This window comes from Lactuca serriola, chromosome 6 (genome assembly GCF_051521515.1).
Source record: "Lactuca serriola cultivar US96UC23 chromosome 6, Lser_US96UC23_V15, whole genome shotgun sequence".
Lineage (NCBI taxonomy): Eukaryota > Viridiplantae > Streptophyta > Magnoliopsida > Asterales > Asteraceae > Lactuca > Lactuca serriola.
In genome coordinates, this window is record NC_136413.1 from 64,452,992 (window position 1) to 64,525,080 (window position 72,089).

The following is a 72,089-nucleotide window of genomic DNA, read 5'->3' on the forward strand; positions in this document are numbered from 1 at the left end:
CTTTGGATCCAGAAGAAGAACCTCATTTCCAGCTCATTTGAGGTATAAAGTCTATACCTTGTCCATTCATCTACTATATCCCTTCATGGAGTAGTTCAGGGCTTTAAGGAGCCATTTTTGGAACCATTGATGGATGCAAAGCATGTTTGGGGTTAAGACTTCAGATCCAGGGTCTTTGAGGGACTCTATGGCATAAAGGTGCAAACTTTATGGCCATGGGAGTCCCATGCATCACAATAACCACTTTTAGAGCCTTTTGAGATAAACAACCCATGCATGAACGTAAAGTTTGTAACTCTATGTGTTATATCGACCCAAGAAGGCTAGATGTATGTTTTGGATGCATTAAGCCTGACTAAAATCGGCTGTATGGAATTAGAATTTGGGGGACTCGGCGAGTCGTTCTTAGGTTCTCATTGAGCAAGCTTGTTGAGTCTAGAAGATGACTCTGCGAGTTGGACGTGTTTATGGACTTGAAGATCAAAGAACTCGATGAGTCCAAGGATGAACTCGGTGAGTTGATAGCAAATGTCCCGAATTGTATGAAGGAGAACTCAACGAGTCCAAGAAAGGACTCAATGAGTTCAAACAGAAAGTCTTGATTCTATCATAATGAGAACCTCGATGAGTTAGAGGGTAACTCGACGAGTTAAATAGTGAATTCGGGATTCTTTGAATCATGGAACTGGACGAGTTGATGGACCAACTCGGCGAGTTGAGTCAACCAGAATGTTGACTTGGACCAAAAGGTTGACTTTGACCAGAGTGTTGACCTTTGACTTGACCATTGACCAGAGTTGAACCTTAAAGGGGTTATAAGTTTGAAAGAGTAATTAAAAGAGATGTTATGTGTAGGATTTTGAGAGTTGATCCCAGCACCGAGGACAGTTCAGCTACTTCACGACATTGAGGTGAGTTACCTTCCAATAGAAGTGGGTCTAAGGCACCAAGGTCGGCCCACCAGCAGCTGATTATAGCTGAGATGATTGTCTTTGTGATAATTGTCTTGTATGTCACTATCTGTTATGTTTTATGTGCTAGTATGCTATGAGATTATGTGATAGTGGTAGATAGGGGACTAGTCCCCGGACCCAGTTGAGATATATCGGTAGGGTAGGTCGGGCACCCAGATATGTCTGACAGTATGATATGCTATCTTATTATGTGGTAGTGTTAGGGGGTGAAATAGTCCCGTAGCCGGTTGAAATAAACCGGAGGGTAGGTCGGGCACCCAGATATGCCTAGCAGGGTAGGTCGAGCACCCAGATATGCTTGACAAGGGGTAGGTCGGGAACCTCGGTATGCCTGAAAATGGTAGGTTGAGCACCCATATATGCTTAGCAGGGTAGGTCAAGCACCTAGATATGCATGGCAGTATGTTTATGGTTTGGTATGTGGTATAATGGGGGAACTCACTAAGCTTTGTGCTTACAGTTTTAGTTTTTGTTTCAGGTCCTTATTCTTCAAAGGGAATGGAGCCGGAACGGTAGCAGCGCATCACACACATGATTTCCGCACATGAGATTCTTGGGATTTGTACTATGACATTGTTACTATTTGATGATATGGTTTTGAGACACGTGATCTATGGTTTTTTACGAAATAAATTACTTGATGATGTTTTCTTATAAACTGTTTTATGAATCGCTATATTAAAAATGAAATTTTTGGTCTTGAATTTTGGGATGTTACACCAGCGCTCCAGGACTCGCTTCTAACACCTAGGAGTTGCTAGGGAAAGGCTTCTAGGGTTTGGGAGTGTTTGGGGGAGAATGGGTTAGAAAGTGTGAAGAAATAAACTGATTTGCGCCTCTATTTATAGTCTGTCTGAAGGTCGTATGTTGGGCGTGCTAGATGGGTACGCTGGGCGTACTCATGCCATGTGTCACCATATGGTGGCAAGGTGTGAGGAGGAAGTCGTGGCTCAGATCGCGACACGTATCACTCGCAGATTAATCCAAAAACTAGGTATCTTCTAAAATCCGTAACTTTCGCATACGCGCTCCATTTTTGACGTTCTTTATACCCACGCGTAGGTATCGTCGGGTTCTACAACTTTCGTTTAGACTCTGTCGGATAATTTTGACATTATTTTTAAAGTTATATTTTAACAGGCTTAGACAGTTGAAGTCCGTTAAAAATTCATAACTTTGTCATCCGACGTCCGTTTTTTACTAGAATTATATCGTTGAACTCCTATTAATGAGATATTCAATTCTTATTTAGGTTGTATCTGCTAAAATCGATCAATCTAAAAGTCGATTTCCGGGTTGTGTACTGCTACGCAAAATCTTAGAAAAATCATAACTTCCTCAAACGAAGTCAGATATGGACGTTCTTTTAATTTACGTTCTAGGTTTAACATACACTACAACTTTCGTTTAGATTGATAAGGCTAAAAAGTATTTTGTAAAAAATTCACTTTTTACGTTATGTGGCGTTGTGCCGGTTTTGTCGTAAACCTTTGACAGGTCATAACTATTTCGTTATAAGTCGGATTTCAGCGTTCTTTATATGTATGGAATCCTTGTGAGTTGTGACATATACTATAATTTGGTTAAGAATATTTATTCTAAATAATCTTCTATCAAAAACTCATTTTTAACGTTTATTGTCTCTAAATTGACCAGCCCGAATTTGCGGGCGTTGCAAATACGGATAGGTGTGGAAGGTAGTATAATCCCATACTACAAAAAGCATAAGATTTGTACAAGATTTTGGAAGAGTCTAGAGACTACTAAGGAACTAGTATGAGTGTATATATTGTATGTGTACGTTATGGCCTGGTTTTGATCTTTTTCCTCGCATGTTTCAGTATGGTGGTGATTACCCAAGATTCAGACTCTAGCGATCTGGAGAGACCGGGCACCAATAATGATGATATATGTAGGCTCATTGCCGCTGAGGTGGTCGCGGCGATGAGGGAGGCAATCCCAGAGATATTCGAGTCTCTAAATACCACATTTAACGAGCGCTACGTCGCTATCACTGAGGGATGTATGTGTGATCGCGGGTATGGATTGGTTGAGCCGGTTTGGAGCATTGATTGGTTGTGAGTGGCAGTTGGTGGTAGTTCGTACCCCAATTGGAGAAGAGTTGACCATCTATGCGGAGCACACTAGGGTTGGTTCATTTTTCTGTTCGACCGCCAGGGTTAGGCAGTATCTTCTGCATAGATGTTCGAGTTACCTTGTGTAATGCCCGTGTTTCTCGCTAGGCATTAATAAGATAATATACTTGTAGTTGTCAATAATTTTTATATGTGTTTTATGTGTTTTATGTGTAGTTATATATAGTATACGTGCTTAAAGTGGTATAATAAAATAGGAATAAAATATGCATCTTAAATAGAATAATAATTAGGCGAAATAACCTTGATGAAAGAAGAAGTAGTCGTGATGAGGATTCTAAGGATTTAAGGAACACTTAAATCTGACTTAATATGGTGAAGTTATGGCCGTTTGAAGTTTCACGTTAACCCAATACGGCAGAGTGCGTCGTAAAAAGTGAATTTTAGATAGGTTGCTTATTAGCTTAATTAAGTAATCTAAACAGAAGTCATAGTAATCGTAAAACTGAGAGCATGCATATAGAGAACATCAAAATCTAACTTCATATGAAGAAGTTATGATTTTTCAGTTTCAACACAGCAATACGGACACAAAAATCAAATTTTAGATCGATCGATTGTTAACTAAAACAATCTAAATGAGAGTTGAAGATCTCATTAATAGGATCCCAACGATATAAAGACATTCGAAAACAGAGTTCATATGTAAAAGTTATGAATTTTACATGGTTGTTAACAATGTAATCTTCGTAGACTTTTAAATTTAAGATCAGCTGAGAATTAGTTGATTGGGTCTAAATGAAAGTTGTAGTACTCGGAATTACCTACATGTGGATATAGAGAACATCAAAAACGGAGTTGGTATGGCCAAGATATGATTTTTGAATATTTTGGCCGTACCTACCCTCTGCCATGCTACACCAGCAGAAATCGAACATGTTTCAGCATCTGAGAGGGTTTACCAGGCAAGGGCACGACATGCACCTGCTCTGGGCACGACATGCTCTCATATATTTTCACTATAAATGGTGCTTCAGCCCTCCATTCGATTTCCACACCTCCTCAGCTCGCTATCTCGAGTTTCTCTCAACCTTAGCCCCATTTCCCTTTAGTTTTAAGTTTTTGGCGAATCCTTGAGGTCCCTGAGAGCCCGACATCTAGTAACTAGCATGTCGGAGTTATATTAGTGTAATTTCTAGACTTTTGTCTAGAAAATCTCTATAATTTAAATTACACTCAACTTTATCTTAGTGTAATTTATATTTATATTCATAGTCGTTATTATGAATCTATAAATAAAATTTATCAATAATTCCAAGTCGTTATACTGATTGATCTACTTACGGAGATGATGTCTAGGCTGGATTTAGTGGGGCATTTAAAGTGTGATTTCCAAACAGTATACTCTATACACCAAACGGACTATACCTTCGATATGATCCTACCTGGGTTTTTCCTTACTTGATAGATCTTGACGTAGACAATGGGATTGTTGAGGAATCTAGACTATCATTAATCATAAATAATAATAAAGTAAGACTTGAACTTAGGTCATGTCAAAGGAAAGGCTAAGTGCTAAAGCGATGTGTTGCCCAACTTTCCAGTCATCCACTTTAACATGTGAGTGCATAGTTACTTTCAGATTATACATAGATATAAAGTATCTAGATGATTAAATGTTATGTGTGCTTATTATATGTATTACTTGATATATGTGTTAAATGAATTATATGATATTTACTTGATTTAATCATATATGTGTTTTCATATATTAATATAAAATATATTGGGTAGTGATGGGTGATGAAAATGATGAGATAGTGATGAGAGGACTTAACTATTGATGAACCGGTCGTCTAGCAAAGTATTGATGATGACCACCGACTATTCTAGACAGTCCAGTGGAAATGTTGGCATGCTCACAACCTATAGGTGTTAATAAACTATTTGTTCATTTGATGTACTCTATCACCCCATGGTTGCCTTATAGACATATATTGCTAAGGGAATCCCCTAAGTAATACTGTCTACCCGTTAATGATAATGATCCTTAGGATAGGTCTAACTGAGATCAATATTTAAGATCAATATCTGAGAATAACGAGAATGGATAATCATGTAAATTATTTGATGTGAATTATATAATTAAAGAACTTAATTATTGTGGGTTGAAAACCCTATATGCTCACCAGGCTCCTAAGCGTGACCTACTCAATTTTTTTTTATCACAGATAGCGATACGAAGGCCCAAGGATGTTGGTGTCAACACATATAGTCATTGATCGTTGACTTTTACCAGTTGACCGTTGACTTTTAGTCAAACTTTGATGGATTTAAGTAATGTACTGAGGTTTGGTCTCTGATTGGTATTAGGTGGTTTTTGCCAGCTTTTTCATTGTAAAGACTATTGTTGAGTTCTACTTGTTGGATTCGGGTGAGCTTCTTATGTATACTATGTGTAACATTATATGTCCAATGTGTGGTACAATGCATGTGTTCTCTTGTTATAATATTATGTGATAGACTATAATAGTCTTGCGTTGGGATATATGATAGGTTAGTTTGATTGAATTATATGTTAATATTGGTAGATCGTTGAGTGAATGGCGTAAGGGTTGTACGTAATTAAAATCATATAGTTTAAGAACTCTTGATTTGGCCTTACTGTATGGTCCTTGTCTGGTATATTGCTTTCAGATAGGAATATTTGTTTAACTGTCTATCTTATTTTTGATTTTGACTAATTAAAATCAGATATCCTAATAATTCTTGATCTGGCTTAATTTTTATATGATGGCTGAGTACCGGTAGAGTATAAATGTGTGATTAGACTAGTATAATATTTAATGGCTTATGTATGGTCATTTAATTCTTTCTTATGACTTTATGGTAGGTTGATGGAACAGTGTGAGGTTGTGAGTCTGAAAAATGTTGAGAAATTTAGGGTTTGTGGTGGAGATCTGGATACCAACTTGGATCGTGATATCACTTTCCGAACTGATATTTCTACCCTATGCCTAGGTTACAAGAAATTCAACCTAGGATAATCCAAGTGGACACTTACGTTTCTAGGCACAGAAGACGTAAGACAATATGCTAGAGGATTCTGTGAAAGTCTGATGAAAACGAGAGCTTAAGATCGTAACCCTCTTCTGTAGAGGAGGAGTTGTTTATATACTAAACACGATTAGGGTTTTATTAGGGTTGGGTCGTCATTAGTTGCTTTGGAAGCAAGTAATGTTAATCCAGATTTAATGTGGATTTAGGGTTACCAAAAACTAACCAGTTTCCTTAGTTTTACCATTATCACCCTCAAGAAATTGAATTTTCCATTATGTTCCCACATGTAGAGGAAGAGTTGTTTATTTACTAAACACGATTAGGGTTTCAATAGGGCTGGCGGGACCCCAGCCAGGGGCTCTGCCCCTTGGACCCCGATAGAGGCGCTGCCCATAGACCCCGCCAAAGGGGCGCTGCTCTTATGGAAACCCCGGACCCAGGGGCGCTGCCCCCGGAACCCCGACTAGTCGTCGAACCGACTTCTAATTCGATCTTATACATGCGTGCACTCTGCACAACTCCATACATATATTAGAGTACAAATCATGAAGCCCTTTAGCTCACATGTTAGTTCCAGTTACTTAAAATGACATGGTGACACTAAAATCACCAATAAAAAATCGGTGTAAGGTCGTGAGTCTTTATGTGTTGGTAGAACAGTGTGATGTTGTGAGTGTGACAAATCGACATGATGTCGTGAGTCTTTGGGTGTTGATGGAATAGTGTAAGACTATGAGTCTAGCGAAACGATGTGAGGTCGTGAGCGATTAGGTGGTATGCTTTGTTTGTGTAGTGAAGGATGTGGTATAGTAAGTTTTATGCTTATATTGTTATCTTAAATGTTTTTCAGGTTGCTTTGGTACGAAAGAGAAGGACACAGTGTTACTGTACACTCACATCGGTGTTATGATACTTGAGTCTGGCACCGGTTTTTATAATTAATTCAGGTTTAATATTGAGATTTATGATTTGAAACAAATGGGTTTATGTTACGTATTTAAAAGATGAGATTTGGATGTTTAATTTTATTTCAAAAATGAAAATTTTGGTTTGAAATTTAGGATATTACATAAGTTTTCCGACTAGTTCTTGACATGTCATATTAGACCGTCAAACGATTTCTTTTCTTGAACATGAATTCTGCAAATCAGACCTTCAAATGATTTCTCGAAAACTTCTTGAAAATCAATTTGTGGTATCCTAGCATATCACCCAATGGACAAGGCCCTCCCCGATATCCTTGCATACCATAGAAGTTGCTAGGGGTGTCGAACGGGTAAAATTTTCGGGTATCAGGTAGAACGGGTATTTCCTTAAGAAAATAATACCCGATACCCGACCTATATTGTAATTCGGGTTTTCGGGTTTCGGGAAATCGGGTTTGAGGTCGGGTCGGGTAATTATTGGGTATACCTGAAAATTTCTTAAATGACACTTATTGATAATTTTTTTATTTTTTATTTTTACATGTTAGTTGGTTTAATAAAGAATTGGGTAGGAAAGTACTCCATACAATTAACAAGTACATATATACTCAATTGCCACGTCATTAGCATTTGCATTGTCAACGGAAATTATGAAAACATTTTTTATTCCCCAATCTATTAAACATTTCTCAACCACTAATCCAATATCAACCCCACGATGACTCTCTTGAGGACAAAAACTGAACACTTTTTTTTTTCAATTTCCATTCATTGTCTACAAAGTGGGTGGTGAGATACATATAACTTGATTTTTGTGTAGAAGTCCAAGTATCGGTGGTCAAACAAATCCTACCAACGTTTTTTTTAATAAAAGCTCGAAGTTTTTCTTTTTCTTCAGCGTCGTATTCCCTTTGTAAGTTTGCGTCGACTATCGAGCCATCGTTCATAAGAAGGAAACAAAAAGTTTTGTTTTATTTGAAGTGTGTGTACGTGACTGCATTGTATATTTGCTATTATCTGAAAAACGAATTCGGGTATTCGGGTATACCCGAAAATAAATATTCATACCTAAAACCCGACCTATATTATTATCGGGTTAACCTATTACCCGAATGTTCATACCCGTTACTCGTTCTACCCGACCCATTCTACCCAAATTCGGAACGGGTCGGGTGGGTAGAACTGGTTTCGGGTTTTTTCGACAGGCCTAGAAGTTGCAGTGGGCGGCCATCAACCTATTTTTTTTGTTTTGTATAATTAATCAACTTCATTCAAAATGTTCCATTTTACTTTCTTAATTATATGTAACTATCAAAATTTATTACTTTTGACCAATTAATTTATTTCGCTTTAATATTATGTATGTTAACTTCATGTATTGTCGTATATTTATTATATATAATGTTATTATGAAGTACTATTTTAAAAATTATTATGTGTTAAAAAATAATAAATCAGATATATGTAGGTTTTTTTTGTTAAAGATGCAAGTAAATTAGTTCATTTAAGAAAAGAAAACAAATTAAAAGTAGGAAAAGACATCATAAATCGTCCCTATGGTTTCTCCAAATCTGAAGTTTAGTCCCCGTGGTTTAAAAACCTCATAGATGGTCCTTGTGCTTTCAAAACTTTTAACGATTGGTCCTTATTGCTAACTCCGTTAAGTTTTGTCCGTTAACTGAAGGGTATTTTCGTCATTTCACTACCACATGGACCATTTATGATGTTTTTCTCTTATTATTTAAATTTTTTTAATATAATTATTTAATTGTAAAAGCTCTCTCTCTCTCTCTCTCTCTCTCTCTCTCTCCAACAGGTAAACATCTACACTTCAAGAATCGTTCCCTTCAACTCCTCTCACCTGTAAATGTTGCTGGAAATAAGATCTAGAAGATAAATAAAACCAAGGTACTATATATCCCAATTTCTTCCCCAAAATTACATTAATCGAAGAGTTTAAATCAGAATGAGGAAGGGATACCCACATCGGGTTTTGTACCCTAAGAGATTTGGGGTTGTGTCACCGGTTACCGGTGAACTAAATTGAGCCCTAAATCAAGACGGCTTGAACTCAGTGAACCCTAAATCTGAAAGGTTCGGACTCGATGGACAAATCTAGAACTGGAGGTGCCGATTGACTCATATACAAGTTATGTTTTTTCTTCTTCCCAGTACCGAGATAGAAGTTGGGTTTTTCTTCATCCTAACTTCTAAGATGAAGAATGGTGTCGGGAGGTATAGAAACTACATGTTGTTGCCCCCAAATTCAGTATACGATCTACGCGTTCATCTTGGTTCGATGCGTAGAAATAATTTAATCTTAATTTCTACAAATTCCGGTGCTCTATTACGGTGATGACATCTGAATAAAAGAATCAACACCTTTCGGACCACCTTGACTCCCTTTGTTTCTCTCTGTCACACCACTACCTGTCGAACTCGGATCTAGAAAGAGAATATATTATCGATTTACCTAAAATGAGAAATTCAATAACGGTTCGATTTCAGGTGGTGAAACTGAGACACATCAATCTGGTCTTAGAAAGAAATGGGGGAGGTGATATCGAAAGAGAAAAAGAGGATGATGGGGTAGCGTGGGGTTATATTTAATCCCTTTCTTCTTCACTAGATTTCATATGATGCATTTGCAATTGTTGGATTTTATATGTCTGTTTTAAGATGTATTTGCAAGTATGAGTTTTTTAATTTCCAAGAAGACAAAATGAGAGAGAGAGAGAGAGAGGGGACCTTTTACATATTAAATAATTTTAAAAAAAATAAAAGAAAACATCATAAATGGTCCCTGTAGTAGTGAAATGACGAAAATACCCTTCAGTTAACATGCAAAATTTAACAGAGTTAGCAATAAGGACCCATCGTCAAAAGTTTTGAAAGCACAGGGACCATCTATTAGGTTTTTAAACCACGGAGACTAAACTTCAGATTTAGGAAAATCACAGGGACCATTTATGATGTTTTTTATGAGAGTAAATTACACGAATCGTCCCTCATACATATGTCAAAATGCACGTTTGGTCCCTATTTTCAAAAATTAATTCGGACCGTCCTGCGTTAGTTTAAAACTAAACGTTTCATCCCTCCGCAATTAAAAATATCATTATGCCCTTATTTATTTTATTTTTGATTTATTTTCTATTTATTTGTTATTTCTTAATTATTTATTGATTTATTTATTACAAAAAATAATTATTATTCCTTTTAAAAAAGAAAAAGGCGATTACATCTGATATAACTCGTCCCCCCCCCCCCTCGGCCCCTTCTTCTTCTTTGATACATCTCATATCCAGTCATCCACCATCACCAGGCATCTTCGGTTTCAAAGAGAGGCAATCGACTCCAACCTCAATCTCTATTTTACTCTCGTCTTCTGTTTCTTCTCTTCCGATCTCATACTTGCATCCTCATCATTCTTCTCTCCATCTCTCTCTATCTCTCTCAATGAAGACCACTACATAAGATCTAGGGTTTTGACCCTAGGCGGCGTACAGGAGACGATGGCGATGGCAGCGCACAGGAGACGATCTGTGAACGATGGCGATGGTGGAGTTGTGTATAAACCCTAGACGGTGGTTTGAAACGCAGGTGTCGATTCGAATGTAACCACATATTCTCCACTTATTACCAATTGGAACAGATGAATAAAAATTGGTGAATAAAACCACCACCGGTAACAGTTATGTTGTTGTCCTTCCTCCTGTTCCGCGTATCTTCTTCCTGTCCCACTCTCACTTTCTTGATTTCTAGAACCATTTGGGTTACAAGTTTCATATTTGGGAACCATAGGTGAAATGTGCAAATTAGGGTGGTTGGATATGATGACAAGAGTAGGATTAGAGGAAGAAAGAGGAGTGTGGATCGGATGGGTGATGTAATGGTAAATTTGAAGGGTGTTGGGAGTGTAAAACACGATTATCCAACTCTGGTGGTTGGATTTTGACTTTACAAGGGGTGAGATTTTGAGATGAAGATAGAGAAACGAGAAGGAAGATTTAGGATATCTAGCTAAATAGGGGTCAGGGTGTGTAATGGTGAAGGGCCAATTTATTTTTTATATATTATAATTTATAAAAAAATAAACAATTAAAAAGAAATTCAAAAAGAAAAATAAGTAAGGGCAATATAGTCTTTTCAAATCTCGCAAGGGATGAAGCATGTAGATTTAAACTAATAAGGGATGAAATGTATAACTTTTAACGAAACAAGAGACTATCCGAATTAAATTTATAAATAGGGACCAAACGCATATTTTGACACACGATGGACGATTCGTGTAATTTAGTCTGATAAGTTTTGTTAATAAATTAGTGGAAATCTAATTTCAAGTCAAAAAGCGATAAAATAAGGTAGGAGTAATTTAAAGGTTTGGTCGTTATAGTTGGTACTAATTTGAGTTTTAGTCTGAATTTTGAAAATTTAATATGAATAGTCCTCATGTTTCCAAATGCTACACATTTAGTCCTGTTGGCTGTTACTGCCTCCGATTAACCATCTATAAATTGATGATTTTACTCATGTTTTGCTTTATTCATATTTATTTTTTCTTTTTTTTTTATATTTTTGTTTTAGTTACTTTTAGATTTTTCTCATACCACAATATACCCAACCATCATCAGAATCAATACCACCTAAAATTTTCATCACCGACCACGGTGTTGTTAATCACACCCAAATTAACCTATGACCAATGGTCAAAAATTCAAATTATCAACCTACCACTAATCATTAAATCCAAACATATTACAATTTATAATATAACTGAATTTTACATTTGTGGTCCTTTATCTCTATATTTTTTCAGATATAATATTTTTACTTTTAATATTAATAATCTATTTATATATAAAAAACGGCCATACGTTTGCGTCTTGGTTACTCATTTGCGTCTGCATATCTTCTATATTAATTCATACAAAATGGCCTTTAACTTACATATTTTTTTCAGTTATAATCCATAATATTTTGTGAGACATGGGGACAAGATCTCGACCACTCTTTTAAATTGATCTAAGGTTCTAATTTAATCAAAACATTGAAGAAGGTGGTGGCAGTTGTGTAAATAACCCGAACTTTGTAATTAACTAGAATAGACAGAGGGTAGAAACGTAACTTAGCCTATTAAAAAAAATTCTTCTCTTTTCGTACAAATTTTCATTCATCAAAACTCTTTCATCCAAACCCCTTTCATCAAGAAAACCCTTCCCTAAATTGACATTGAAAGTTCAAGCTCGTTATTCTGATTCTAGCTCGAGTTCATCAATGATCTACTCGAAAACAAATTGAAGATTGTTCTATAGACTTCATTCTACTACAAATTTGTTTTTGATTTCAATTTACACAATCAATCGGCAAAACGGATCATTATACTTGATCCGAGACCAATTTTGTATCCCACTATATTCCAAGTAACATAAAATATTATACTTTTTATGTGCGATTTTGATCTAGTGTTCTGAAGTCGAGATATTTTGCTTACATATATAGGTATTTCTAATAGATAAAACTATGTGTGTAACTCTTCATTCATCAATCTTTATTCCATGGGTTTTCCCCAGAAACCCCTAATAATCGCACTAATCATTGAGGAAACTGATGAATCAGTATCAAAAAACCCTAGCACTGATAAAACATAGATTATGGATGGTTCAACTAAATCAAATTTAGGTTGTAGGTATTTTAAATATAATTTGATTTTAGGTGTTATTTTGTTTGATGAATTAGGTGATCATGTGAAAATTAAGTAAATTTGTGTTTAATAACTTGCTATTATCTATATTCTGATTTGATAAGTCAGATATTGCTTTTTTTTTAGTTTAGATGTTATTTTGTTAGAAACTACTTTCTTTAAATCTTTTTGTTGAATTAATATAGAGTATTCTAATATTAATTGATATACTAATATTCTTAAATTATATGTTATATATGACTTTAGAGATTATGATTTTGTTGGAAACAACTTGCTTTGAATATTTTTGTTAAATAATGGGTAATATTTGATTTTAGACATTCTTCTTTTTTGGAAATTACTTGTTTTTAACCTTTTGTGAAGTATCGTGATAGTCCTTGCATAACAACGAAATCACGTGATATATTTTGAAATTATGTGTCAGATTCTAATTTAAAATTACCTTAATATTCTAAGTATTATGATTAGTAAAATTTAAGTTCTAATGTTATTGTGTGGATCAATTAGATAATAAAGTACACATACATTGAAATAAGGTTTAATACATAAATATTCTAGGCATTCTAGTTTAACAAAATTTCCAATTCCTTCTCATTCGAATTTTCAATCTTATTATTATGATTCTCAAAATGGATCAAGTTTTGAATTATCAACCATTCCTAAATCAAAGTGAATGAAGCTTGTTATTTCAGCAAAGGGCTCATTATACACAATCAGATTCGGATTTTAAATCTAGAGTTATTCTAGGTAATGTATATTACTACAATCTCTTCACGATATTATCTTTGTCTGTAATTTTGAGTTAATGTGCTATAATCATCGATTTTATCTCTCTGTGTGATTTTGAGTTAATGTAGTCATCTACGCAATATTTTATAAATATTTGTGTTCCGATTATAGTATGGTTTTTAGTCAACATCATTGTGTATCTTCGAAGGTGTATTCTAATTGAGATATTTCCTTGTATAGTTATATCTCAAAGTTACGATGTAATGAAATATAATATTATAGAACATGTTGTTTAAACCTATGATTTTGTGTGTGATTTATGAATAATATATGAATATATAGTATTATAGAACTTTACATTTAAACTGACACATCTTTATGTAGAATACAAGAAATAGTGAAAATATTTGCATCTAGATGTTAACTCTAGAGGTAGCTCAAAGTGTTATGATTACAGATTTTGAGTTATTATGAAAGCTCAAAATCATCAAAACTATTATGATATTATAGCTAATTGTTCATCATTTAATTAGATTTTAAGGTTTTAGTAATTGATAAATTAAGTTTTATCTTCATATAATGTCTTAATAATATTGGATTTGCTTATTTGGTGAACTATAAATTTAATTTTAGAAGTTTATTTGTTGATTAATGACGTGATATGGTACTAAGTAAGTATAATATGGCTCGATATGTTAGTATTCTAGATATTCTTATATGATTGTGATTTATATAAATCTATGGATTATCGGTTTAATTTTTTGATCTGATATTTAATCGAATCACTTGTATGTTGTAAATCTTTAGAGTGTTACTAATATTTGACGTTTGTAGTTAATTTAAGTTAGTTTGTTTTAGATTCATCTCAATAAAACACTAAAAAGGTCACAAAATGACTCATTCTACACAATCAGATTTTGATTATATACATGATCAATCTCCACATTTTTGGAAAACACGAACTTGATAATTCCACTGAAGTCTACATGTTCTAGAATGTTTTATGTGATATTTCAATTCTTCTATGAAGTAGGATGTATGTTTTAGTGTAATTTTTGATATATTCTGGTTTGTAATGTATGTTTTAGTTGAATATTTTGTATATCCGGATTGATATTTATTTTATATTTATTGATTATTATTATTCTATATTTTAACTATTCTAATTATTATAATGTATGTTCTAGTAAGATATTGTACATATTCTGAAATGTTATTACATGATATTCTTGTCATTCTATGAATTGAATGTGTGTTTTAATATAAAATCCTATATATTATGCTTGCTATTATGTGTTATTGTAAAAGTTTAAACCCCTAGAAAACAGAATCATCAAGCTCGATTTTCATCTCTTTCTGAATCAACTTGTTTTTTGTGATTATAATTTGTTTTAGATTTCATCACGATAAAACGCTAAATGGTCACAAAAATGCCTCATTCTATAGATTCGTATTCATATTATATCCTTGATCATTCTCCACTTCACAAAACAAGTATTGATTTTGTCTATATTTCAACTATAACTTGGTAATAAAATTATTTCGATTTACGTAGTTTAGGTTTAAGGTATAGTTATTATGATGTATAAATCAACAACAACTCAAGAAGTTTTATTATACATGCTCTTGAATTATTTTTTATTTTGGTTCTAATTATTCAACGATTATGATTTATGAAGCGTTTTTTTGTGAAATGGTGTATTGTAGCTAGGTTTAGCAATGGATTTATAACATCATATAATTTTCTTTCTAGATTTTCTAAGATGTTATACGTTTCTAAACTATAATTTGATCTCATATGCTAATGTTATTTTGCTTATTAGTTGAATATTCTAGAAAAGTTTAATAAACTGATGTTTCATGAGTTAATATTTGAGGTATTCTGATATCATTTCATATATTAGTTCATAACTTTATTTTATTATATGATATAGTGTTTTATAACGTTGAAGTCTACTTATATATGATTTCTTTAGATTATATGATATAAGTTTACTATATGTAGGTTTAGCTATGAATTTTAGACTTTTTTAAGATGTTACATGTGTTTGAACTATAATATAATCTTATATGTTATTGTTATTTTGCTTATCAGTTAGATATTTAAGAAAATTTGAATAAACTATTGTTTTTATAAGTTGATATTCTAGGTATTCAGATATGATGTCATGTGTTACTTTATAACTTTAATTCAATACCAAAGAGTTGAGGATAAATGATTCAAATAAAGTTCTCAAACAAAGTAACATTTTGATTTCAATGAATACCATATGTGAGTTATTTTAAGTATTATGTTAATTAATTATCTTCTAGTTTAAATTTAGTAAAAATATTTTTTCAATTTTGATATTCTATGTATTCTTATTAGTATAATCTAAGTTGAAATTTTATTGCACTATTAAATTGGACGATGCAATACAAATAGAGTGATATAGGTTTTGCTATCTAAATATTCTGATTTTGTCTAAAGTACTTGATAAGAACCTTTTAGTGAAGTGATGTGTAATATTCTAAGAGTGTTTGATAGACTATGAAGTTATGTGAAATATTGTAAAATTATGTGTCATATTCTAATTTCAAACATTTTGATTTTTTTGGAAACAACTTGCTTCCAACCTTTTTGTTAAGTAATACGTAATATATTATTTTAGACGATCTGATTTTGTTGGAAACAAATTGCTTTGACCATTTTTGTTAAGTAAAGTGTAATATATGATTTTAGACATTCTGATTTTGTTGGAAACAACATGTTTTGAACATTTATTTAAGTTCTGGTTTTTATCCTAGTTTTATTGTTTTAACAAAAATGTGGTTTATGTTTTTAATGCAGATGAATTGAAAAAATTACCAAATGAAGGGAAAAACGAGTTTTTGATACTAGAGGAAAGAATGTACAACAAGGTCTATCCTTAAAAATGGATAAAGGCAAAAAAAAATTGTAGTTCATGGTACCTCGTCTGATAGCTCATCAACTGATGGAAGACACACCAAGAGAATATGAAACAAGTATATACGACAATATAGGTGTAATTTTAGATTATAAGATGTATAATGTTGATATTTAATTTGTATTATGTATTTTAAATAATAATAGATGTAATGTTATAGTTTATGTAATGTAATGTTAGAAATATCTTTTCGCATATCACATGAGTTTAAAATTAAAGTTTGTGTGTATAATATTCTGTTAGAGTAATATTCTATGTTTTATGTTATAATAAGTAGATGTATAATAGTCTAATACAATAATATTATATATTGGTTGTTTTCATAAATGCATATTTAGAATATTTTAATAGCATAATGTTCTCGTTTTTCAATTAAATAACTCTATTTATTATTTGAAAATAATGTGTATATGTAGAATATTTTACTAGAATAAATGTTATATGTTACCTGTTTTCCAAAAGTTATATGTAGAATACTCTAAAAGAATAATGTTGTAGGATATTCTAAGTTATATGTATATTATTCTGACAGAATAATACCTAATTAAATTTAGGCTTGTGTAGTACTCATTAATATGTTATTATTCTGGTTATTCTAACTATTGAATATTTAATATTGTCTTAAGATGTAATATTCTGAAACTGTGTGTGATATTTTGATATCAAAGTGTAATATTATAATATTTTGTAATGTATAAAATGAAATTATATTATATAAGATTTTAATATTATAAATTTTTATTTGAAAACTTGATATAATACATATTCTAATTTGATAAGTTAGATGTTTTCTTTAGATGTTCTTTTGTCATAAACTACTTGCTTTAATCATTTTGTTCATGTAATGTGTGATATTCTAATTGTATTTAAAATATATGAAGTAAGATGAAATATTCTAAAATTATGTATCATATTATCATATTAGACATTCTGATTGATTTTGTTGGAAACAAATTGTTTCGAATATTTTTGTTAAATAATATGTAATATATGATTTTAGACATTCTTCTTTTGTTGGAAACAACTTGTTTTGAACCTTGTTGTTAAATATCGTGATAATACTTTATTAACAATGAAGTAATGTGAAAGATTCTGAAATTATGTGTCATATTTTTGATTTTATAATATGTAATATTCTAAAATTAAAAATTAATGTTACAAGAATGTTGTTGCTTTGATGATTAATGTGTTTTATTAACGTGTAATTTTCATAATATTGTTGAATTCTAAATATTTTTCACATATTATCTGAGTTTAAAATTATGTCTGTATGTATAATATTTTGTTAAAATAGTGTTACGGGCTGTGTGCATGGTGTTGATAATCTAATAAAATAATGCTTTTTGTTTTTTGTTAAATAATTTGATTTATCACATGAAAATAATGTGTATATATAGAATATTCTAATAGAAAAATGCCTAATTAAATTTAGACTTTTTTAATACTCATTGATATGTTATTATTCTAGTTATTGTAAATTTAAAATATTAATATCGTGTTGTTAATATGTAATATTATGAAATTATGTGTAATATTCTAAATTTATGTTGTAATGTGTAAAATAAACTTATACTATGTAAGATTCTAATACTATATGTAATATTATGATAGTATTATGTAATATTGTAAGTGTACTATATAGTGTTACAAGAATATCTAAATAATTTATAAGAAAACAAAAGAATTTATAGAAAACAAAATTTTCTTATGTTACTGTGTAATAATACGAAATACATATATTATTATTATATTAATGTGGAATATTCTAAAATTGTGGTATAAGGTGTAATATTCTAATATAATATGTAATATTCTAATCTGAATGATTTGAAAAAATATTTCAAGTTTGTACCATAAAATATCTATCATGGTGTTATAAGGTGTAATATTCTAATCCCCCCTCCCCCCAAGGTCCCTTTAATTGTTTAGGAAATCCAAATAACAAATTTTTCAAACTAGTGAGAACCACATAAGTTTGTAGAATAAAACAAATGTTTTAGGAAAAATATCAAAATCGTCTCTAAAAGTTGAAATGTATTCTTGAAACCTAATAGTTTGAAAACTACATTTCAAGTTTGTACCATAAAAAATCTATAAGAAGCTTACATTGCTAGATGAAAAAAGGAATGATGAATTTCAAAACAGTCTTACAAAGTTATAATCATATAACATTTCACCATAATCCATAAAAATTTATTATATGTTTGTAGCATATAAGATCTATTAAATATTCATTAATATTAGCACCTGTTGTTGCTGAGAATTTCTAGTTTAGAATATTCAAGTTTCTTTCAAGTTGGGATTCATTAGCTAAAAATATATGCAACAAAGAATGAAAGAATTGTTAGAATCAAGCATGGATTATACAAATATTTGAAATTCATGTCAACATGTTATAGTAATGTAACTAATGATACAACAAAATAATATAGTAATGTAATCAATCATAAAACAAACAATGAAAACATTTATAAGCAAAAAATACTCTTAGTCTAATAATATTTTATTAAGTACAACCCTTACTACAAATCAATTAGACCAGTCCACATTGTTAAAAAAAAAAAAAAAAAAAAAAGATATCTCCAACTTTATGTCTGAATAATTTTTTTAACACAATTGTGGTAATGATAATATTCTAGAAACAGGTTTAAGAGAAACCAATATTTTCTTTGGTATAACCCTTTTCCTAAAAGTTAACAAGAGGATATTAAAAAAAACAATGTTAAAAAGACCATTAACATTATGTGTCTAGAGAAAAAAAAACATATTTTTATTAAAACTATGGTAATTTTAATAACAATAGTCAATATGGTATTGTTTTACATTAATCGTGAATAATATTTTAAAAGGATAATTCTATTAAAGATGAATTTAGTCATGGGAATGAGGGAGTGATACATCTGACTCTTTATTCATTCAAGACTTTTATCAAACAGGTAGAATGCATGTATAGTTTAAGAGAATTAATTAAAAAATAATAATTACTTTCTACATACCTTGTCATTTTTACAAACATATGTTGGAAATCAAACCTTGAAAGTGCTCAAAGTCAAACATTGACAAATTACAGAAATCACAAATATGATAAATAGAAAAAGTTCTCAAAATAGATCTCAAACAACTAAATAAATGTGATTTGATATAGAATTGCTGAAATTGAATATCATATGACAAAAATTATGTCTTTGTTGAAAATCAATGATAAAGATGCTAAAATTCGATCACAATTTTATGATAACTTGTTGATGTTGATATATGTGACTTGATGAAACATATTTGTTGAAAATCGACATATATTTGATGATCGCTTCCAGATGATGAAGAATATGGTCGAAGAATATAAAGATGAAGTCACAAAAAACTAAAAACGTGATTTTGATACTTGTAGGATTGAAAACAGATGATAATTGACCGATCAATGAAAAAAATCGATCTCAAAACAACAATTTAGATATTTCTGATAAGATCCAATATACTTGGTCAAAGATTTGAAGATTGATACAATGATGATCTAATCACGTTAACTATATATATATATATATATATATATATATATATATATATATATATATATATATATATATATATATATAACAAAATATAATTTATTATATTAATCATCTGATATCTCAACTGATTGTATATGAAAATTATACACGGTGCATTTGGTGAAATGTATGCATTCAGTCTAGCATTATACATATATGGCTATCTAGCAGAACGTTTTGATGTGTGCCAAAGTGGCAAGACTTTCAGCATTGAAAACACTCCTTGAGATGCAATGCTTGTGTGAATATCGTTACCCTAATCAATACGTATAAATATAAATATATGATATACAAAACATACATATGTTAATAATAATAATTAAACATACATCGTAATTTAATTCATCAAACTATGTCAAATACTTGGGCAAACTCAAATCGTTATTTAAAATAGACTATTTTTCAAAATTTGGTACAATGAAAATGAAATTGAAGGAGTCTATTTATAAGAAAAATATTACATATTTTATGATCAAACAAATTATATTATTTTTCGTATTGTTGACAATTGTACACCGAATAAGAAATTACTTTGAATTATGTGTTCGACTTGAAATGTGTGTCCGACCTGACATGTTAGTATATATTCAAATTATATTTTACTAGTTTATAACCCGTGGAAACCACGGTTACAAAATTAATTAAATACTCATAGTAAAAAATTCAAAATTATTAATCAATTATTTTATATAAAATTTTAAATACATTATTAATTAAGAGATTTTTATTAGTTATGTAAAATTATATTTATTGATTCAAATAAATATGTGGAATTAATTTATCATATATATTAGACTCTTTGTATTTGTGAACAATTGAAAACAATAATATAAAATATAAAATTTAAATTTAAAATAAAGAATAAATAGATTGACAAATAACATCACATTAATTAGGAAGTTTAATGAATTTAAAATAGAGAATTAATAGAATGACAAGTAGCATCATATTAATTAGGAGTTCTAATATTATGACACTTGACAAAAGGACTACTCTTTTATTAGTATAGATATTTCTTTTGTTTAAAACTTATCTTTGACTTTTATCTTTTTTATTTTTAAAATATTATTTATATATTTTAATCTTTTGCTTACTCTTATAATATTTTTTTATTTCATCGTTTTAAAGTTATGAGAAATATTAATGTGTAATAAAATTAAAAAGTCAGTAAAAATGTCATAAATATTATTCTATAATTATAATTACAAGAAACTGAAAGGGTGGAACCTGTAACTAAAGAGAAGAAATTGTAAATATAAAATACAATGCGTGTACATTCACAAAATGAATTCAAAATAATATAAAATAGTCAAAGAGTCATATCAGGGTAATCATCAAATTTTTGGGTGCCATTAAAATTCCTCCTCATAATACTATAAAATATATAAAGTATAATGTTATACTCAAGTAAAATAATATGTCCATAACTTTAAAATAGAAATTCATAAAGAAAGTTGTGTACATTACAAATAACAGAAAATAAAGCATAAAAAATAAAATTTACCTTTTTAGTATTGATGTAGCAAGTGTAGCCGGAATCAGCGATTTCTTAATTGAAAACAACCTCCTCGACGAATGAAAACAGCTTTACGAATTGTCTTGATGAGTCATCGATTTACAAAAGAAACAAATGGGATATGAGCTACAGACGAATTGAAATTAGAAATAAAGGGGAATATTAATTAATGGCCAACTAAAATAAGATAAATAGGGTGGAGTCGGTGATATTTAAATTAGAGCTGGCCTAAATTTTAGTGATAAAGTCTCATATCCTTATTATCTTCTATGTTAAATATTTGTTTTCTTTAAAATAATTGGAAGGGGCTCCCTATTATTAGTTATCTTCTATATTAAATATTAGAAGGGACTCCATATTATTAGAATGATGCTTCTTTGGGACGGTGATAGTGAAAAGAAGAAAATAAATTGTTTTTTTTTTTTTTTTTTTTTTTTTTTTTTTTTTTTTTTTTTTTTGGAATTGGTCACTAAACCTAAGAAAGATGGTGGTCTTGGTGTGGGTTTTCTCGGGTCGGTTAATTTGATTTTTTTTTGTCAAATGATGATGGAGATTAAAAAAATGGAGGTAATTCATTTTGGTCTTCATGCATTAAATCAATCCATAAATTAAAACTCATTGATGATAAATCTATTGCCAAGAATTCCATAAAAGGTGTGTGGCTAAGTATATTTCAAATTGATGTTGACTTTGCATGATAAGGGTTTGTCCCTTTTTGAGCTTTTTAAAAGGGTTGTTGGAGATGGTAGTGACACTTATTTCTGAAAAAATGTTTGGTGTGAAGATATTCCTTTGAAATACTTATTTTCGAATTTGTATGCTTTAGAGACAAACAAAGATTGTCTTATTTTAGATAAATGCAACAATTAGAATGATGTTGGTGCAAAGTGGATTTGGAGTTGGTCCAGGCAGCTTAGGAGAGGTAGGGAGGCCACCCAATTTTGGATTTAATTGTTTTGCTTGATAGCTTTCAATTTGTTGGTGGAACGGACAAGTGGCATTTGAATGGTGATGGTGCTAGTGATTTCTTTGTTAAAGCGCTTCGTGCCTTGATTGATAAACATGATAGTGTTGAGGAGAATTCTTTCAAATGGTTGAATTGGATCCCTATAAAGATTAACTATTCTGTTTAGAGATTATTTAAAAACAAGATCCTTCTCTTTCAAAACCTTTTGAACCGTGGTATTAATGTTCATTCCTCCATATGCCCTTTCTGTTAGATTAGCGTCGAGACTCTAGATCATGTCTTCTTTAACTGTAATGTGGTGAAGGTTTTATGGAGTTTGGCTTGTGGGGTGGGCTGTGATTATCAAGAATCCTCCTGATTCGTGTAAGGATCTTTTGGAGATGTTGAATGCTAAGGCTACTGACAATAAAATTTTAAATCTTAACTTGGCGATCACTTATTCCACCTTATAGGTCATTTGGAAAGCATGTAATGATATTGTTTACAGGAACGTTCGGCGAGTTTCGATGCTTTTTGTGGATGATATTTGCATTAGTACATTTAATTGGATTAAATTTAGATCCAAGTTAGGTTATCTTAATTGGTCGATTTGGTATATTTCTCCTATTACAAATGTTCTCTTATATTCGATTTGATTCTTTGTATTTGGCTTAAGCTTCTTGCTTCAATGTTTTGGTTTTGTGCTAATAATATTGTTTTCCGTTAAAAAAATGTGGGCTAAAAGTTTATTCATTGGGTTTTTAAGGTATTAATATTGCTGAAAATTAGAAAAAAAAAAGATGGGGGAGGGGGCATTGAAAGCATTAGAAACTTTCGAACAACCATTCGAAAAATTTTCTCATCATTAAGTTGAATTACCTACTGACCTAAAAAAGCAACTTTGTAAACATGTTATGTATGCACTAAGACACAATTGTAGTCACTGCAATGAAAATACAGAAAAAACACTTTGTGGAAGCGATGGATGAATAATGTCAGCAATGACGTTTGAAAGACAATTATAAAATACCTGTTGTCGATCCTTTCATCGTATGTAAAAGGAATAATTGTGAATAATTGTATGTTTGTCATTTTAGAATAATAGGGCACAATAATAGATAGTAATAATATATGTTTGTCGTATCTTGCAATAATAGATTGTAATAATGTAAGTCTGTAGTTTGTTATCATATTGTATCCGACTCTCGAAGAGTCTATATGTATATAAATAGGGCTTTGCCCATTATGAATAAATCAGAGTTATTGTCCGTAAGACTTGAGTATTTTGAAAGTTTTCCTCTGTTGAAATTTATATTTCTGAGTAGCAGAGTCCTTATTCAAATTCATATCACCAAACGCAACATTCAGAGTTCGTATTCAAATTCATATCATCAAACACATCATTCAAAGTTCGTATTCAAATTCATATCATCAAACAACATCTAGGTTAAACATCTTATCTGTTATCATCTTTATTATTATCATATCATTAATATTTGATTTCATTTTGGGGGAGCACAGCCTCCCTATTATCTCCGTCTTTGAAAACAATCACTCATTACTACTAAAAACCATCGTCTACCACCACTACTTTAATACTATTTATTTTAATTTCATGTGGTATACTTTTTTTATGATGTTATTGTGAAGTAACATTTTTTAAGAAATTATTACATGTATTTAAAAATATTAAATTAGAAGAAGGTTTTTTTAGTGCTAATCATAGGACCAAAATTGTAACATGATCGTGGATGCTCTTGTTAATTTGTTGGATTATAACAACCTTTTCTATTAAATCGAGAGTAAAACGTAAATTTTGGTCTCTACCATTTACTAAAGATTATAAATGAGGTCCAATAAATTTTCAACTTACACCATTGGTCCATAACATATTATTTCTTATGATTTAATCCCTAACAAATTTGAAAGGACTATTATTGAAAAACATGTTGTGGCTTGTTAATTATTTTTTTAGAAAATCATTTATTACTTTTAAAATCATAATTTGCGGAAAATACAGTCCCATAGTCTTCATTTGTATATAGTTCAAAAGATTTAAATTATGCAGGTGTTCAACATAACATCACAACATTAGTTTCAAGAGAAACCATTACATCCAACATGACCTTCTAAATGTCCAATTCTAAATGTTCAAGTTTTCCTCTAACGTCTTCTTCCTTAAGTTCTAATATGAATGCATGTTAAAAAAAAGTGTACTTTAGGCATTGTGAATGCCTAATGAGTAATATTGAGATTCATCAATTTTTAATGTATATACATATTCCTTAAACCAATAAGAGTCTCCAAAACCATTTTAAAATATTTAGAATAATTTAAATGATTATTACTTTCACAGAATACAACCATACATAAAATCCTTATGAAACTTCTTTTTTATTAATCCTCAACCATCATCATTAAACATTTATGTCGAGTTTCATACCATTAGTCATCATTCATCATTCTTAGACATTTGTGTCAAATTATACGACATTAGTCCTTATTCATTATTTGTAGCCATTGATGTTAAAATCGTACATCATTAATCATTCGTCATAAAGTAACTTTTAGAAACTAATAATAAGCATCATTTATAAGAACAACATAAGTAGATGCAATGCACTATCCCACTATACATTATTCCTTATTTCGTCATTTGATAAGGTATAAATGTGTTATCGTCAAGTAAGTCATGTTTAGAATACCATCATTTTAGACAATGGTCCATCGTCAATCATCATTAGTTTCTTCATTTACCATGGATTTTAATTGGACACTAAGCCTTTACCAAACCTAAGTATATGCATAATTTCATGAGGAAAACTGTTTTCCAAATTATTATCCCTTTAGTAAAAACAAATTATCTTTCAAAATACCATTTTCTTGAATGCACATAGGCTTACATATAGTAATTTACATAGAATATAAGCCATGCAAACTATTGGATCTAGGTGGCAATTATAAATGAAAAAAATACAGTGGAAACAATAATTAATCTCCCACTAAGATTGAGTTGAGGATCATGGATCTTGTAATTGTAAGCAACAAAATAAATCATAGATGGAAAAACGATTTCACCTCTTAAAGTGTAGGAGACGAAGAAGGATCCGTAGGAAAATCATCTATCACAATTTCACCCTAAAGCTATAATCAAACTCTTATGGATACCAGCCACTTGATCATCAGGGGAGTAAACACCAAAGGATTTTAACTGTCTATTTCTTTTTCTCGGTATAACAAGAATTTGAAATGAGAAACTGAAGATTGTATTTCTCTTTCTTCGTTTACAATGATCTGGAAGCAATATATATATTGTACAGGGAATGCTAAAATGAACCACTAATGTAAGCCTAACTGATTGTAATAGAAAGAAACATCTAGCTAACTATTTACAATTGTTGGCATGGCATGCAGAACACGTGTACATGGCTTGATAGTCCCAACATCCCCCCTCAAGATGGACTCTGAAAAAATATCTTGAAGAGCCATCTTGGACAATAAAGGCAACATCTTTGCTTTGGGTAATGGCTTAGTAAACAAATCAGCAAGTTGATATTGACTTCTTACAGGCATGAGCTTGATTGTATTATCAACAACTTTATCTCGAATGAAATGACAATCCAATTCGATATGCTTAGTCCTTTCATGAAATGTTGGATTATTGGCTAGCTTTATGGCTGACTCATTATCGCAAAATAGGAGAGTTGATGCAGTAGTATCAATGTTGAAAGCTTGAAGAAGATGTTTAATCCAAATAATTTCACTGGTTGTAGCAGCTAATGCCCTGTATTCTGCTTCAGTGGAAGATCTAGAAACAATTGTTTGTTTCTTAGATTTCCATGAAACCATGGAATCACCAAAAAAAAATGCAAAAGCCAGTGACAGATCTTCTAGTATTGGGACAACCAGCCCAATCAGAATCACTGAAGGCTCTTAATTGAGAAGATGCCTTAGATGAAAGGAAAAGACCTTGACCAGGATTAAACTTCAAATACCTTAGAAGATGAGTGATAGCTGCCATGTGAGGTATTCTTGGTGATGTAATATATTGACTTAATCTGTGAACAACATATGTGATGTTTGGCCTTGTAATAGTGAGGTACATAAGTCTGCCAATGAGTCTTCTATATTGAGTTGGATCATCTAAATCTTTTCCTTCAAAATTAGAAAGCTTGAGCTTTGGATCCATGGGATATTGTGTTGGCTTGGCAGCAAGCATACCAGTGTCTTGTAAAAGATCCAAAGTATATTTTCTTTGAGAGACAATTATGCCCTTTTGTGATCTAGCAATTTCAAGGCCAAGAAAATGCTTTAAATTTCCCAAATCTTTGAGTTTGAATTCAGCACTTAGTATTTCTTTGACCAAATTAATTTCATGCAAAGAAGCTCCAGTAAGTACTATGTCGTCTACATAGACAAGAAGTGCTACATAATTGGAATCATGTCCTTTGTAAAATAGAGAGTAATCAGCTTTAGATTGAATAAAACCTTCTTGAAGCAAAAAAGAAGAGAACTTTGCATACCATTGTCTACTTGCTTGTCTTAGTCCATAAAGAGACTTTTGTAATTTACAAGCAAGTTTGGTATGTGCTGGAAAAGTTTGTGAAATCGTGTAACCTTGAGGTATTTGCATATAAACATCTTCTACTAGATCCCCATTAAGAAAGGCATTATTGACATCCAATTGGATTAAAGGCCAAGAATGTTGTGCTACAATTGCCAAAAGGAGCTTGACTGTAACTAACTTGGCAACAGGTGAAAAAGTATCCACAAAATCAATCCCTTCTTGTTGGTTAAACCCTTTAGCCACTAAGCGCGCTTTGTACCTTTCAATAGTACCATCTGCTTTCCTTTTGATTTTAAATACCCATTTGCATCCTAAAGCTTTTCTGTCTTTGGGTAAAGGAACTACAACCCAAGTATTATTAACTTCTAGGGCATGTAATTCAGCATTCATAGCTTTTGTCCATTCTTTTGAAAGGGTTGCTTCTTTATAAGACTTAGGTTCAATTTCAGTAGAAAGAGCTAAAGTGTATGCTTTCTGTTGTGGAGATAACCTTGAATATGTAACAGATTGTGAAAGAGGATATTTGACAGTTGATGATGCAGGGGTAGAACTGTCATTTTGAACTAAATGACAATGATAATCTTGTAAATAAGTAGGTTTTAGGCGATTTCGTTGAGGCCTACTTGATATGGGTATGGGATCATTATTTTCATCATTTGGTGAAAAAGAGGATTGATCATGAGATATAGAGTTATATACCTCAGTATCATCATCCATAACAGGATCCAAAACAGTGGGAAGGGTATGAAAGGGAAAAGGATTGATTGTTTCTGTACTTTGAACTTGAGTGAAAGGAAATATGTCTTCATGAAAAACACTGTCACGAGAGTTGAAGACTTGTCTTGTTTCAAGATCAATGAATTTATAGGCTTTCATTCCAGGTGGATACCCTATGAAAATACATGATCTGGCACGAGAATCAAATTTTGTACGATTAGAATTGAGTGTGGATACAAAAGCTAAACATCCAAAAGCTTTGAGATTGAAATAATCAGGTTTGATCTGATAAAGCTTTTCAAATGGCGAAATCTTGTTGAGAAGTTTACAAGGAGTTCTATTTATCAAATATGTTGCATGTAACACACACTCAGACAAGTAAATGATTGGTACTTTGGATTGAAAATATAATGCTCTAGCAACATTTAAAAGGTGTTGATGCTTCCTTTCAACAACGGAATTTTGTTGTGGCCTTTCAACACAAGAAAATTGATGTAAAGTTCCTTGTTCATTAAAGAATTCAGTGAAAGATAATTCTTTGGCATTATCTGATCTGAATGTCTTAATGATAACACCAAATTGGGTTTTGACCATTTTAAAGAATCTTGGAACAACCAATTGAGCCTCTGATTTTTGTCTAATGAGATATATCCATGTGAACCTTGAACAATCATCAACCAAAGTGACAAAATATCTATACCCTTGATGAGAATTAACACTGTAAGGTCCCCAAATGTCACAGTGTACAAGATCAAATGGTTTTGATGTAATATTGTTCAAACAAGGAAACGACAATTTCTTCTGTTTAGCTAAAGGACATATATGACAATGAATTTTATCTAAATCTTTATTTGAAACAAGAATACTATCCAACATCTTGATTTTATTTGCAGATGGATGCCCAAATCTTTGATGCCACTTGTGACAAGAAACAGCAGCAGCATTAACAGATACAGGCAAAGTAGAAGGTAAAACAGTAAAAACATCTTCATGCAGCACATAAAGTCCAGCTTGCACTTTACCCTTGCCAATCATCAACTTGTTCTTGATCTGCTTAATTGAAGCAAAATCATGATAAAATTCTACTGCAATTGTCCTTTCATTAGTCAGACATGAAACTGAGATGAGATTAAGTTCAAATTGTGGGACAAAAAGAACATCTCTAAGAAATAGAGTATCACTTAATTTGATATTTCCCATCAATTGAACTGTAATTCTTGATTGATTTGGTAATAATACTCTGGTATTTGCAATTTGTTTCATATCAGTAAACAAATGTTTATCGTTGCAAATATGGCGGGTAGCTCCTGAATCTAAGACCCAAACATTTGATTGATAATGTCCAGAGTTCAGATTAAGGATATAATGAGTACCTGTGTGAAATTCAGTAGCAGTAGTGACCATATTGGTGGATGCTAACTTTCGAGAGAGTAGAGCAATGAGTTGCTGACACTGAGAATTGGTGAGACCTGTCACTACATCATTTGTATCCAAAGAAGAGGAACTAGCATGATTATCAATTTCAATTGGTGAATTGAAAGATACAGAGTTGACCCGATTATCTCTTGTTGACTGATTGTTCTTATATCCCGGAGGAAATCCATGCAAACGATAACATTTCTCTTGTGTGTGTCCTGTTCTTTTACAATGAGTGCAGAAAGAAGATTTGTTTCCATTATTCTTGTGATTGGGATTAAAACGAGATTTATTACCATTGTTGTTAGTAAAACCATCATTATTACTTCGTACATTGAAAGCCATAGGAGAAGAACTAGATTGCAACATTCCAACATCTCGTTGTCGTTCTTCTTGAATGATTAGAGAGAAAATTTTGTTCACCGATGGAATTGGATCCATCAATAGGATTTGACCACGAACTTGAGCATAACTTTCATTTAATCCCATTAGAAAACTCATGGTTTGTTCAACTTCTCTAGCACCTCCGCATATACACAGGCCACAGGTACAATTTGCATTATAGTTGGACAATTCCTCCCATAGAACTTTGAGTTTGGTGAAGTAATTACTAACCGAGTCTTGTCCTTGAACAAGATTCATAAGATCTCTCTTGATTTGGAAAACCCTAGGACCATTACTCTGCTGAAATCGTTCTTTGAGTTCCTTCCAAATCGCCTGCGCAGTATCCAAATAGATCACAGAAGCAAATATTTCCTTAGAAACCGAGTTCAGAATCCATGAGATCACTATATTGTTGTTCCTAATCCACGACTTGAGTTTTGCTGGATCAGAATTATCAGGTCTTGGAAGTGTACCATCAACAAAATCAATTTTGTTCTTGACAGATAACGAGATTGTCATTGACCTACTCCACGATGCATAATTTTCACCGGTAAGAACTTGAGAAACAAGAACTAACCCAGGGTTATCAGAATGATGAAAATAATATGGATCATTTGCGGAATTTTGATCCAAAGATTGATTTGAATTACTACTATTCGATGAATTAGGCATTGTGAAATTTGGAATTCAATCGAATAATGAAGAATTCAAAGAAGCACAAAACAATCAATGAAAACAGAAAATCGATTGCGAACAAGAACAATGGATGATGAAGATTGAAAGATAAATTTGAATTTGAGTAAAGAACGGAAGTCGCTCTGATACCATAACAAGAATTTGAAATGAGAAACTGAAGATTGTATTTCTCTTTCTTCGTTTACAATGATCTGGAAGCAATATATATTGTACAGGGAATGCTAAAATGAACCACTAATGTAAGCCTAACTGATTGTAATAGAAAGAAACATCTAGCTAACTATTTACAGTTGTTGGCATGGCATGCAGAACACGTGTACATGGCTTGATAGTCCCAACACGGTAGTAGTCAAAACCAAGAGGGGAAACCCTTTTTTGTTTAGGTCATGACACTTAGAAAAACAAAATAGAAAAAACATCATAAATGGTCCATATGGTTTCCTCAAATATGAAGTTTAGTCCCTGTGGTTTAAAAACATCATAGATTGTCCCTATGCTTTCAAAACATTTGATGATTGGTTCTTATTGCTAACTCCATTAAGTTATTTTCGTTAACTGAAGGGCATTTTCGTCTTTTCACTACCACAAGGACCATTTATGATATTTTCTCTTATTTTAATATATATATATATATATATATAAAGGTCTCTCTCTCTCTCTCTCTCTCTCTCTCTCTCTCTCTCTCAAGGAAGCCTTTATCCTAACACCTCCAGGTTATGATTTAAGGATTTTAACGATTGCTTGAAGAAACTTAAATGCCACATTGATGGCTTAAACAGAAATTTGTGAATCCAAATTGCTGAAATCAATGAGCATAACTAAGAACTATAAGCTACATCATGGAAAGCTCATTCAGACAAAAGATCAAACACTTGGTGGGCAATAAGTTTAAATTCTGAAAATTTTCTATTCATTAGATTGTCAAACCATATTAAGATCAAAGATGTTTCCCTTTGTTAATTCTAACGTTATACAACCATTTTCGTCACAAAAATGGAATTTTTTTTTATTAAATCTGAGTTTTCGGTGCCTCTGTTTTCTAAAACGGAAAAAGGATTGCCCGATAGTGTGGGATTACGTCTTTATTCCTCAAAGAGAGTGTGGTGATGGTGATGGAATCTAAGAATCCTTACAGGGGTTTTAAGAAATCGATGAAGGAGATGGTGGAGACTCGTAATTTGAAAGATTTGGGTTGTTTGGAAAAGTTGTTACGATGGTATTTGAGAACGAATGGGAAGAACAATCATCAGTTCATTGTTGGAGCTTTTGTTGATTTGCTTGTTGGAAATTCTTGGAATTATGTTTCATGTTCTGATCATTCTGTTGTTTCTTTCACTTCATCTTCTTCCACATTTTCTTCTCCCATCTCATCTAGGTCTTATGTGACCAGGGTTTTTTGGATCCAGACAAAGCTGAGTTGTTCTACATGCCATTCTTTTCATCATTGATCTTGGTGGCGAACCCTAATTACGGTGCGGTAGAGTTCAGGCAGAGATATACAATGAAGAGGAGACGCAACAGAGTTTTATTGAATGGTTTGTACAGATAGTTGTATTGGAAAAGGAATATTGGGTGGGATCATGTATTTATCTGTAAGGATCCAAATGCGTTGTACAAAATTATTGATCAAAACGGAGAAGAAGGACATCATATTTAGTTTTGTTCATATAGGTGAGGAAGAAGAAGAAGAAGAAGAAGGGGGAGTGGGTTTCTTTTTCCCAGAGAGAGATAGATAGAGAGAGAGAGAGAGAACCCCTTTGTATATTATTTCATTTTTTATAAAATAAGAGAAAACATCAGAAATGGTCCCTGTGGTAGTGAAATGAAGAAAATTCCCTTCAGTTAACGGACAAAACTTAACGGAGTTAGCAATAAGGACCAATCGTCAAAAATTTTGAAAATACAGGGACCATCTATGATGTTTTTAAACCACTGGGACTAAACTTCAGATTTAGGGAAACCACAGGGACCATTTATGATGTTTTTTCAACAAAATATAATTCATTACCTTTTTTATTATACACTCAACCAAACACTCATAACCACAACTAAGCGAGTTAAAACCTCTTGTTCACGGTCAAATTTAAAACCAAGAGAGAAAAAAATGTCACCCTTTTTTAGCCAATTTAGAGATATGATTTTACTCAACATAAGATAAAAACTTATCCATTTGACTATGTTCATAATATTAGTTGTTTGAATTACTAGAAAACTTATCTTATCCAAACAATTACATATCAACCCCATTTTAATTACTAATTAATTCATTCAATTGTCTTACGATAAATGAACAAACTAGTCCATCATAAAGGTGTTCTCGCTATTTACAGCTTGAATTATGATTTGTGTGTAACCTAATAGGCTTATGCATTTTAATATGTTTACTAACTTGTTGTATGTAACATTCCAAAATTTAAGACTAAAAATTTCTTTTAATAAAACATTACTTAAAGCAAAATCATCAATCCAAAACATAATCAGAGTATTAATTTCCAAAACACATGTTCGTTATCAGAATAAAACATTCCCAGGCTGTCTAATCTATGGTGTGTGCCATGCGATCACCCCGAGCTCTTCCCTCCGCTACTGGAAGTACCTGAAACCAAAACTGAAAACCGTAAGCACGAAGCTTAGTAAGTTCCCCAACTTACCACATACCATGCATAACCATATACTCCACATACTGGGCCACGCCCGCTATTCTAAGCCTCGCCCGCTACAACGGCCCCGCCGCTCCAGGCCTCGCCTGGCTTCGAGCCCTGCTCGGATACAGATCTGTTTTACTTAGGCCTCGCCTGTCATTGGGCCTCGCCCGCCAACAATACTAACACATAAACATATCGCAACACATTCACACTAAACATACACTACCGAATCCTGTTCTAAAGGCCTCGCCTATCTTGGGCCTCGCCCATGTCCTGCTACTGATGAGTCATGGAACCCCATCCACGCTCCTACTGATAGTGAGATATGGGCCGAGCCCACACTCACTCTTTCCCTAACTTGGGCCTATCCCATGTTCTGATGCTAATTAGATGTGGAACACCATCCACACTCTTCTATTGGTGAGATACGGGACCTCGCCCACACTCACCTCCCTACCAGGCACATACATGTATCACACAGAAAACAAGTATAAACTACATATAAACCATTCCTCGGGCACCCGCCCGCTATCATTGGACCTCGTCCTAAACATCATACTAGCATACTGTGCCTAGGGCTAACCCCCGGGTCTTCTACTCATAACTACATGGGTCGACATTGTGGCCTTAGACCCATTCACACAAAAGGAAACTCACCTGCACTTGCTGAACTTGCTGATAACCCCTCTAGCTGCTGCCCGGTAACTCTCTGAACTCCTGCTCCACTAGCTCCCCGAGCTACCAATATCAATGCAACACTTAGTCTAACTGTCCCCCGAAAGTCAACTAAGTCAACTCTGGTCAACGTCAAAGTCCTGGTCAAAGTCAACCTTCCAGGTCAACCCTACTCGCCGAGTCTGCCTACTGACTCGCCGAGTTCACCGATTTCCGAGTCTTGTCCTGTCCAACTCATCGAGTTCCCACTCAACTCACTGATCCGAGTCTTAACTCGAAGGGTTTGGGGTTTCGCGACTTGACTCGCCGAGTCCAAGAACAGACTCGCCGAGTTGTTCTTCCAACTCGCCGAGTTCCTGCCCAACTTCAACCAACTCGCCGAGTCCACCCATGTGACTCGCCGAGTCGCTCCAGTTCTTAATCCATACAGTGGCTTTTCGAGCCATGCAGGGGCTCCAAATCATAGATCCATACTTCCAAAGCTCAATTCTCACGTAAAGTTGCAAACTTTACATATAACTAAAGATATCTAGGCTCAAAACACACTGGGGCTAGGTTTTAGGACAAAAGGGCTTCACCAACTACTCAATATCTGATGCTTTATGACATAATGGACCATCCCAACACTAGATCTGAAGTGGCAACCACATATCTAAGCCCCAAGCTCGAATTGGGTCTCAAACAACCATAAAACCCCCAAATCTCATAACAAAAAATAGATTTAGATGCAAAGGAGGGAAGATAGCATCTTATTACCTCCAAGATGAACACAAACTGAAGTAGATCTCGGATCTACACCTCCCCTTTGAAGCAACCTTCTTGATCTTCAAGTTCCTTTCCAAAGTTTCCTTCCTCCAAAGCTATTTCTCTCAACTGATGGAAGCTCACACGAAATCTAGGGTTTACAGGTTCTCTAGGATGATATGGAGGCTGGGGGAGGGACATAACACCCTTTATATAGGATACAATTCCTGTGATTAGGGTTTTCCCCGTTCAGACCAGACTCACCGAGTCCCCTTAGCCGACTCGCCAAGTCGGTCACTTACTCCTTAACCCGGATCCCGCTCGGACTCGCCGAGTTCCTCCTTGGACTCGACGAGTCGGCCCTTTAACTTAGGGTTTCCTTTCCTTTCTTGGCCTTCCTGATTTTGGGTGTTACAACTCTCCCCCACTTAAACTAAACTTTTTCCTCGAAGTTTGCTATAGCCAACCGCCTGCGATCTGCTTCCAATACTCTACTTATTAATCCAACACCCATTGCCTACCTTCGCTGGCCTTTCGCCCGGTCGTCCTAACGACCATTAGTCCTTGCGGATAATAATCTCGGGTCAAACCTGACCCTGAACATTCTGCAAACACAACTTACTCAACCGAAAATCCTTCTGGTACTCTCCTAGTACTGCAACTGAACCCATAGGGGTTCACCCCCTCTTTCCTTGTGTATTATCTTGCCTTCCCAAGGCGATGCTCCATAACCAACTATTTCCTTTGTCACTGTGAAGGTCCTATCCTTCACCAAATCCATTATTCCCGCTACCTCTAGTACGGGTCATTATCGCCAGTATCCACTGGGCATTTCTTTCTACTATAATTTGGTGTCGAGCACCCCACGATCAACTAACTGAATTCCACCATAGACTGCTTACCAGCACTGCTACTGACTGAAAATTTCTGTCGACCCTTATCTGCCTTCCGGATGAACCAAGACCACCCTGGTCCCTACTCTTCTAACAATATTTGGATTGTCGGCTCCCACCGGTCGCTAGTCCCAACACAACTCCTAGTTGCTCCCAGCTACTTTCGAAGGAACTTCGACTACCTATAACTGCTCAATCTATTCTGCCATCCAGGCACTACAATCCTGGGATCCTCGATCCCCTACCTCGACACTAAGGTCCCTACCAGGTCCCACCTGTGCTACTAAAACTCACGGGCCTCGCCCACGGGTCTCACCCGCCTCTATCCTTCTAGTCTCACTTGTCTAACCACTCTCGATCGGGCCTCACCCACGGGTCTCACCCAACCATACTACTGAGCAACCCTTCTCTCAGGTCTCACCTATACTGCTACTCTCATACATCCTGGAGCGGCCTCTCCCAAGGTCTCACCTCTCTAGGGCTATACAGGCAACTCCCGACTATTCTCATCCACTACCCATTCCTGATCCTTATCTGATCACTAGAAGATAAGGGCCTCGCCCTAACTCCGCTAACGAAGCTACTATGGAATGCTACGGCTTACCCGCAGTCTTACATCACCTTCCCTCTCTGACTGCTAGTGAATGTTACGGCTGCCCCGTAGTCTTATAACACCTTCCACCACTAACTGTTGCTGGAGAAAGCTGCGGCTCTCCCGCCGCTCTACCATTTTCTACATGTTGCCCCTGCAACTGTCTACTAACACGAAAGCATCCCATGTTATCTATCCTCAAGAACTTCATTCCGACTTACTCAATTCCTATAGGCGATCCTCCAACCAGAATTCCCAACCACGTACTAACCATCACCATTACATGCACTAGCTGATGGGGAGTTTCTCACACTCCAACCCTGAACTCCTCAATCCATCAAACGATGTACTACTTCTTTTTCTTCTCAGAGATCGCATATTCATTCTGGATCGGTGTGCTCTTACCCTTGTATACTCGGAGGATTCTCCCCTACTTCGATCCTGCTTACACTTCGCTGCTCAATGCTCGAAAAGAAATCCCAATCCTTGCTACCATTCCATAGTTTGTCTGCTGAGGAATCCCAAGCTTACCATAGCTAGGGATCTAACCAGTCCATTTCTAAAACTATACAGTTCCAAACTAGCGAGACATACCATGTCCCTCCTAGGCATGCTACGGGTACTGCATCCTAAGCGACCTTCTCCGATAGGGCACATCCCTTAACTACCATTCAAATATCCAAGGTATGCAGATGGCATATAACTCGATCACAATCAAGCCACACAAAATTAAAATACTCATACCGATAATGATGCAGAACCATAACAATATAATCATGCACAAATAAAAGAACTGAAAACGGGAGTCGCATACCTGCAACGTCCGATGCTGCTTGCGAATCCAAGGTAGTCATCTGAAAATCCCTGCCTCCTACCGTAGGCGCCTCTGCACGGCCCTAATGGCCGTCTGTGATCCTCAATGTTGCAGGGGAAGGTGCCATCACCCGCCCTGCCGGAAGCAAACTGGGGCACCGGGCCTTCTTGTGGCCCCGCTGATTGTAGTGAAAACATATCAAGTCTGATCCCTGTGTGGTGGTAACAGTACAATCTCTACTAAAATGACCAGTCTGACCGCACTTGAAGCAGTCAGACTCACCACCACTACCACTTCTGCATGCGCCCCCATGCGCCCTGTCACACTTCCCGCACCAACTGCGGTCCTGATAATCCCTCGATCTCGAATCCGATCCCTTGGTCCTTTTTCCCGAGCCCGTGGCTTCCTCTTCCGGATCTGCTCCAAATCAATCTCTCTCTCTCTAGCTCGCGCGATCATATCCTCCAACGTTTTGCAGCTGGACCTGCTCACAAACTGCCTGATGTCATCCCTCAACATCCCATGGTATCGGGCCTTCTTCATCTCCTCATCTGCGACATATTGCGGTACAAGAAGAGCCCTCTCCCTGAACTTGGCGGTGATCTCTGCCACAGTCACAGTGGTCTGCGTCAAATCCTGAAACTCCCGTGCCAACTGTTGCACCTCAATAATCGGCGAAAACTCCGCCCTGAACCTGGCTGAGAAATCTCTCCATGTCATCGCGTCCAACGCGACATCATCCTCCAAAGCATAACCGATCTCCTCCCACCAATCCCTCGCTCTGTTCTTCGGAAGACAGGAGGCGAGTCTGACCTTGTCCTCCTCAGGACACCGGCTCGTACGGAATGTGTTGGCAACATCAGCCAACCATCTGCTGCTAGCGATGGGGTCCCTAGCCCCATGATAATCTGGTGCCCCGCAAGCCCTGAACTCTCGAAATGTCAAGGTACGCGCTCCCATCAAAGCCATCATCTCGGTACGAAAGGCTCCCATCCTCTCATCCAAAATCTCCAGTATACCCTCCTTGACCGTGCCAAAGATCACAGGAGTCTGATCTAGAATACTGCGTGTAACCTCCACTGATATCAACTCCCTCATTCGCTCCTTGAGCTGCTCGGCTCCTGAACCCGAGCCTGATCCCTCTCCGGTGCCTGATCCGCCCACTGTTCTCTCTCGCAACGTCACCATGCTAGAAATATACCACAACCACTATCAGAATACTTATCACTACTGCGAGACCAAACACACGCACTACCAGGTTCCCGGTCTTGTCTCGGCCTTTCTCGAATCGAGTACGGATCCTCTGCTTTTAGTAGTACGGGCCCATACTGCCTTCCACATCTATCCGTACTTTCCTCAAGAATTGCTTCGACTCCACCTGGTACCTTCTCCACTACTACTGCTCCCAGCACTACCTCATTCTAGGCTTACCCTAGGGAACCTCCGACTCAACTCAAACCAGTCCTCAGCTGCTGAAGGCCTCCTTGTGATGCCACTTAGCCATCACCTGAATACCATCACATGTGAAAAGGCTCGGATAATCCTTTGATTAAAGACTCGTCCCTACCACGGTTGGACTCAGACAAGAGCTGCGCAATAGGGCCAAATCCAGTACTCTGAGATTATTCAACCCTAATCACATGTGACGTGACGTATTCACCTAATGGCTAACTCCCATCACTCAGAATCCCACAATGCACAAAGCAAGCAACATTCAGACAAGGGAAAATCTAACCATAACATACTCAAGCAATCATATCCACATAGCAAGAATCTGTACTAGCATGCAACACAAACTCATAAACTCAGGCATAACCTAAACATGCAAACCAACTACTGTCTAATCAGCATTATCATGCAGCTCAAGCACATATAATAGGCACATAAGGCATCCTCCCTAGATCCTTAGTCCTAATCTAGCATGCTTTTCTACTAACTGATAATCATAACATAAACTTGTATGGGTATTTTGGGGTACTTACTTGAGCTTGGCTGATTACATGCACCACACCCCTTTTCTCTTTTTAAACTTCTTTTCTTTCTGAATTCTTTTTGCTTTTCTAAAACTGTTTTTCTTTCTCAAACTCTTTTTACAAAACTGTCTTTTCATTTTGAAAACTTCCATACCAATTCCTTAGTTTGAGTTCAGACACACCCGAGAGTACGTCCGAATCCCTCAAACCAAGGCTCTGATACCAACTTGTAACGTCCCAAAATTTAAGACTAAAAATTTCTTTAAATAAAACATTACTTAAAGCAAAATCATCAATCCAAAACATAATCAGAGTATTAATTTCCAAAACACATGTTTGTTATCAGAGTAAAACATTCTCAGGCTGTCTAATCTATGGTGTCTGCCATGCGATCACCCTGAGCTCTTCCCTCCGCTACCGGAAGTACCTGAAACCAAAACTGAAAACCGTAAGCACGAAGCTTAGTGAGTTCCCAAACCTACCACATACCATGCATAACCATATGCTGCACATACTGGGCCACGCCCGCTATTCTGAGCCTCGCCCCTACCTCGGGCCTCGCCTGCTACAACGGCCCCGCCGCTCCAGGCCTCGCCTGTCATTGGGCCTCGCCCGCCAACAATACTAACACATAAACATATCGCAACACATTCACACTAAACATACACTACCGAATCCTGTTTTAAAGGCCTCGCCTATCTTGGGCCTCACCCATGTCCTGCTACTGATGAGTCATGGAACCCCGTCCACGCTCCTACTGATAGTGAGATATGGGCCCACCCCACACTCACTCTTTCCCTAACTTGGGCCTCTCCCCTGTTCTGCTGCTAATGAGATGTGGAACACCATCCACACTCTGCTATTGGTGAGATACGGGACCTCGCCCACACTCACCTCCCTACCAGGCACATACATGTATCACACAGAAAACAAGTATAAACTACATATAAACCATTCCTCGGGCACCCTCCCACTATCATTGGACCTCGTCCTGAATATCATACTAGCATACTATGCCTAAGGCTAACCCTCGGGTCTTCTACTCATAACTACATGGGCCGGCATTGTGGCCTTAGACCCATTCACACAAAGGGAAACTCACCTGCACTTGCTGAACTTGCTGATAACCCCTCTAGCTGCTACCCGGTAACTCTCTGAACTCCTGCTCCACTAGCTCCCCGAGCTACCAATATCAATGCAACACTTAGTCTAACTGTCCCCCGAAAGTCAACTAAGTCAACTCTGGTCAACGTCAAAGTCCTGGTCAAAGTCAACCTTCCAGGTCAACCCTACTCGCCGAGTCTGCCTACTGACTCGCCGAGTTCACCAATTTCCGAGTCTTGTCCTGTCCAACTCACCGAGTTCCCACTCAACTCACTGATCCGAGTCTTAACTCGAAGGGTTTGGGGTTTCGCGACTTGACTCGCCGAGTCCAAGAACAGACTCGCCGAGTCCAAGGCAATCTTCAACAGACTCGTCGAGCTGTTCTTCCAACTCGCCGAGTTCTTGCCCAACTTCAACCAACTCGCCGAGTCCACCCATGTGACTCGCTGAGTCGCTCCGGTTCTTAATCCATATAGTGGCTTTTCGAGCCATGCAGGGGCTCCAAATCATAAATCCATACTTCCAAAGCTCAATCCTCACGTAAAGTTGCAAACTTTACGTATAACTAAAGAGATCTAAGCTCAAAACACACTGGGGCTAGGTTTTAGGACAAAAGGGCTTCACCAATTACTCAATATTTGATGCTTTATGACATAATGGACCATCCCAACACTAGATCTGAAGTGGCAACCACATATCTTAGCCCCAAGCTCGAATTGGGTCTCAAACAACCATAAAACCCCCAAATCTCATAACAAAAAATAGATCTAGATGCAAAGGAGGGAAGATAGCATCTTATTACCTCCAAGATGAACACAAACTGAAGTAGATCTCGGATCTACACCTCCCCTTTGAAGCAACCTTCTTGATCTTCAAGTTCCTTTCTAAAGTTTCCTTCCTCCAAAGCTATTTCTCTCAACTGATGGAAGCTCACACGAAATCTAGGGTTTACAGGTTCTCTAGGATGATATGGAGGCTGAGGGAGGGACATAACACCCTTTATATAGGATACAACTCCCGAGATTAGGGTTTTCCCCGTTCAGACCAGACTCGCCGAGTCCCCTTAGCCGACTTGCCGAGTCGGTCACTTACTCCTTAACCCGGATCCCGCTCGGACTCGCCGAGTTCCTCCTTGGACTCGACGAGTCGGCCCTTTAACTTAGGGTTTCCTTTCTTTTCTTGGCCTTCCTGATTTTGGGTGTTACACTGTACTTGTAGACATATATCCAAAGCAAACATCATTAATATATTTAATTCATAAAAATCATTTGTAGTCGTATAAGGGACATGTATTCGGTAGTTACGCACAAGTGTTGTAAACCAATAACCACCAAGCTCGTCCAAGTGTAAGGATGATAAAGAAGTGCCACCAATAAAGTAGCCTCCAAGCAATACTTATAAGCTATAAAACATAGAATTAACACTAATTAACTCTCATTAATCACCATTAAGCTCATACACTTAGCCAGCTCTTTTAAACCTTTAAACCTTCTTAATATGACTTTATATGATCAATGGAACCATCCAAATGGTTCCTTAAAGCGATAAGATTAAACTAATAAGTCTTTATGGTTTGGAGACAAGATATTATACGACTCGTGTGAATAGAAACTCACACCAGAAACACTAAAGACAATAATGTACTTTGTTAAATCTAGTGTTGACGCTCCACACACCATTTTTAATAGTTTTTAATAATTAAGATACTTTTTAAACTTAATTTCACATGTTCTAATGCTTTCATATTATTATTAACAACATCGGATCATGGATCAAAATGATCATTTCAAAAATTCTATTTGAAGACTGTAAACTTGTATGTAATGACTAGTTTGAGTTTTCATCCATGTTTTGCATTAATGATGATATGAGTCATTTCCTAAACATATTAAGAACTTAATAACATGATCAAAAGCCAAAAAAAATGAATCAATGGGTGTTTTACCCATTTTTACACATGAATTTCCATTTATACCGGTAAAGCTCATTTTCAAGTCTCGTTTGAGACATATGTTGTAATTAGATTTTGACTAGTTTGTTGTCTCAAAATAAAACTAGGTTCTACCATGATCCAAGCTTCATTGATGATTCTAAACGCATAACATATTAATCTAATTCAGTGGGTTTGAAATTAATTCAAAGCATAAATCAAGACAAAACTCAAGTAAAGCTTTAAGAAATTCCTTTTTCACTTGATTGGAGGTTTTCATCTTCATGATTTATAAGACATGCATGAAGATGCAATAGATTAGATGATGAACTTGAGAGCTCAAAGGTGGTCTATACATCATAAATGATGAAAAGGAGTAAGTGTTCTAAAAAGTTTTTTGGTCTATGTACACCTCGATCTTTCTCCACCGGCGTTGAGTGAAGTTTTAGTGGTGTTATGTTTAAGCTATCAGTCATGCAGTCTAGATCAAATATAAAGCTATTAGATTATATGCTTCTCCGATTATATATTTCATTCCATTCAAGCATTTTTTTGGCGAGCATTGGGTGAGTTTCCAATGGGGAGGTGATCTATGGTGATTAGTCTGAGAGAGAGTTTTTGGGTGTTTTTATAAATTTTAGTTTTTTAACAAAAGAAAAGTAAACAAGACTGGAGGGGTGGGAGGCATTAGACAAGAGAGAGAAAGATAGATAGAGATTATTTCAAGTTTATCGATGACTAAATTCATACAAAAGAAAAAAAAAACTTATAGTGGACCTGGTGCATGTTGAAAAAAATTAGACTTTATCCATAGTTTCAACAAAAAATACAGACCAAATTTACTATTTATTCTTTTAGTTAAATCTAGTGTTAATGTCATAAAAGGGTAACCAAGTATTCAAAATGTTTTAAAATGTCATTCAAATAAAACAATGTCATCAAAAAGGTAACGAACTATAGTTTTGATTTAAAAAATATCATTCAAACTATTACTTTGTTTTTAAAATTTTATTCTAACAATGGTATGTTTATCAAAAAGGGAAATGCTATTGTAGCACAACTAAATTTCATCATTTTACCTAATTGGTCACTAATGTATTGTTTTGCGCAGTTAGTCATTATGTAATACCTTGTTCCAAATCATTTCCTATTCCGGAGTGGTGACCGAAGATTGGGTATTATCAGGCTCAGGATCTTCGAGGAAATGAGATATGGACCTATTTGGATGTGGGTGATGTAAATTTAGATGATATGGGGGTTCGGTTTGTATTTTAGATCCAAGGGGTATTTTGGTAAAATGTCAGCTCGGACCTTTATGGAAATTGGATTTTTATTCGGCAAATTTTAAGGCAATTATGAGATGATAAAAGTGTAGAGTTTCTCATTACCTTTTCATGGATATAAGGATCGTCGAAATTGGTTTTATAATGAAGAAGTTATGGCCTTCGGAAGAATTTAGGGTTTGGGGAAAACCCTAGTACGCGGGGCGTACATGGGAAGTTTGTTGGGCGTACTTGTGCGAGGACCATTATGCGAGGCGTACATTGGTGTACGCTAAGCCTAGTCAGCAGATGGATCGCGAAGCCTCGGCCTCGTACGTTGGGCATACAAGGAGTGCAAGAAACCATAATTTAAGTGTGTTGTACCCTATATAAACACCTTAAGACCCTAGGGTGGCCTCTTTACCACCTCCAAACCTCCTAAAACCCTAAATCATCCCTTAAGCTTTCTTGGCGGTGTTCTTGAGGCCTTGAGAGGATTTTAGTGGTTGTTTTACTCATTGTGAAGGAAGCTTTGAAGATTGAAGGTGCTTTGCTTGGAAGGAAGGTCATACATCCATAATCATCTCGCTTGTTGCAATCTATTTGAGGTATCTAGTTCATACCTTGGCTTGTAGATGTTTAGATATCCTCATAGTTTGTTTTGTTATGCTTTTGGTCCCATTTTGGGTTGATTGAAGAGTTAAGACGTTTTAAGGGCTTGCTCTATTAGATCTGAGCTTGTTATGGACTCCTTGAGCATAAAGGTGCAAGCTTTATGGGATTTTTGGTCACATGCATGCATTAAGTCACTTGCTAAGTCCTCTTTAAGCTTAAGAGCTTCATCTAGCCATGCATGAATGTAAAGTTAGCAACTTTACATGGTAATCCAGCTCAAGGAAGTTAGATCTATGTTTTGGAGCTATGTCTTAAGGGATTAAGTGTTGAAATCAAGTTTTGGGCTGAATAGGTGAGTATGTTGAGCGTACAAGTAGGTACGCTTAGCGTAAAATCCCTCAAGCGGTTACGTTGCACGTACGTGCTGAGTACGCCCCGCGTACTCAGTCTGGTTGACTTCGCATGTTTGGGCTTTGGATTTGGGCTATTCTTTGGGCTTAGTGGCTTGGGGCCTTGTTGGGCCACCTGAATGTAAGAGTTTGGAGTAGGAAAAAAATATTGGGCCTTAGGTTAAGGCCCATGTAGGCGTTTGGGCCCAATTTGTAAAATTGGGCCATGTATAGGCCTTAGGTGTTTAATTGGATTTTGGGCCTTTGAATTGTTGGTTTGGGCCTAGGTTTGGGTCATGTTGAATAAAGGGTAAAAAAGGTCTTTTATCCTAGTTTGGGCAATTAGTGTGGACCAGATCTGATTATTGATGGATGATTATTTTGGTGATTTGAAACGTGTGGATTTTAGCGAGGCAGCGACCAGAGATTCTTTCTGTGAAATTTGGCAGTATGAGGTGAGTCTTCCTCACTGTACTTTTGGGTCGAAGGCACCAAGGTCGGCCCTTTGAATTGTTATCCTGGTTTATCGCATGATTATATATTGTAGTGATCTGTTAGATCTGTATCCTAGTATATAGGATGATGTTATGCTTAGAGATATGTTACATCTATATCTTGGTATATAGGATGATGCAATGTTGTAGTGATCTGTTAGATATGTATCCTAGTATATAGGATGATGTCATGCTTAGAGATTTGTTAGATTTGTATGATTGTCTGTATATGCTAGCTAGGGTTTGATATGGTATATGTTGATATGTGATGGTATGTTGGGTTGAGGCGGTCCTGCTATGTGCTCAAGGCCAAGAGACCTAGGGCGTCCCAGATAGACTGCAAGCTAGTGGGGCGTACCAGTCAGGCCGAAGGCCCAGAGAACGTTCCAGATAGGCTGAAGACTCGGTGAGGCGTACCCGTCATGTTGAAGGTTCTGTGAGCGTACCAGATAGACTGTAGGCTGGTGGGGCATTCCAGTCAGACTGAAGGATCCATATGCATGTTGTTTGTTGTTGTTATTATGATTATGTTGGTACTTTGGGGGGACTCACTAAGCTTTGGGCTTACAGTTTTGGGTTATGTTTCAGGTACTTCAGATGATCACAGGAAGGCGAAGACGTGACCGTACACATCCTCATGTTTTGGACTTGTGGTCTTGGGAAAACTCTGATATTGAACATGTTTTGAAAGTTATGATGTAAACAATTTATGATTTTGGGTCAGTTTTAAAAGTTTAAATTTTTTTTGATTTTTATGGATGTTACAAGTTAGTATCAGAGCCTTAGTTTGAGTGAATTGGAGGAACACTCGTGTGAGTCCAGTCTCAAACTAAGGAAAAATATTTTTTTAAAACAATTTTCCAATGGTTTCAAAATAATCAAGGAGGATGCCATGTGTACGATCAGCCGGAGCCAGTAAGTAGACCCCAAATTACCACACAGTTATTTGAGATTATGTTATGATATGTTAGAACAACATGCTAGTAACAGGATATGGATCTTCAGGAGATGTATGATATAATTGTCTAATATATGATGCCTTATCTCTTATAGAATACTTGATTGATTTTTGTATGACTCTTTCGCGTGTGAACTGAGTATTGAGTGAATATGCTAAGTCACATGCTACATGGGTTAAATGATCTTAGGATAAGGGATTTGGTCCTCCTGCGTAGCTCTTGTTTGAGTCCAACCGTTGTAGGATTGAATCTTTTAGTCTAAGATTGTTTAAGTTGTGCGGCATGTGATTATATTCATGCAATAGTTATCTGGCACCAAAGGAGGATCGTGTGGCAGTTAGTGGTAGGGTGAGTTGTGTGGGGTCAGCCGGTAAGTTGCTTTATGTTTATTGTTCCTTTAGGAAGTGAGGATGGAGCCCATGTGTATGATAGTGTGCAGTGTATTGTTAGGGTTGTTGTGATGATAACCTGAGACAAATACGGGTAGGTGTGGAAGGTAGTATGAGCCCGTACTATTGAAAGCACAGGACCCGTATACATGTCAGGGAAGTCACAACTCCTAGGGCTTTTGTTAGGAATTGGCTCCCTTGGTCCGGAAATTCCCCACGCTAACATCATCAAATAATATCCAATAAATAGTTGGACCTCGACCCATAATCAAGAATCTAAGCTACTTGACTAATATCCAGGGTAAAAGACCATTTTACCCTTTTTCTTACTTGACCCAGAACCAAGGCCCAACCCATTTTCTCAAAAGGCCCAATTTCCTAAATAGCATTACAAGGCCCAGTAAGGCCCAACTTCCAAATTAGGCCCAAAAATCATCATGGATCTAATCCTAAGAAAGTCCATAGTCTATCTATGACCCAAATCCAGAAGTCCAATGGCCCAACAAGACCTAAATCCTAAAAGCCCAAAATATAGCCCAAACCAAAGGTCAATCTGTTGAGTACGGGGGACGTACTCAGCTCGTACGCTTAGCGTACTCCTTCCGGGGCCAGTACGCGCAGCATACCAGCTGGGTACACCCAACGTACTCCCAGATTATCAACTCAACCCATTAATCACTTAATTAGTCAAGCGAACATGTTAAACTCTCAAATCTGATTCTAAATGGCAACTTAATACGTAAAGTTGACAACTTTACACCCATGCATGACTTAATGGGGCCCAACACTAAAAAAAATAGCTTAATAAGACTCTTAAAACTTGCATGGACCAATATCTTATATAAAGTTTACATTTTTATGGACAAGGGACCTTAATGGAGCTAAGATCTTAGATACATGGCTTCTAGAGTAGACCATAAACTCATTTTTAGCTCAAAAGACTAAAAAATTGCATAAATAACACCCTAAGTTAGATCTAGCACATAGAATCATCAAGATGAGATCTTTTTACCTCAAATGGCTTGCTAAGGTGAAGATAACTCTGGATCTATAAGCACAAGCTACTTCCAAACACACTTTCAAGCTCAAAACTCACCAAAAGCACTTAGGGTTTCGTTTTTAGGGTAGAGAGTGGCGGAGGTTGATCAATAGAATGTAAAAAGGTGGTATAAGTTGCTTAAATATGGTGTAAACCCTAAAAATTAGGGTTTGCCCCTACACCACGTACGCCATGTGTACTCCACGTACGCTTCACATACGTGGATGAATCCGGCGTCCAAAAAAAGCTAGTATGCTAAGCGTACTCATAGAGTACGCCCCGCGTACTAGCTAGGGACCAAAAAGATATAGATTTTGCATTAATGGGCTAAAAGGAAACATACTAAATTACGAATGTTACAAACCTATTGAAGATAAGAAGATCTTACTCGATTTCATCCAAAAATATCCTCTAAACACTCTCAGTCGACTATCAAATCTACATATCTTGAGTTTAAGATCCAATGGATTATCTGGTCCTTTTATGTCTGATTTCTCCAATTTAACAAACTTAACATCTCTACATCTTCAATGCAATAGCTTCTATGGTCTATTACCATTGAATTTATCCGTCTGGGGCAATCTCTCTGTTCTTAATCTCTTCAATAATGGTTTCACCGGAAGCATTTCTGCTTGCATTTCAAGTCTGACTCACCTTACTGTTTTGAAATCCCCGATTTTACAGATTATAGATTTGTCTAACAACTTTTTCACTTGAACCATGGCTTGATCTATCTAAAGATTTCCTAACTTAGCTTTTCTTGGAAACAACCTCGCTCCTGATTCTGATTCATTATCACGTCATGCTCTTTCTCCTAAAAAAACACTCAAAACTGGGTGAATCTGCAATCCTTGGGATCGTGATTGGGTGTTCCATCTTAGTGCTAGAACTACTAGCCTTGTTGTTGGTTGTTTGGTATTTGAAGACAAAAGCTAAAAATCAGGATTTGTAGAGAATATATAATAATAAAAAATGCATGGAGAATTTGCGATCGAGAAGCTTTTGAAATGGAAACGTGGACCTTGTTTTTTTTAGGGGAGTAACCTGGCGTTCAATTTGGAGGATCTTTTTAGGGCTTCTACAGAGGTTTTGGATAAGGGTGCTTTCGGTACAACTTATAAAGCAAGGACAAAGATAAAAGCATAGACGACGATGAATAGGAATAAACGAGGAAAAGTTAGGTGGCCCTTAAAAGATATAAAGAAATGTAATTGAAAATGTCACATCATAAAAGTAACCGACTCTATCAGGTCATATAATAACGTAATTGATAGGTAAAATTTAACTTTAATCATCTCTTGTACAAAAAAATACTTAAGTGACTGAATGGGTAAATGCCCAAACTTAGTTGTGCTAGAGTAACATTTTCCCAATCAAAAACAAGACAATAGATTGTTACCTTCTAATGATGTTTTTAAACATTTTAGATAGTTGGTTACCCTTTATTGACATTAACCCTTGAATCTATCCACAAATTTCAAAAAACTTGTTACATTTTTGCAAAACAATTCACTGTCCACTCTAAAACAAATGAATATGATGTATATTGGTCCAAAATTAATGTAACATCTTCAACTTGTTAACTGAGTTTACCAAGTAAACAATACCTTAAATGGTAAAAAACAAAATCAAATCAACTTTCCTGGAAAAGAAAACCTATATTTTTCGGGTAATCATGTGAAAATGTCTATAAGACCTTTTGTTGAATTTTGCCCTACGTATGTCTAATTAGAAAGTTTATTAGTTGTGTCCTGTTTTACATTATTATAAACATATTTTTAAAACCTATTGAAAATCTTATAAATTATATTGCCATTTAAAAAAAATTATAAACTACTTCATGACTGCCACATCATCTATTAAACTTTGTAAATATACATTTTCTACAGAAGATGGTTATTTTTTCTTTTTTCATCTATTAAGTTCTATACGATGTAACAATGTCTGTATAAATAACGTATTGTATATAAATCATCTCAATTAGACTAAACTATCATTTTACACTAAGATTATAATTTCGTTTCTAAAGCATTTCTCATTTCTAAGAAAATTCATCAATATTATAGATAAACAGTTAAACAGGTTAGTGTCTTGCTACATTTTTTTTGGCTTAATTCATTTTGTCACGCGATTAAATAAATAAAAAAAAAATAGCCCAAAACGTATCTAAACATAAAATACATCTCAAATCCAAAAAGTTAGACATCTTTCACTATTCTCTCGCAAAACTCGACAACCATATCCTCCTTTTAAGATCCTCAACCAATACAAAAACGTTTTCATGAAAAACAAATGAATACAAAACTTAAAAAAAAAAAAAAAAAAACAAAAAAGATAAAACATTATCAAAATCACTAAATAATACAAATAACACATTTTTTTTTCTTTCACATGTGATGTTTAAGTAAAAAAAATGTTAGGAAGTAAGATTTTACTTACTTTACCTTTCAAGAAGCATGACAAGTTCACAATGTGGGGTATGTGGGAAAAGGTCAACAGCCATGGCTTTGACCGGCTTAAAGGGTTCAGAAGTAGGCATAGATTTGGCTCTATGTCTAGCCAAACCAGCACTACTCATATTTCTCCATCCTCTATTGTTCTTATTCCCTTTCTCATTACTATCATCAGAAGGAGTACAAAGCTCAATTGCATTTGCCATTAAACTTTCAGGATTACACGAAATGTAACTGCAAAAAAAAAAAAAAAAAAAACAGGGTAGATATCGTCACAAATGGGAAAAAGAAAGGTGGAGAATGTAAAATTAGTTTTAGTTTTACTTACACAAGCCTTTTTAAACGTGAATGAGTCCTAAGAGCCTTGATTACAGTGGGATGAAGTCCAACACGTGGAGGATCCACAATAGCCACCACATTTTCAAAATACTCCATCTTTTTCTCATTATTATTATTATTATTATTATTATTGTTTTCATTAACAGAATTATTTTCTTCTTCCTTTTTAACTTCTTTGATATCCTTTTTCTCATCTTCTTTGATACCAACATTGGAATCACTGATTCCGGAGTCTAGTTTTTTTGTTAAGTACTCTTTTAATAGCGACCCCATAACATCTTCCGCCTGTAAATGAGATCAATAAAACAATTGATGTCTACAAAATTTGAGAAATTCGGTTTTTTTTTTTTTGAATTATTCTCACTTTTGAACAGACAAATCTGCAGTTTTTGATTCCATTGATTTCAGCATTCCGATTTGCATCGGCTACTGCAGAAGCATTCATTTCAATTCCAACCACCTAAAAACAAAAAACTATAAGCCTATGAAATATATTAAAGATTTTTAATGGACAAAATGGTAATTTACCATTCCAACACGGTGGGCTAGGGTAAGCCCAATGGTTCCGGTCCCACAACATACATCAAAAAGTAAGGTATTGGGCCCTAAATTGGCCCAATCTCCAGCAAGGGAGTAGAGTTTTTCAGCTGCAAGGGTGTTCACCTACAAGATTTTGAAATTTTAGGTGGAATGGAATTGGTGAAGGAATGGAATTGTAGATTCCATTCCATTGTCTAACAAAACAGATCCTTTGAAATTATATGTAAATTGAAAAGGCCAAAAGAGAAGTTATATTTATATAATATATATTACTTGGAAAAAAGCTGTAGGGGATATAAAAAACCGAAGATTATTTATATAATCTTGAATTCTAGCTTCTGCAACAATTTCAGAATCCTCCATTAATCTACTTTCACCCTTGGTAAGTGACAGGTGGCGCAATGGAGCATCAGCTGGTGCCACATTGGATATTCCTTGATGATCCTTCATATATATTTATAGAAAAAATAATATTTTAATAAAATGAATAATGAATAATGTAACATTTAAAAATATACCTGAACAACCAACACAGTAAGAGGCAAAGAGGGAGAATTTGTAGAAGCTCCAATTACAAAAGCTTCAGCCATTTTCTCAAGTTCAACATTTATAGCTTCATCATCAATACCCTTTGAGCAAATCTGTGTAAATAAATCATAACACATAAAAGGTCAATAATGGAAAAAAAAGAAAATTTGTAACTTTCTAAATAAGCAAAATCTAAACACAACCTGAACCATAACCAAGACTTCTGAAACATTTGATTCACCAGATTCCACCTCAGCAATCTTGCCAGGTGTCCTTCCTTCTCTGACCTAGTTATAATGAAAAGATTATGATTTCAGTTGTTTGTTACAAATAAATTATTTTAAATACTAGTTTAACTTACTGTTAGTTGGCGCCAAAATCCAGTATTATTCATCCTATTCCAAATAGGGAAAGTTGAACTTTCTAGAAACTTCTGGAAGATTTCAGCATACTTACAACCGATTCTAGAAACATTTGGACAATCTAGAGGTTCTTCAACTGCTGTCACACCTTCCCTGATTTTCATCACGTTTTTTTTTTTTTAAATTCATGGGAAGAAATTCAAATTCTATATTTATAATAACAAAAATTAAAAGAATGAATGGTAAATTATTAAATCAAAGAACCTGAAGTTTCCTAAAGAAAATCCCACTGTAGGTTTTCCTTGTAAAGAATATCCAACTGAAAATTCACATTTGTTTCTGTATCCATTTACAAGTGGTGATTCAATTATCCCCTCTAGTTTGCATGGAAGACCACCTGCAACCATAAAAAAAATGAATATATAAATAGCAAGAAAGATGATGAATTGATAAAGTTATTCTTAGCAAAACTGAAAATTACCAATTTCCCTGGAATTAAGAATCCAATCTGGAAGTGAAACACCATTTGGACAAGCTTTACGTGCATTTCGAGTCTACAAGATGAAGAAAGTATGTTTATATCAGGTTGAGAAGTGAATCAATGATTCCAATTCATCAAGAAATAGGAAAAATAATTGTTAGGGTATGTGATTGTGTTGCTCACAAGTTTTTTCATAGTCTGTGCAAGAGAAGTCTTCTTGTGTTCCAGTTGATCTTTGTAAGACAAATGAGCAAGTGGAGTCACAACTTCCCTGGCACTTCTACCTTTCAATACAGAGCTTCCAGGGGTAGAACTGTCATTAACGGAATCTCCATCTTCAACCTCGTTTGCAGGTTCTGATGTATCTGAATTGTCTGAAACCATTTTTGGTTTCACGTTTCTGTCAAAAGATCTTGGGATGACATCTGCTATCTTTAAAGTTCTATTCCCAAATGGCTTCCCCTGCAGCTTCTGTTGAAACAAGGTTTGATTAGAGAAACTGGATTAGTTCTATTGGGTTGCAGAAATCATGTCGATTTTGATAAGTAGATAATACCTCGATTCCAGTTTTCACTTGCTCTGTGGTTTCAAAGGTAACAAATCCTACAATCATTCCTTTCTTTGTCTTAGCTGATTTATACTCGATTCCCTGGAAATCAGAAGAAGCTCGTATCAGTAAAAAGAGATCACCATTCACCGCTATCAATCAAAACCTTCAAAATTCAATAATGCAGTAGAGAGAAGAATTCACCTGCTCGTTGAGAAAGTTCCGTAAATTATCCGAACTCCACTTCATCGGAAGATTCACTAAACACTTATCAAGCGCAGACTCAGAGCATCCATCTTCTGATATCGTTTCCGTCATCATAACTTCGTCATCTCTTTCGTCCGCTTTGTCTCTATCTTCATTCTCTAACTTCAACTTCTTCGCCCTCTCTGAAGTAGGGTCCCATGTATTATCAGGTCGTGGCCGGAGCTCTTCCTCCCCATGAGCATACCGGCACGTTTCTCCGTGGCTACACTCACCGCCTGTCCGCCTGAAATAAGAACAGAGACTCGTCTTCGATAGAGGGTGAATTGAAGTGGTTTTCTCAACGGTTTCGGATTCGGTTTTCTTACGCTTTTCTCCTTGTTCCACATCTTCTACTGGTTTTGCATCTGGAGAAGAATGAGAGACAGTTGCGCAGTCTTCCGGCGGGTTTGTTTCACCGGTGCCGTTGGGTGTGGGGCCATTGGTCGGAGTATCTAGGGTTTCAGTTGCCATCATCGTAACAGTTTGGGTTTTAGGATGTGTTTCAGTTCAGAGATGTTCTCTTTTTACTTGTTCGCTTATGTTTTTGATACTTCAACTTTAGATTTTAGTCATGTAAAAATAAAAATAAAAATAAAAACTAAATTACTTTAAATAAATTTTTGTTTAAACCATTATATTTTATATATTAATATTAACCAGGTGTAAATGTTTTATATGGATTCATTTAAAAAAAAAAATTAGATATGAAATTCTAAATATTTAAAACTTTGAATTTATAAGAAAAATTAAAAAAATATTAAATTATTAAAATTAATGTATTTTTTTCTTTTTTTTTAAATTAAACAAATAATTTAGAATTTTTAACAAAGGAAACTAATGCAGTTTTAATTTAAAATTTTTAAAATTAAAAATAAAGTCAATAAAGATATGCATTTATTATAATTATTACATTTAAATATTATGTGTAATTGATAAAATGAAAAAAAAAAACCATAAAATTCCATGTGGAAAAAATTTAATTAAAAAAAACCAGAAAATGACATGTGGTCAAATCAATGAGAATGTGACATGTGGCAAAAAGATTTTCATTTATTAGAGTAGACTAGTAGGTGATTCGAGCTTCGCACAAAACCTTTTTATTTAAAACAAAAATAGGACAAAAAGTGTCAAGTTCAACAAAATCTAGGGGCCATTCATATAAATTGAGCCATTTCCCTAAAAAAAATCTTTAAGATATATAAAAAAACAAAAATGAACCAAAAATGTCAAATTCAACAAAACCTAAAGACCATTTATGTAAAATAATTAATTCTTTCACAGGAAACACTAAAAAAATCTTTAATATGTATAAAAAGCAAAAATGGACCAAAAGAATCAAATTCAACAAAACCTAAGGACCCTTTATGTAAAATAAAAAAAATGAATGGTTTAAAGCAAAAAATAAATTGAGACAAAAAAAGTCAAAAACAAAAGCTTAGAGAAAAAATAACAACAGGTAAAACATTTGAGACAAAAGAGGCAATATAAAATTTAGTGTTCATAACCGTGTTATCCTTTTAATATGTATATAAATACTTACTATTATTTTAATGAAAAAAAAAGGATGAAAGGAAAAGGAGAAGAATGGAAGGGAGGTAATGAAAAAATAATGTTTATTAAGTTTGTCCGGAGTGGATAGAACTCCACACATGATTACATGGAGGTTTCTCTCCACGCATGAACATCGGCCCCGGCTTTAGTGGGTTGGTGGTGGCGTGGCTACTAGGACAAAAGAAGATGGGAGATTTGATTGGCCGGTCAACTTTTCGAACGTTTGAGCATATATATATATATATATATATATATATATATATATATATATATATATATATATATATATATATATATATATATATATATATTATTGTGTTCCAACTATATATTGTATGTATCAAAGCCGGTGGTAAGGGGGGGGCAACAAGGGCGTGTGCACAGGGCCTTGTTTTTTAAGGGGCCCAAAAAAAATTAATATATTCAATAGAATGCAGCCCAAATTAAAAATGTTGATAATTCCTTTCCTTAGTCCACACAACAAAGGCTTCAGCGAACAAAAAAAGAAAACATTATTATTTACTCAATAAAGCATTACAGATTACCGATTCACAGCAGTCCAGAAGCATTGAGCGTTCATCAATCAACAACCATTGATTCAAGGTAATCGATTATTCATAACTCATAAGGTAGAAAACTAGAAATCGCAATTACATTTAGCACATTTGATTAATTTATTGTAATTGTGAACTCCTAATGTGATTAAAAGAACTTCTTTGATTGTAAATTTGTAATCGTGAACTCAGAATCGCAAGTGGACATATAACCCCAACTTATAATAAGTCTTCCCCAAATTACATAAAGTAAGTAATCTCATTGGTCATAGAGAGTTAGAGACAACCAAACACAAACTTTGACCAATCCATTTTTCTTTTAATAATCAATTACTTATTAAGTGTGTTTATGTCAAAGTAGGTCTTACGATCAATAAAACACCAAATATGTTGTTTTAACTTTTAGGTAATGATATTTCCTCATTACATTAATACTACCTTATTAACTATGGTTTTGATATGTTTATTGCTATAAATTTTATTGCCGTTTTTAGAAAAAAAAAATATTAGTTTATATAATTTATTTTGTTACACCTTAAGGACTAAGGGCCTTTTTTATTCGGCTCGTCCTGGGCATTTGAATCCCCAGGGCCGACCCTGGTATGTATGTAGGATTGATTGTAGACCAATCATTTAAATTATTTTAAGAAAATAATTAATACATATTACATGTTGAAGATATAGTGAGTATTAATTAAATCTTTAACATTTAATATGCATTAATTATTTTCTTAAAATAACTAAAATGATTGGTCCAAAATTAATCTTACTTGCACACAATAGAAAATGGATCAATCGGGATCGAGATACGGCAAATGAACTTTTGGTATGTGATTATTTTGCTCTTGATAGTTTATATGACCTATCGAAATTTGAAGAACGTTTTCGTATTAGTAGAAATTTATTTTTACGTATAGCTAGAGATTTGGAACATAATTTATGAGTTTTTCCAATTAAGATGAGATGCTAGAGGTAAACGTGGTTTTACTACAATACAAAAATATACGGCCGCTCTTAGACAATTGGGATATGGCATAACCGATGGGTTTTGAGCCCTACAACATTCTTATGGTGTACATGCAACCTTAATTCTTTGACCACTATCAATCAAAACCTTCACAATTCAATAATGCAGTAGAGAGAAGAATTCACATGCTCGTTGAGAAAGTTCCATAAATTATCCAAACTCCACTTCATCAGAAGATTCACTAAACACTTATCAAGCGCAGACTCAGAGCATCCATCCTCTGATATCGTTTCCGTCATCATAACTTCGCCATCTCTTGCGTCCGCTTTGTCTCTATCTTCAATCTCTAACTTCAACTTCTTTTCCCTCTCGGAAGTAGGGTCTCATGTATTATCTGGTCGTGGTCGGAGCTCTTCCTCCCTATGAGCATATCGGCATGTTTCTCCGTGGCTACACTCACCACCTGTTCGCTTGAAATAAGAACAGAGACTCGTCTTCGATATAGGGCGAACTAAAGTGGTTTTCTCAATGGTTTCGGATTCGGTTTTCTTACGCTTTTCTCCTTGTACCCCATCTCCTACTGGTTTTGCATCCGGAGAAGAATGAGAGACAGTTGCGCAGTCTTCCACTTGGTTTGTTTCACCTTTTTCGTTGGATGTGGAGCCATTGGTTGGAGTATCTAGGGTTTCAGTTGTTATCATCGTAACAGTTTGGGTTTTAGGTTGTGTTTCAGTTGAGAGATGTTTTCTTTTTACTTGTTCGCTTATGTTTTTGATACTTCAACATTATGTTTTTGATACTTCAACATTAGATTTTAGTCTAATTATTATAACATTTAAAAAAATAATACTTTAAACTTAAGGGCTCTTTGGCAGGATCTGAATTTTTAAGAGATCTGAATTTCTAAAAGTGTCTAACATTTTAAGAGTTGAATGTTTATAATGTTGTTTAGTTGGGACCTCTGAATTGTTGTGCTAAATTATTAAAATGATTATTCTACCCTTATGTTTTATTTTTTATTGAATTCATCTGTTTGTTTAGAAAATAACCTAATAAATTTCTTAAATAAGTATATATATATATATATATATATATATATATATATATATATATATATATATATATATATATGTATGTATATATATAAACACCTTATAAAATCCAAATTTAGCATAAATCAAAATTAAACACAAATCCAAATCAAACATAAATATTTTTAAATCCACAAAATCATACAGTAAATCCAAATAAAATCCTACAAATTTAATTTGACCCGAATTGATTCGCAATCTAGTCACGCAAATTATCTATGTATTCATTGTCTTGTGAACCTCATTCCATACCGTATACGTTTTGTAATCCTCGTTCATTCTCGTAATCCTCCTTCATTATTAGCTAATTTACTTGAAAATTTTGTAATAATCATCCATTATTAGTTTATATATAAATGATTTTACATCTTCTCTTCATTTTTCATACTTATTCACAACTTTTATGTTAAAATATAAAAGTTACTTCAAATTTCGCTTATGTTGTCCTAATATTAACTACTTACCCTTACAGAAACAACAACAAAAGTGAAGCATATATATAAACGAAAAACAAAAAACCAATGAAAAATATAAATAAAATTGGTATTCTATTTAGATATGATTAACTTTATTCATATGTGATTGCCAACATTTAGATGCGATTTTATTTTAAAATACAACATAAAATGAAGATAATGAAGATAATTTTGTTTTGATATGTTTTGTTTACTTTTGAACACAAACAAAACTATGTTATATATGTTATATCACATATGAATAGAACATAATTTTAACGTCCCGTTTAAAATAGAGTAATTAAATAATAAACCTGGAACCCGAGAAATAATAATTAGTATTATTTTATATTCTTATAGCCCAAGATCAAATAATATTTAGCGGGGTGTGGGTTTCGGGGAGCCAAATGATATAAATTGGGTCTTCAGTGGTTAAAGTGTAAATTTGGGACTTATCCGGTAAAGATTTTCAGTAATCAGGGGGTGTTTAGTATCATTTGGACTTTCATTGAATAGATACTTGGGGGCAGGGACTAAATGGTAAATTTTGGACTTAATTTGAAGAGGTTTTGGATGGTTGGGGCTAAAAGGGTAAAATATGGTAGTTAAGTTGAAAGGAATGGGCTTGGAGGGGCCGAAGTTGTTAATAAGGCCAAAGTTTTAGATGGGACGGTTGCGTATAAATCCATCACACATGCAACCCTAAACCGAACCCTAATGCAGCCGCCACCCTCCTAACCTCCAGACGCCACCACCCCCTTTACTCTCGTTTTCCTATCAGCAAGACCACCAACGTTGCCACCATGCTAAAGTTGGAACGCCCATCGTCAACCGCCGACGACAGCGACCACCAGAAACCACCGCTCTTCTCCGTCTCTTTCTCCAGCCGCCTTGTCGATATCGATCGCCACCATTTAGCATTGTTGCTGTCGAGTCGTACTTAAGTGGAGGTTGCGCCTCCTTCTACGACTCCTGCCGCCACCTGTCGTATTTAGTTGAATGGATCAAAGGCCGAAAACCATGGAGACCATGGTGGTTCGTGGTTGTGATGAGGTTGTGTGTGCGAGTGTGGTTTTATGCCAGTGGGAGTCATGAAGAACCACCATGGCATCCGACCATGGTGGCTGCTACCGATGACGAGTTGATACCGCCGATTGCTGAGCTGCCACCACTCCAAGTCGTCGTCGTTGTTTGCTGCCGTAAGGTGGGTGATTGTGCTCATTTCCCGAGTAACAGATGGATTGTGTTGCGTGGTCAGGAAGCGGAAGTGAACCACCACCACCATCGTGAGGTGGTAGCTGTCACCCTCTACCACCGTCGGCCACCACAAGGTGGTTATGTGTGTGTTTTTTTATTAGTGTGTGTGTTTTATTTGGATTGTGTTGTAAATTGTAATAGTGTCAGAATAATCAATAGAAAAACTCATAACCACCACCAGCCACCGTGTTGGGTGGCGGTGTGACTCGTTTGCGTTTGTCTCGTTTGGGGATGCTTGGACAGAGTAGGCTCAATGAAACCCTAGTGGGCCCAATGAATCCCAAATTGACCTAAAAGCCTAACCATTTGATTAATGGGCTAGTATTGGGTTGGAAACCTTAATTAGGGTTTGGAAAACCCTAATACCATGAAACCCTAATTTTGGGGATTGATCGGGACACGCACGAGAATTATTTATTAAACTTAAAATATTAATTAATAATAATTGCAATTAGTCTAAGTCAATATTGGACTTAATGGATTAAGTCCTTAATGGGCTAAGTAGGAACACTTAACCCTAATCGTCATTTCATGTAAAAACCCTAATTTCAATTGGGCCTTGAGTTGGGCCTTCCTATTGGACTTGGGTGATTGGACTATTGATGGGCTATCCAAGAACAAGTAAATGGACCAAAATAATTAGATGGGCTTTAGGACAAGGCCCATGTGAAGAACTTGTGCCCAATTTGGAAAATTGGGTCATAGGTGGGCCATAACCGTGCCTTAATGATTATGTGATATTGGGCCATGGGAGTACCAAGATTTTGGACTAGAATAATTGGATTGGCCTTAAGGAAAGACCATGTAGAGGTCTGGGCCCAATTTGGAAAATTGAGCCATATGTTGGGTTTTGGCCTATTACTTGACTATTGGGCCCTTGGAGTGTGAGTTGGACCTTGAGCTTGGAACCCAATTATTAATTGGGTATTGTTTGATGTTGACAGTTCGGGAATCTGTCAACCAGTAGCTGGAGTTTTATCTGCAGGACTTCAGCAGTGTCAGGTGAGTTGTCATCATTATACTAACAATGTCGAAGGCATCAATATCGACCCTTATCAGATTTGCATTCGGGTTTATTGAATGATATGTTTATTGATTTACATCCTGGTAGTTAGGATGTGTAACGCCCGGGTTTCAGGGCTAAGCATTTTTGTCAATGTAATAGTCTAGGTCAACTCTTGTAACTCTTTTTGAAGTAATAAAGATGAAATATTTGAGTATTATGTGAATTATGTGTATTTATGTGCTTATAATTTAATTATAAATGTATAATTAATAAATAATAAAAATAAGCGTCAAAATTAAAGTATAAGATAATCCCGATATCTCTACATAAAGTTGTAGAATATGTCTCAAGGTTTCCGTACATATAAAGAATGCCGAAATCCGAGTTATAACGAAGAAGTTATGACCCGTCGAAGTTTTACGGTAAAACCGGCACGGCACCGGGAAGCGTAAATAGTGAATTTACGATAGAGCAAGATTTAGCCTTAGCAATCTAAATGAAAGTCGTAGAATATGTTAAACTAAGAACATCGATAAAAAGAACGCCCAAATCTGACTTCGTATGAAGAAGTTATGATTTTTCGAAGTTTCGGAATAGCAGTGTACAGCCCGAAATTCGAATATTAGATCGAGCGGTTTTTAGCCGACACGACCTGAACGAGAATCGGAGATCTCGTTAAGGGTAGCGTAACGAGAAAAAGATGGGTGAAAACGGATGTCGGATGAAGAAGTTATGAGGATTTAACGGACCAATCGTGTCCCGGCCCGTTAATAATATAAAATTTAAAATCGAGCCAAAATTAGCCGACGGAGTCTAAACGAAAGTTGTAGAGTACGTTCCCACCTTCGCGTGGATATAAAGAACGTCGAAAACGGAGGTCGTACGCGAAAGTTACGAATTTTTAAAGTTGAAGTGTGAAAATGCGAAGTCTGTTGCGAGGCTGATGACGTGGCTGCATCTGGGCCGCCCATCGCTGATGAAGGAACGCGCTTCGGATGATGACACCTGCCCTCGCTGTACGCTCCGCGTCCGAAGCCAGTACGCCCCGCGTACCCTCGCCCTTATCTCTTCCGGAGTGCTAGCCAGCTGGTCCGAGGTGGCGCTCCTATCCGATGACTACGCCCCGCGTAGGTCCGAGGTACGCCCAGCGTACCGAGGCCTCGCAGGGCTATAAAAAGGGGCCGATTTTCCTTCATTTCTCACACCTTTTTCACTTCTCTCTCTAACTTCTTTCTCTCTCTACAACCCCAAAACACCTCTAAACCCTAGTTAAGCCCCTTAGCACCCTAGGGAAGCCTCAAGGCTCCCGGAGTCCCGAGAAAAAGGAGTTTTTCGGTTTCGAAACGTTGTTCCAATCAAGTCCCGGTTCTCGATAAAAATCGTTGTAAGTGTGCTACGCTTACGCAATTTTTAATATAGCTTTCAAATAATTATAGGAATGTTATTAGGTCCTTAAAATAATTATTTGGGCTATTATTATGAGTTATATCGAGTATTATTAACGCTTAATAATACTCGGACTAATTAATTTGTCGCGGTTATCGTTAAACTAAACCCTAGTGGTATCGATACTAGGTTTTATCGAAGGAATATCGTTTTGAGAGTATCGAAGCGTTGTCCGAGTGCTGAGTCACCACCTAATCAGGTGAGTGCATAGTTACTTTCAGCTTACACATAGATATGAAGTATTTTATATAAATTACGTGCTATGTGTGCATATTATCTGAATACTTGCTATCTATGCTGGATGAACATTGTTATACATGTTTTCAATGATTTAAACTGTATATGTATTTTATATCTACGAAAATGTTGGGGTAAAACATGGGTAGATATAATAGCTGATGTGTGATAAAATGATGAGAGGCCTCGATGTTGATGTTGTTGTTTCTGTCATCTAGCGGAGTATGGATGACGACCACGGACTCTTCTAGACAGTCCAGTGGAACACTAGCAGGCTCGCAACCTGTAGGTGTTTGTGAACGACGTGTTCACCGGTGTACTCCATCCCCCACATGGTTGCCTTTAGGACATTTATTGCTGAGGAATCCCCTTAGTAGTAGTGTCCGTCCCGATGATGATCCTTAGGCTAGGTCCCTTATGATAGGTGTTTAGGGACGTAAAGTGAGGATAACGGGAACGGGTAATCGGGTTATTGTTGATTGATGAAATTAATAAACTTATTTATTGTGGGTTGAAAACCCTATGTGCTCACCAGGCTCCCAAGCCTGACCCACTCAGTTTTATGTATTACAGGTAGTGGCGCATGAGCATAGATGTGATGTTTTGGACGAGGGATTACGGATATAGGCCTGTAGATATGAAATAATGTAGTAAGGCTTATATTGTACTGTTTATGCTTTTGATCTGTACGAACATGACATCCCAAGTCTTTTAATGAAATACATTTCTATGGAAATGCTTTTGATAAATCTTTATCATATTTTGTTTTGGGACAAATTCCGCAACACTTTCATTTAAAATGTAACTCTGATTTTTAAACAAGGCATAAACAAACCGGTCTTTTCTGGCCGTGATTTTGGGGATGTCACAGGATGGTTGTTATGTTAGAGATCGGTTAGATCAGTATCCTGTTTATAGGATGGTTGCTGTGTTAGTGATCGGTTAGATCGGTATCCTGGTTGTAGGATGGTTGTCATGATTAGTGATCGGTTAGATCTGCATGTTTACTGGTTTATATGTATGTGCACATGTTTGTTGGTTTGGGAAAGGTTTGAGGCAGGTACTGCTGTATGCAGTAGGCCAAGACACCCTGGGCGGATTGGGTAGACTACAGGCCTGGGTCGGGCAATTCTAGTAAGGTTGAAGGCCCAACGAGCGGTTTGGATAGGCTGAAGGCTTCGAGGAGGGCGGTCTAGACGTGCTGAGGGCTTGGAGAGCGGTCCAGATAGACTAAGGACCGGGAGTCGGTCCGGTCAGACTGATGGCTCATTATGCATGTTGTTTGCTTATATGTTATATATATGGTTATATCTGTATGGCGTTGGTATTTTGGGGGTATCTCACTAAGCCTTCGAGCTTACGTTTATCGATTATTGTTTCAGGTACTTCTGATGATCGTTGGAAGGCGAAGGCGTGATCGTGCACTTCCTTATATTTTCATGATTGATTATGGGGATACTCTGATGTCTAAACTATTTTGAAAACAAATTGTAATGACTTAATGGTTTTAAATGTTTTAAAAAGTTTTTAAATTGGCTTGAATTTTTGGGATGTTACAATAATTTTGTATCATATATACATTATTCAAATATGAATATAACAAAAATGAGTTATATATGTTCTGTTTACATATGAATATAATATATATATATATATATATATATATATATATATATATATATATTTATATATATATATATATATATTTATATATTCATATGTGAATAGAAAATATGAATATATGTTCTATTCAAATATTCATTTATGAATATAAAATAGTATCTTTGTAAAATGTATATCAAATTCATTTATCAGAAACTCACTACTAAATGAAGATAAGAATATTGACATTTCTGATAAATACCCACCAACAATGAAATAAACACGTTCAATGTAGAAAAATGACAAATGTATAAAATTCTTATCATATATGTTATATTCATTTATGAATAACTTGTATATCTTTGCTATAATTTTCTTCTATTAACATATGAATACTTCAATACAAATGTGTTTTATATTAAAAAAAACTATTGAATTCTTGTATTCATATATGAATAAATATATATGACTTAGTTTTGTTTGTATTCAAAAGCTAATCATATGTGAATTGAAACGATTATTCATACCTTTATGTTGTTTTATTTTGGAACATTTTTCTTTTGCAATTGGTGATTGATCTTCAGTATCTTCACATATGAACATAACATATATATTCATATGTGAATATATATATATATATATATATATATATATATATATATATATGTGTGTGTGTGTGTGTGTGTTCTATTCACTTATTCATTTATGAATATAAAATAGTTTCTTTGTAAAATGTATTTTAAATTGATTTATCTTCTACTCACTAATGTATAAGGTAAGAAGATTGAAGTTTCTGATAAAGAGCCAACAACAATGAGAGAAACACATTTGAAGAGGAAAATGTCAAAGGTATAAAATTTCTATCATATCTGATGTAACACCCGTAGATTCGAACTAGTCAATTAAGATATAATAAGCGTTAAAAATGATTTTTTTTATAGAAGATTATTTAGGATAAATAATCTCAACCAAAGTAATAGTTAGTGTTAAGAATTGTAACATATTTGACGTAATAAAGAATAATTATGTGAATATTATATGTTTCATGATTATTATAATATAATAAAATAGGAAAAATCAGTCGAATCGTCCATAAATCGTAAAAATAAGTGCGCTAAAACATATATATATATATATATATATATATATATATATATATATATATATATATATATATATATATATACAGGAAGTATACGTCGTCCCGATCCCGAAAATATAAATTTCGTCGAAATTTGAATCCGTATGAATTAGATATGATTTATATAAGATATAAAAGTCAGTCGTGCACAACGAATGTATACGTAAAAAGCTACGAAGAGAATGGTTGAATTTTAACTAATGCGACCAAAATGAAAATCATAGTACTCCTTAAAATAGGAATTTTGAGAAAAAGAATGCCAAAAACGGAGTCCGTACGAGAGAGTTATGATTTTAGCAAAATTATTTAATTTTATTAAAATATGGACAAAAATATAAATTCAAAATTAGCTGACGGAGTCTAAACAAAAGTTGTAAATCTCATTGATAGCTACGCGTGGATATAAAGAACGTCAAAAACGGAGTTCGTATAAATGAGTTATAATTTTTAATAGCACGTTTACGTATTAAAATAAAGTGTAAATCATATATACGTATATATATATATATATATACATATGTATATATCGGTAGAAAGGTATCAATGATACGGTCGTTATAAGACTAGTTTTGAGTACTTTCGACATTAGTTTAGTACAAATATTAAATATATTTAAAATAATATTATAAATGGGTGTTTAGCCATTTAAGTAAATATAGAGGTTGGTTTTTGAAAATCCAATTACTATAAATAAGAGTCTCTAGGCTCTCATATTTCTTGCACCATTCTCTTGATTCAAGAGTCTTTCTCTTCTTATCCCCCGAGCATTTCGGTCCCTCGTGATTCGACTTCTCTTTCTGTAGTTTTTTGTATAGTAATGTGAGCACTGAAGCGCTGCAAGAATGTTTCTTAGGAAGATTCAGGGACGAAGTTTTGCCCCTGCAGAGCCCAGCTCCTAGCTAAGTAAGTTATGCTACCCTACTTTAAATATAGATTATAATATTGTTATTATGAACATATAAATAAAATTTATCAGTGATTCAAAGTCGTTATACTGATTGATCTACTTACGGGGATGATGTCTAGGCTGTGATTTAGTGAAGTGTTTAAAGTGGGATTTCCAAACAGTATACTTCGTATACCAAATGGACCCTATCTCCGATATGATCCTGCCTGGTTGTTCCTTACTTGATAGATCATGAAGTAGACTTTGAGTTAATGATGAATCTAGACTAATAATTAGTCGCAATAAAGATTAAACTAAAACTTAGCGATAATAATGCTAGGTTTCGTCGAAGGAAAATAGAATCGTTAAAAGCGAAGTGTTGCCCGAGTATGGAATCATCACTTTAACAAGTAAGTGCATAGTTACTTTCATTCTACACATAGATATGAAATATTTTATATAAATTACGTGTTATGTGTTCATATTATTTGTATACTTGTTATCTATGTTGTATGAACACTATTATACATGTTTTAAATGATTTAAACTATATACATATTTTATACCTATAAATTACAAGGGGTAAAGATGGGTAGATGAAAGATGAATTGGATGATGAAATGAAAGGTGAAATAGAGCATGAGATGAGGGTGAGAGGTGAAAAATGAGAGAAGCATTTACCCAAGCATTGGCCCCGTCATCTAGCAGAGTATAGATGACAACCACGGACTATTTTAGACAATTCGGTGGAACACTAGCAGGCTCGCAACATATAGGTGTTGTGAACGAGACGTTCACCCGATGTACTCTAAAAACCCATTGACATGTATTGCGAGTGGACTCTCGAAAATAATACTGTCAATAAACAAGATAAACCCTGGCTACTATGGACTTAGTGTCTGTTATATAAACCCCGACGACTATGGACTTAGTGCCTGTTATATAAACCCTGGCGACGATGGACTTCGTGCCTATTCCTGAGGACAATCCTTAGGAATAAATAATGAGGAGTAGATGATTCATAGAGAAGAAACTTAAAAATAAAAGAAGATAATGGGGATGGGTAAATGGGTTAATTGTTTGATGAAACATAATAACTGTATTATTATGGTTTGAAAACCCTATGTACTCACCAGGTTTTCCAACCTGACCCACTCGGTTTATTTGTATCACAGGTGTCGATATGAAGCTACATTACACCAAGAGATTAAGGAGATGTAGACCACTAGTGTAAATGAATGTAAGGTTTGTTTATGCTTATGTTTTTGTGTTGACGATGACATCCCAAAGTTTTAAAATGAATAAAATACATTTATTAGGAAATGCTTTGATAACATATTTATCATGTTTTTTTTCGGGAACAAATTCCACAACACTTTTCTTTAAAAGGTTACTCTGATTTTAAAATAAGCATAAATAAAAATTTTAAAATGACCGTGAATTTGGGTATGTCACATCTAATATATTCATATATTAATAACTTGAATATCCCTACTATATTTTTTTTCTATTCATATATGAATAAACATGTATATCCTTGTTATATTTTTGTAATATACTTATGTGAATTTTGAACATTGGTTTGACATGCGAAATTAAATAACACACAAAAAACATGGTGATTTCGGTGTTTAAGATATACATTCGATTATGAAAGGTGTTACAAAAATGGATCTAGATCTAAATCTACATAATTAACACACACTAACACTCTCAATGTTACATCTCTCAAACACACCTCTACATGTGGAATTAACCCACCTTATATAGAGGTGTTTACATCTCTCTCTCTCTCTCTCTCTATATATATATATATATATATATCATGTCACAAGGCTAATTTACCACATGCAAGTAGGTCTAAAAAAGTCAAACCATTTACAAAGTCATACATGGATAACTTTGAACCCAACATTCTCCCCCTAAAAGTTAGGAATAGATGATCCGCTTCAAATCTTCCAAACTCGAGCAACTTCATGAACCGAGCCTCAAATGTGACACAAGGAGAGCCGAACATTAAATCTTCAATTCTTCCACAATTCTTCAATTTGGGTTCTAGAATGTGAGACCATACGAACCGAGCATCAAAAGGTAATCGGGAGTTTCTCAATCTCCAAAAGATTACCCAAGTTTGAGCATAAAAGCACACCCCAAAAATCTTCAATAAGTCCAAACCCATCATGAACTGAAACCACTTCCGAATCTCTAATCGAATCATCTCATGAGCTTCAAATACTTGAGGTCACTTCGGTCTTCAAGTCCGCCTAATATGAAAAATTCATCTTTCAAATTTCCATATCTAAATCTCTCCCCCTTGTTATAATCAAAGAATGATTATAGAACTAAAAAGGGAACGAGAAAGAGCTCGATTCTGAATTTTTCTATCCAAAACTCTCCTTTAACACATGACATAAACATTTTGCTTCAATCCGAAAAATCCAAAAAATCTTCAATTTTTAGCTTTGTTCACGGACCGCCTTTGACAAAATTTCTCAAAATCTGGTAGAGCTTGTCAATTTCAAAATTCTACAGTGACCCAGTGCGCCCAAAACAGCAAAAAAATGCGAAACATTCCCCCATTTGCAAAACTGGGCAGAAAGCATCAAGCCGCATTAACTGCAGGGGCCTGTTTCAAAAATTATCCAATTTCTCAAAAATTTCAATGACACATGATCAAAGTCGACTTGATTTCAATGAGAAATACAAATCCAAGAATCCAATGTGAAAATCAAATGAATAAATGAGCAATTGATTTACGTTTTCAATTTTAATCAATTTTGTTAACCGTCTTGAATTAAATTCTTGATGAATGGAATACAACGAGAGAAAAATCAAGAACAAAACACTTGAACATAAACGAAGTGAAGTTTTAATCAGAATAATCGTGAAATTAGATCTCGATTAAATGATATGAACCGAACAAAATATGTGAATCAGACAAACGATATTAATCAATTAGGAATACAACTTTTTTTTCAATGATATGAAGAGTATCAGACGATTGAATTTAATTGATTTCGGGCCTTTGATGAACAGTAACTTGATCAATTATGTCACACAATTAGGCTAAAAGAAATTTGTTTTCGAAAGAAATGAAATTTTGAGAATATAATTTTGATTTGGGCTTGATCTATGAAAGAAAACAAATTGGATATACAATCGGGCTTGAAACGAATTCGATCCAACCAAGACAAAACGATCACAAATGAAAAACGAAATGCACGAATAAAAGAGATTTAGAGATTATAGAGAGACTCACCATAAATGCTCCAATTGTGATCAATGTAACCAAACCGATAATCTTTTCTTCAAAAAATCATGTTGATCTTCGAAGACCCGCTCTGGTACCAATTGAAGTGTCGATTGAATCGAGTAATGAAACAGAATCAGAGTATGTAATGATTTAGAACAACAAATCTAAATATAATTTGGGGATAATGACTTAGGAGGGTAATACGTTTCCTGTCTGTCCATTTTAGGTCCCTAACGTATTTTTTGTGCGTATTACACCATTAAGCACCTACCAATGGGTATGCTGGTAACCTCCCTTGGTGCAACAGGTGCAGTTACCAACATCGTATCCCTGGCCCGTGTCGTGAAAGTTTTGCAAAAACTGTGGCAAGAAGGGCCACCTTGCGCGAAACTGCAGAGCACCAACTCAACCAACTAATCATGCTTCCGGATCGAGTACCGATCAGGTCTGCTATGGTTGTGGAGAAGTCGGACATTTCAATAGGAACTGCCCCAAGGTAGCAACAGCTAGCAATGTTGGGATAGCTCTGGCTATAAAGCACGAGGAGGCAGTCGCCGATCCCACCGTCATCGCGGGTACGTTTCTTCTCGACAATTCTTATGCTTGCATCTTTTTCGAATCTAGTGCCAAAGAAGTTTTATTAGTCATTCATTCAAGCGTCTTCTTAAACATAGTCCTACTCTAGTAACTGAAAAATTTACCGTCGAGATGGCTAACGGTGAGAAAGAATAGGCCAACGATAGATTCATAGGCTGTACCCTTACCCTGAACGATTATTCCTTTCCCATCGAACTAATGCCACTTTCCATAAAGAGCTTTGATGTTATCATTGGCATGGATTGGTTGAGTCCCAATCATGCAGATATCCTTTGTTACGAAAAAGTCATCTGTCTTAATCTCTCCTCTGGTCAGACTCTCATAATCTACGGCGATAAACTTAGTTCCAATCTTCGCATCATTTCTTGCATCAAAGCTCAAAAGCTTCTGCGAAAGGAGTGTCACGCATTCTGTGACAACCCTATATTTTCCAAAAGCATTGTAACACTCGAAAGCCAAATACAACGGAATTAACCTCGAAAATAAAGTGTTCAAGTATCTAAGTTGGCATGCCTCAAATATTTGATATCATGCCAAGGTTTCCAAAAACATAAAGAACGCTCAAAACCGGGTTATATTGAAGAAAGTATAACCACTCGTATATTTACGACACGACGTTAAAATATTATTTGACGTAAAAAGTAAAATCTCAATAAAATACATTCTTGCCTTAAGTGTCTAAACAAAAGTCGTAGATCTCGTTGAAAGGTGAGCGTGCATAAAAAGATCGCCCAAATTGGACCTCGTATGAAGAAGTTACGAATTTTCAAAGTTTCGTAACAGTAGTAGAGGGCTAAAAACTCGGATTGAAGATCGAGTGTTATTTAGCTATCGCCACCTAAATGGAAGTTTAAGATCTCCTCAGTGGTAATAAAACGATAAAAAGACAAACGAAAACCGACGTCGAATAAAGAACCTATGAATTTTTAACGAACTTTAGAAGACCCGGCCTATTAAAAACATATCATTAAAAATAAAGTCAAAACTAGCCGACGGAGTCTAAATGAAAGTTGTAGAGCATAATCTCACCTACGCGTGGATATAAAGAACACGAAAAACGGAGCTCGTACGCGAAAGTTACGGAATTTAGAAGAGGACAGACCAGATTACGCCCCGCGTTCTCTGGGAGTACGCCCCGCGTACTAGACCCAGAGTCGAGTGCCATCGGCCCGCCCAAGCTACGCTTAGCTAGCCAGGAGTCGTAAGCCATGACGCCATATTACGCCCCGCGTACTCCAAGATTACGCTCCGCGTACGAGGAAGTTCCAGCACTATAAATAGATGGCATGAGCTTCGAGTTTTGGCACACCTTCACAATTCATCAGTCATTCTCCCATACTTCTAAGCCCCAGAGACCACTCCCGACGACCTCGGTTTCCGCACTCGAGCCCCCGACGAAAGATCTACGCTGCAGAGATTCCCGAGAGCCCGAAGACGCAACTTTCCGCGGTCGAAGCTCTGCTCAACTCTAGCCTCCCTCTTCAAACTTAACGGGTGAGTTCATACCCCTACTTTTCAATTCTTTTCATGTTTTAGGGGGGGGGGGGGGAGAATACAAGTACATTACAAGTCAAAGTATCATTTCATAAACATAATTATAATATCGTTCTTATAGGGTTTTGATACAAAAATAACATTATGTTTAAAGGGCTAATATATCACCAAGTTGTTCTTACTAAATGGAAACATACTTTTGAGAAACTATAATGAGTGTAGTATTCAAGTGATTCATACATTTTACATAAACATCTCGACAAATGAAATGCTTTCAAAAGAAGTAAAGTCTTTATTATCGTAAATCTGTTTATACTAAGTAATGTGAGACATTTAAACTTCAACGTACTCGTATGTATGCATTTCAAGTCCTGTATTATATACCATAATCTCTTGGAGAGAGAGCGTGATACTTGTGTATAGATCTATACGGGATTGACAACCCCGCACCTAAACTATTAGCTATAGTTAGACCGGCAGGTCTGGGGTGACAAATGTCATAACACTACAACACCTGAACAATGTTGTTACAGGCCGTCAGTGTCAATAGTATGGTTATAAAACTCACATAAAAGTATAAAAACAAGTTTGATTTACGAGATTCATATATGCATTTCAGTTTTCCATTTTATTGTTAACACAAATTTTATCACTATTATTCAAGTATGGAAAACACTAACGCACTCCAACACGGGAAACTTTTCAAATCATTTATAGAAAAATATTGGATTTTCTGAAAACCTCGTTCATCGATTTACTATCAAAAAGGACATACTTTTCAATGCAAAACTCTTATGAACTCACCAACTTAATTGTTGACACTTTTTCGAAACCACTTGTATTTCTCAGGGAATCACTAATACAGGTAACCACCAGCTTTTGGAGAAGGAAACACTAAGGATGTTTTATTATTGAACATTTATCATCTTATTGTAATATTCTTTTGCTAATATGTATAACGCAACAACATACGTTTTCATTATATATGTGATGGTTGTGTTACTTTCTTTACAATATTCAATGGTTGTGATCCTACGTGAAGTCATCCACCCCCGAATGTTTCCGCCATTCTGGTTTGGGGGTGTGACAGATTGGTATTAGAGCATTGTTTATAGTGAACTAAGTATATCGAACCACATACGATATACAAACTATAAATGCAAAGGGGACCGAAAACCCTTTGACGAAACATTTTCATGAACAAAATACCTTCTTTTAAAGATATACATTTTTACAAGCATGCATTAATCTCGTACCATAACAAGTTTTACTAAAAAGTATTAAGGCAAGTTACGACACTACGATTGAGCCCCGGGGTATGTAATCAGGTCGAGAATAAATATAGCCTGATCAACTATATTTATCCTGGATTTGACCAACGTACGCCGAGGAATGGTCGTAGTGGACAACAAGCCAAGAACTTACCAAATACAAATTATTTTAGTTTCGCCAAATTGAAATATTATAGGAGTATTGTTAAAAATAGTTGTACAAATTATAGTTAAAAATAGTAAGTCGTAAATAGAATTTTCTTTTCTTATAAAAGTTCTCATACATCTATCCTAGTACAGACAAATGGCCGGATTCCATTTACCAGGAGATCCCTACTACCCAAACCAAGGCAACGGCGGTTGGATAGAAGAAGACCCGGAGGAAGACCCAGAGGAAATCGAAGAAGAGGTCGAGGAAGAACCCGAAGGGGTTATCGAGGGAGAATTCGAAGTCGGAGTCGGAGAGGAATTCGAATTCGACGAAGAGATCGAGGAGAATTCTAGCGGGACAGACTCCGAGCCAGAAGTGTTCGACCCTACCATCCCTCATCCTCCCGAAATCAGACCATATCAACCGGGACCCATTCCCATGTGGGGAAGTCACCTCTACTACTGGAGCCGCCAGCAAGGTGTACGCCCTCCTTTCGGCATGTGCCGAGATTTTTACAATGTCAGTGGGGGAAGCTCAGCTGATCGAGCACTTCCTGTTATTGTGAACGCTATAGCTACCCAGAACTACGAAACGGACAGGCAAGCAGCCAGAGTTCACGAGGTCAATGCTGCTACCCAAGGTAACGCCGCTGACATCCGCCGTTTGGAAGGACTACATGAGAATACCCAAATCTACACGGGGACACTTCAGAACCAAATGATAACGGCTCTAGCAGATATAAGAGAGATGAAGGAACAATAAGCAGATCTTGAGAGGCGACTGATGGGAGTCAAACGGTCGGATGCCGAATCTAGCTCCAAACGCCGCAAGTAGAACTTGTTCAAGCCCCAACAATTTTGTTATAGATTAGGATTTCAGATAAAAGTTTT

At 35.2% G+C, this 72,089-nt stretch overlaps 1 protein-coding gene across 1 annotated transcript; it reads right to left on the minus strand.

The window, feature by feature from the left end:
- Window positions 1-48,907: 48,907 nt before the first annotated feature.
- On the minus strand, window positions 48,908-52,772 carry LOC145058804 (zinc finger (CCCH-type) family protein). The gene is made up of 13 exons (XM_079006696.1): window positions 52,199-52,772; window positions 52,004-52,096; window positions 51,631-51,918; window positions 51,448-51,520; window positions 51,231-51,363; window positions 50,966-51,119; window positions 50,808-50,891; window positions 50,595-50,717; window positions 50,350-50,520; window positions 50,065-50,199; window positions 49,901-49,996; window positions 49,526-49,821; window positions 48,908-49,431 (listed from the first exon to the last, which is right to left on the minus strand). The coding sequence occupies exons 1-13, from the start codon at window positions 52,712-52,714 to the stop codon at window positions 49,185-49,187; spliced, it is 2,409 nt and encodes an 802-aa protein (XP_078862822.1). The 5' UTR covers window positions 52,715-52,772; the 3' UTR covers window positions 48,908-49,184.
- Window positions 52,773-72,089: the final 19,317 nt, after the last annotated feature.

Coding starts and splice junctions, on each gene's coding strand:
- LOC145058804 (XM_079006696.1), bottom strand. CDS start 52,714: ATGATGGCAACTGAAACCCTAGATACTCCGACCAATGGCCCCACACCC. Junction 50,200..50,349: donor CCCCTACAGCTTTTTTCCAA/GTAATATATATT, acceptor AAAATCTTGTAG/GTGAACACCCTTGCAGCTGA. Junction 49,822..49,900: donor GCAGATTTGTCTGTTCAAAA/GTGAGAATAATT, acceptor TCTCATTTACAG/GCGGAAGATGTTATGGGGTC.